A 72,089-nucleotide genomic window follows, 5' to 3' on the forward strand; every position below is an offset into this window, starting at 1 on the left:
TATTTTTTTTTATTCTATTATTTGTTTCTGCCCTGATCTTTATTACTTACCTTCTTATGCTGGCTTTGGGGTTTCCTTGTTGTTCAGCTTCTAGTTCCTTTAGGTGTGCTGTTAGATTTTGTATTTGAGATTTTTCTTGTTTCTTGAGATAGGCCTGGATTGCAATGTATTTTCCTCTAAGGACTGCCTTTGTTGCATCCCAAAGGATTTGGACTGTCATGTTTTCATTTTCACTTGCTTCCATATATTTTTAATTTTTTCCTTTAATTGCCTGTTGACACATTCATTCTTTAGTAGGATTTTCTTTAACTTCCATACATTTGGAGATTCTCCAAAATTTTTCCCGTGGTTGATTTCAAGTTTCAAAACATTGTGATCTGGAAGTGTGCGTGGTATGATCTCAATTTTTTTATATTTATTGAGAGCTATTTTGTGACACTGTATGTGACCTATGTTGGAGAATGTTCCATGTGCACTCGAGAAAAAGTATATTCTGTTGCTTTAGGATGAAAAGTTCTGAATATGTCTATCAATTCCATCTGGTCCAGTATATCATTCAGGGCCATTGTTTCCCTATTGATTTTCTGTCCAGATGATCTGTCCATTGCTGTGAGTGTAGTATTAAAGTTCCCTGCAGTGACCACATTCTTACCCATAAGACTGCTTCTATTTGTGATTGTTTTACGTATTTGGGCGTTCCCAAATTGGATGCATAAGCATTTATAATTGTTAGCTCTTCATAATGGATAGACCATGTAATTATGATACAACGCCCTTCTTCATCTCTTGTTACAGCCTTTACTTTAAAATCTAGTTTGTCTGATATAAGTATGGCTACTCCAGCTTTCTCTTGACTTCCAGTAGCATGATAAATGGTTCTCCATGCCTTCAATTTCAATCTGAAGGTATCTTCAGGTCTAAAATGGGTCTCTTGTAGACACCAAATAGATGGGTATTGTTTTTTTTTTTTAATCTCTTCTGATAACCTATGTCTTTTGATTGTAGCATTTAGTCCATTTACATGCAGTGCTATTTTTGCAATATATGGATTTAAAATCATTGTTTTATCTGCAGGTTTCATGCTTGTAGTGATGTCACTGGTCCTTCGTGGTTTTGACAACATTCCCCTCACAGAATCCTCCTTAGGATCTCTTGTAGGGCTGCTTTAGTGGTGATGAAGTCCTTCAATTTTTGTTAGTCTGGGAATACCTTTATCTCTCCTTCTATTCTGAATGACAGCCTTCCTATATAAAGGATCCTTGTCTGCATATTTTTCCTATTCAGCACATTGAATATTTCCTGCTATTCCCTTCTGGCCTGCCACGTTTCAGTAGATAGGTCTGCTACTAACATTCTGTGTCTACCCTTTTAGGTTAAGGCCCATTTGTTCCTAGCTGCTTTCAGAATTCTTTTATCTTTGTATTTTGCCAGTTTGACTATGATATGTCATGGAGATCAACTCAAGTTACTTCTGAAGTGAGTTCTCTGTGCCTCCTGAATTTCAATGTCTGTTTCCTTCCCCAGATTGGGGATGTTCTTAGCTGTGATTTGTTCAAGTGTACCTTCAGCCCCTTTCTCTCTCTCTCTTTTTCTTCTTGTGGAGCTCCTATGATACAGATACTATTATGTTTCATTGAATCACTAAATTCTCTAAATCTCCCCTCATGATCCAGAAATTTTTAATATTTTTCTCAGTTTCATCTTTTTCCATCATTTTATCTTCTCTTTCACTTATTCTCCCCTCTGCCTCTTCAACCCTCACTGCCACCACCTCTAGTTTATTTTGCACCTCATTTACAGCAATTTTTAATTAATCATGACTATTTTTTAGTTCCTTGATCTTTTCAGAAATAGATTCTCTGCTGTCTTCTATGCTTTTTTCAAGCTGAGAGACTAATCTTATGACTCTTATTCTAAATTATTCTTCAGTTATATTTTTTATATCTGTTTTGATCAATTCTTTAGCTGTCATTTATTCCTGGAATTTCTTTAGAGGATAATTCATTTTCAACATTTTGGCTAGTTTTCTGTTCCATATGTGTTTTAAAAGTTGTTCCTGCACCTGCAAGCACTACTATATTAAACAGGGATCATACACTGTCCAGGGCCTGGCCCTTCAGGATGTGGTTTTTGGAGTGTGTTACTTGCTCTGTGTCGTTTTGGCTCTAGTTGCTTTATGTCCATACTCATAGTGATGTTTTAGACCCTCTACCATGTGTGCTTTGATTTGTTTGTTGAAGTATCCCTGGAAAAGGAAATAAACACACAAGCAAATAAAATAGAAAAAAAAACACACCAGCTACAGCAAAACAATGGGTGGGAACGTTGTTGATGGAAGAGGTCTTATCCCATACAAAGAGAGAAATGACAGGGGTGGCAGAAAAAAAAATAAAAGAAAATTGACCATGCAGAGAAACTGTATGGCTTAATCCAGAGAGAGAGATAGAGAGAGAGAGAGAGAGGAAAATAAGGAAGGAGATATAGAACAGGTATAAAAAGAATAGATTAAATATGTCTGCTTAAAAGAACCAACAAACAGAATAACCAGACTAGAGGAGGAAACAAATAAGGAAAGAAGGAAGAAATATATATATATATATATACATATAGGCTATATATATATTGGCTATATATATGTATACGTATATATATAATTCTTGGATTTATATCTTTATATAAAGATATACGTATATCTTTAATTCTTGGATAATTCTTATATATATATATATACATATATATGTATATATAGATATATAGATATATAGATATATATACACACATATACACACACACACAGATATATATATATATATATATATATATATATATATATATATATATATGAATTATCCAGGAATTAAATCAGGAAATACATAACCACTGGATGCCTTGGAATCAGTGGCAGAGCTGTTCTGGAGGAGGGACTATCTGGTTGGTCAGTGTCAATCCCATTCCAGTAGATAACACAGTTACCAGGTGCAGAGTAGAGTGGTTTAGTGTAGGCAAGTCCTGCCTCCACTGTGGTCCCACTGTCCATTCCCTGAATCCCCACATTTTTGGGGATGGGGAGAAAAATGGTAACACCAAAATCTCTCTTCCTCAGACCGGGTGTCCAAAACCACTCTTTTCAGGCTGTCCTCACAGTGCTGCAGGCACGAATGAAGTGGTTTGTCCTGCTCTGCCAGCTTCCATGACTCCCTGGTGTTTGGCTAGTGTTTAAACCCCAATGTCTTAAAAGGTCCAGCTCTGTGTGCTCTGGTTCAGAGGAAGTGCTGCTCCATGCCACTGATATATGGCCTGTGGGTGGTGGGCGCAGGTAGTCTTTGTCCTTTGAACAGTTATATACTTTCTTCCACAACACTCCATGAAAGGTATTTCTTTCTCCCATTGCAGACTGCGTCTCTGAACTAGTTACTGAGTCTGGGGCTGGTTCCCCTCCTCCCCACGTACGTGAACACAGCACTTGGCCCAGTCCAGAGAAAGTCCTGCAGGTAGAGATTGGATCTTTACCTGTCCTGGTCCGTGGTTTTTCTCTTATCCAGATACAGTCTTACACTTCCCTAGCCTCTCTTTATCTTCCTTTTGTTTCTCTGCAGAAGGGGATCCCTCCCATCCATGCCTATGCAGCCAATTTTATCTCTCCCGGTTCACAATCACACACCTATGACCCATCAGGTTGTCCCCTTGGGCCCCTGGATACATCTTTGTCACTCTGCAGCCCAGAATCTTGGAATTCAAAGTCCTTTGTCCTCAACACTGCTGTGTTTGACAGACGAGGGAAATTTGGGTTCCCCTACTTCTTTGCCATGTTGGATATCCAACCTCCTGGTCTGGACATACTCAGAGGCTCAAAAGGGGCAGGCACAGTCCTCTCTGAGAGGCACTGAGTGCTTCTCTACTCACCTGCAGTGGTCACTTCTCTTTCCCAGGAGAAGGAGGGAAAAGTGGTGCGGGAGTGGAGGAGGAAAGTGAGTTGCTGAGGAGAATTTAATAATTCAATTCTTACATCCAATACCCAGTGTTCATTACAAGAGTTTGTTTTTGCTCTTTTTTGCCATTATGTTTGTTTGTTTTGATTCTTAAATTCCACGTATGAGTGAGATCATATGTTATTGGTCTTTCTGTGACTGACTGATTTCATTTCATGCAATACTACATAGCTCAATCCACATCACTGTGAATGGCAAATATTCTTTCCTTTTTATTACTAGTATTCCAACGTGTGTGTGTGTGTGTGTGTGTGTACACAGTTTGGCACCCTTGCCAAAAAATTAACAGACATCAATTCTGAAAAGTATAAAACGATGATGAAAAAAATTGAAGATGACACAAAGAAACGGAAAACCCTTCCATGCTCAAGAAATGGAAGAAAAGATATCGTTAAAATGTCTATACAAACCAAAGGAATCTACACATTTAATGCAATGCTTATCAAAATACCACCAGCATTTTTCACAGATCTAAAACAACCAATCCTAAAATTTGCATGGTACTACAAAAGACCCTGAATAACCAAAACAATATTGGTAAAGGAAAGCAGTGGGAGGGATCACAAGTCTGGACTTCAAGCTATATGACAAAGCTATAGTGATCAAGAGAGTATGGTACTGGCACAAGCACAGACACATATTTCAGTGAAACTGAATAGAAAACTCAGAAATGAACCACAACTATATGGTAGACTAAACATAGAAAAGGCAGGAAAGAATATCCAATGGAAAAATAAAAAGAAAGTGTCTTCAACAAATGGTGTTAGGAATACTTGACAGCAACATGCAAAAAATAAAGCCAGACCACTTTCTCATACTATATGCAAATTCAAAACAGATGAAAGACCTAAGCGTGAGATAGGAATCAAATCAAAATCCTAGAGGAGAACACAGGCAGTGATCTCTTTGACATCAGCCATAACCACTTCTGACTAGATGTGTCTCCTGAGGCAAGGGAAACAAAAGAAAAAAGGAACTATTGTGACTTCATCAAGATAAAAATCTGCACAAGAAAGAAAACAATCAACCAAACTAAAAGGCAACCATCAGAATGGGAGAAGATATTTGCAAATGACATATGCAATAAAGGGTTAGTATCCTAAATATATGCAGAACTTATCAAACTCAACACCCCTACCACCCCAGAAAACCCCAAATAATCTAGTTTTAAGACAGGCAGAAGACACAAATAGACATTTTTCCAAAGAAGATATAAAAATGACTAACAGAAATATAAAAAGTGGCCCCAAATCACTCATCATCAAGGAAATACAAATCAAAAGTACAATGAGATACCACTTCACACCTGTCAGAATGGCTAACATTAATAAGAAAGGAAACAACAAGTGCTGGCAAGGATGTGGAGAAAGGGGAACCCTCTTACACTGTTGGTGGGAATGTAAACTTGTGCAGCCACTCTGTAAAAGACTATGGAGTTTCCTCAAGCTGTTAAAAAATAAAAGTACCCTACAATCCAGTAATGACACTACTAGGCATTTACTCAAATGATACGAAAATACTGATATGAAGGGGAACATACAATCCAATGTTTATGGCAGAATTATCTACCATAACCATATTTTGGAAAGATCTGAAATATCCATTGAGTGATGAATGGGTAAAGAAAATAATATATATATATATATAAATTTATAAATATAAATTTATAAATACAATAGAATATTACTCAGCAAGAAAATTATTTATACACACACACACAAATTTATAAATATAAATTTATAAATACAATAGAATATTACTCAGCAAGAAAATTATTTATACACACACACACAAATTTATAAATATAAATTTATAAATACAATAGAATATTACTCAGCAAGAAAAAAACAAATGAAATCTTGCTGTTGGCAATAATGTAGATGGAGCTAAAGAAGATTATGCTAAGCAAAATCAGTCAACCTGGAAAGGAAAAATACAATATAATTTCACTCATATGTGGAACTTAAGATAAAGAAAAAACAGATGAACATAGGGAGGAAAAAGAGATGCAAACCAAGAAACAGAATTTTAACTATAAAGAAGAAAAAGGGTTACTGGAGGGGAACTGGGCAGTGGATGGATTAAATAGGTGATGGGTATTAGTAAAGGCAGTTTTTGTGATGAATACTGGGTGTTGTATGTAAGTGATGAATCACTAAATTCTACACTGGAATTTAAATAATAATTTGAAATAATCACAAATGGAAAAAATAAAAAGTCTGAATGCTGGATTCTGGGAAAATGGTATAATCAGAGGATCCTAAGCTCACATTACACAGATACATCTAGATAACAGCCATGTTAGTGCAACTAGCCCAGAAAATTACCTGAAATCTTGCAGAACAGACTCTCTACAATTAATTGTACAGAGGAAAACACATCAAAAATGATAGGAAAGGCATAGCCCCAAACATATCAGCGAGACTTTCAAAAGATGGGAGAATCCCCACAAGCATGAAGAAGTGAGAGGAACAAACTTCACTCCAGACATCCTAGACACAGAGGACCTGCATTGGGAATATGAGTCCTCATAACATTTGTCATTGAAAGCCATAGGGGATTAACTTCACAAATTTTTATAATCAATTGGTCTTAATACCTGAAACTATAAAATCAGTAGACTCAGCACTGGGAGATCCTGAGGGCAATTGGAAACTCACCCTTAAAGAGCCAGCATAACAGAAACGCCACCTGGATACAACATAGAAGTAGCAGCTTAAACAGTGCCTGGGGTAAAAGGGAAGGATTAGTTATTAATGTCTGAACAAGCTTTGGTGGAGCAAGGATCATTAGGAGACATCTTCAAGAACAACAACAAAAAAATGGCAGGTGACATTTTTACACCCTCCAATCATTGATAGCTATACACCTTCAGGAACAAGCTCAAACCCTCTCAACATAAGTTGCTAATACCATGCACCCCACCTGTGTGAACTGCTATGGACTCAGCACCATAAATCTGCACCACTAGGCAGGATTCTCTCTAAAGTGGATTCAGCCACATCTCATCCTACAATCAGCTCAGTAGGGATCCGCACATACCTTTCTGAGAATGTGTGTTCCATCCTTTTTATTCCCCTGCATACTGCCCCATGAAACCTGCACCCCTCAGGATGACTCCCTCCAACTTGTCACCTGACATACCCTATTTTGCAAGCAGTTCTGACAGTACCAGCACCACCTCAAAATGACACCATGGAGGGAGGGGAAAATAAGCACACACAGCAGTTCAACTAAGCCCCAACAGATGGTTCCGAGGACATATCTGAATCAACTACTGGTCCTTCCTACCTGAAAATACCTCACAGCTTGCAGCACCAGGAGGGAGCCCTGTAGTTCAATTTCACTGCAACCTCAACAAACAGGGACAGACATCTGGGTCTGACTTCAGGCCCTACCATCACCTAAAGCCTCTCAGAGGACAAAGCAATGAGATTGCCTTGCAGTTTGGTGTGATCAAAGTCCTGACAAATGGGCTGAATTCAATCATCTGGTCTGACTTAAATACAAGCCCAAAGCAGCACAGATTGGACTGTTAATAGCACAGGGACAAAACCCTGAACACAACAGCCAAAGAAGGGCATAGCAAGCAATTGGACTGAAGACAAAGGTGGCTCAAAAACAACAATAAGGGATACATCAAATGTGCTTGCTTCTGATGAATAGGGGACATTGTCTATAGGGCACTATAGAACCTCTTCAAGTCTACTACTCCCAAGAACAGGAGATATATTTGAGTTTCCTAACATAGAGAAAAAAGTTATTCAAAATAAGGAGACAAGGGGATATATCCAAATGAAGGAAAAGGACAAAGTTGCAGCAAAAAGCTAAATGAAATTGAAGTAATCAATATGCATTCCTGATAGATAACTCAAAGTAATGGTCATAAAGATACTCATGAGACTTGAGAAAAGAATGGACAATCTCAGTGGCACCTTCAACAAAGAAATATAATATATAAAAAAGGGGCCAGTAAGAGATGAATACCTCAATAATTAAAATTAAAAATATATCTGAGGGAATAAATGGTAGACTAAACAAAGCAGAAGAATGGATCAACAACTTGTAAGACAGAGTAATGGAAAGCAACCATGATCAACTGCAAATTTAAAAAAAAAGATGTCAATACAAACTAATAGGTTAAAATGACTCAGTGACATTATCAACTGTGATAACATTTGAAGTATAGGAATACCAGAAAAAGAAGAAATATAAAAGAAGAAAGTTTTTCTTAAAGAAATGATTGCTAAAAACATATATAATTTGGGGAAGGAAGCAGACATTCAGATCCAGGAGTTACAGAGAGATCCAAACAAAATCAATACAAAAAGTCCATACCACATAATAATTAAAATGGCAAAAAGTAATGATAAGAGAGAAATTAAAAAGCAGCAAGCAAGAGACAAAAAGTTACATATGAGGGAAACATCATAAAGGTATCAGTTGATTTTTCAGCAGAAACTTTGCAGGGCAGAAAAGAGTGGCACAATGCATTCAATGTGATGAAAAAGAAGAAAAAAAAAATCCTGCAACCAAGAATACTATATCCAGCAAAGTTATCATTCACAATAGGAGAGATACAGAGGATGAATACAAACAAAAATTAAAGGGTTTAATCAACAATAAACCAGAATTACAAGAAACATTAAAGGGAATTCTTTGAGTAGGAATAAAAGTCCATAATTAAAAGAAAATAAGAAACTGAAAAAGTGGTACATGCAAACATAAGTACTATATTAATCAATTATAAAGCCAATTTGGAGGTTAAAGCAAAACAGCAGTAAAATCAATACATCTATAAAAATTAGTGAGGGGGTTCACAAAATAAAAAGATTTAAGTATGAAATTATGTACATAAAACATGATTTAGGTTAAAAATTTAGTGATTTGACAATGGGTCAAAATTTAAGTGTCTACTTAATATAGACTCTTATATGCATAGCATGTTGTATATAAACCTAATGTTAACCAAAAATCACAAACCTGTAAAAGATATAAAAATAAATAAATAAAGGGACAGAATTGAAGCAAATCACTAAAGAAAGCCATCCAACCAAAAGCAAAGAGTGTAAGAGAAGGAAGGAACATAAAAGAACTACAAAAGTTCTGTAAAAAAAGTAACAAAATGGCAAAATTGCATACCCATCAGTAATTACTTTGAATGTAAATGGACTAAATTCTCCTATCAAAAGTTATAAAGTGAGAAAAAGGATAAAAATACAAGACCCATTTTTACTGCCTAAAAGTGACTCATTTCAGACCTGAAGATACAAGCATATTGAAAGTAAAGAGATGGAAAAACATTTATCCTTCAAATGGAAACAGAAAGAAAGTTAGGAGAACAATACTTGTATTAGACGAAAGAGGCATTAGAAAATACTAACAAGATACAAGGACACTGTATAATCTTAATGGGAACAATAGAACATGATGATATAACAATTATAAAATTTATGCACCCCAAATGGGAACATTCAATTATGTAATGCAAATTTAGCTGACATAAAAAATAAATTTATAGTAATACAATAAAAGTAGGTGATTTTCTTAACCCAATTACATCAATGGATATTTCATCCAAACAGAAAATAAAAAAAAAGAAACAGTTACTTTGAATGACACACAAGACAAGATGAACTTATCAGATATATTCATAACATACCATCTTAAAGCACCAGGGTACACATTCTTTTCCAGTGCCCATGCGACATTCTTCAGAGTATATCACATACTAGGTCACAAATCACACCTCAACCAGTTCAAAAAGACAGATCATACCATACATTTACTTTTGGATCACAATGTTATAAAACTTGAAGTCAACCACAAGAGAGAATCTGGAAAGACCATAGTACATGGAGTCTAATTAACATGCTACTAAACAATGAATGGATCAACCAAACAATCAAAGAGAAAATTTTTAAAAATACATGGAGATAAATGACAATAAAAACATGATGACCCGAAATCATTGGGATGTAGCAAAAGTTGTTTTAAGAGGGAAAATTATAGCAATATCCATCTGCATCAGGAAACAAGAAAAATTTCAGGATAGAGTTAAGATGGTGGAAGAGTAGGGAGACCCTAGGCTTGTTTCATCCTTCAAACACAGCTAGATAAGTATAAAATCATTTTGAAAACCCAAGAAATCGATCTGAGTACTTAGCAAAATGCACACTTAGAGGTGAAAAAACTGCCACATCATGGAATTTAATAACCATGGAGAGATGATTTGGAGCAGAGAAAACTGCAGGTTCTGTAATGGGGAGGGAGCCCTAATAACGGAGAGATAAGCAAGAAAGAAACAGACAGAAAGAGTGAAAGTGCATGCTGAGAATCACACAAAACTCTTCCCCAAAACTATTGACTGAGCAAAGGATAGGGACTGAATATGGCAAGTTTTTATAAAGAGAAGAATAAAGAGTCTGAAGTTTCAGAGGTCCACACCATTGCCAGGGTTGTGCCTGGCAGGCTTAGCAGTGCTCCTGTGGGGAATGAGGGCGGGGACCCAGAAGCAGGTAGTATGGTATGAGGATCCTCTGGGTCCTACAGGGAGAAGCAGTTCCCCTGCTTGGAATGCATTTTGGAGAAATGGCATGGCCTTGCTGGGAGTAAAAGACCCAGCAGGAGCTATTGAGTTTCCCCATTCATTAACATAGGAAAGGGGATTGGGCTGAGGGCAGCAAGACTTGGTGTTGGCTTTCTGCAGCACTTTACCATAAACTACAAACCGCTTTGGGGTTCACAACTGCATTATGGGACGAGCCAGCACCGACCACACCACAGTGAGACTCTCCCCCAGAGAATCAGTGTAGGTCCACACCATGCAGATCTCTAAAATTTGGAGACTTGAAACCCAGTCATGCATCTGAGAGAAAACACAGGAGTGCTATATTGCCTGGCAAGGAGACAGCTCAGACACAGGCATGGTGAAAATGGGGATCTTGCAGAAATCAGGGGCACAAGAGAGGTGATTGTTTGCTATTCTTTTAGGGCTTCCTGAAGAGAGCAGTAGTGAGCTAGATGCTCTTGAAACAAGAGAACCTGGCAATGGCATTTTCATCCTGCCCATCAACACTGACCAACTTCAGTGAGCAAAACAGCACCACCAAGAGGAGGCCAGAGCCTGTTACACCAAGCTCCAACCCCCTGCATCCTGAAGGTGTATCTCCACTAGGGCAAATCCACCTTAGAAGCAATGCAGCAGGCCCCACCACCAGAAGACCAGCACAAACCCCTCTCAAGCACCATGTATACTGGTAATAGAGTGATACAAAGTTTTACCCCTAGGGGAAATAGGGTCTAGCTTCTTTGTTTGTTTGATTGATTGTTTGGAATACAGAAAAATCAGGGTTTTCTTACTTTTATATATTTTTTAAAATTTAAATTATTTTATTTTATTTTGTTATGTTCTTTTATTTTGACCTAGCTTCTTTCAACAAACAAAATGAAACACACCTAGAATCTAGAGCTTTTGGCGGTACTTTCCACAAACACCAGGCCCCTGTGTGTTCATGAGACCTATATATATACATATACATATACATATACATATACATGTAAATACATATACATATGTATATATATATACACATACATATATATGTGTGTGTATGTATATGTATGTATATGTATATATAGGTCTCATATAGATATACATACATACCACATCTTTTTTATCCATTCATCACTCAATGGACATTGGGTTCTTTCCATAGTTTGGCTATTGTTGGTAGCACTACTATAAACTTTGAGGTGCATGTGTTCCTTCGAATGCACCCCAATATTTATAGCAGCATTATCAACAATAGCCAAATTATGGAATATTATTCTGCTATCAAAAATAATGGAATCTTTCCATTTGCAATGACATGGATGGAGGTAGAGAGTATTATGCTGAGGGAAATAAGTCAGAGAAAGACAAATACCATATTATTTCACTCATATGTGGAATTTAAGAAACAAAGCATATGGATATAGGGGAAGTCAGAAAAAAAGAGGGAGGTAAGCCATAGGAAACTAACTATAGAGAACAAACAGGATTGCTGGAGGGGAAGTGTGTGGGGGATGGGCTAAATTGGTGATGGGCATTAAAAAGGACACTTGTTTTGATGAGCACTGGATGCTATATGTAAGTGAAAAATCACTAAAATCTACTTCTGAAACAAATATTACACTACATGTTAACTAAGTAGAAGCTAAATAAATACTGAATAAAACCAAATGAAAATGTTTGGAGAAAATACTTTGAAAAAATAAATATCAACAATTTGAACAACTAATAAATAGTGAATAAATTCCAAGAAATATATAACCCTCTGAGAAAGAATCAAGAAGAAACAGAAAATTTGAGCAGACCTATTACTTTCAATAAAATTGTTTCAGTAATGAAAAAAATTCAACACATTAAAGTGCAAGACCAGATGGTTTCACAGGTGAATTCTAACAAACATGTAGAGTTAAAAGCTATGCTTCTCAAATTATTCCAAAAATTAGAAGAGGAAGTAAAGCTTCCAAATTTCTTCTACAAGGCCAGCATAACCTTGATATAAAAATAAGAACACTACAAAAAGGAAAATGACAAATGACTATCTCTGATGAACATAGATACAAATGTCCTCAGCAAACTTTTAGCAAACAATACAACACATTAAAATAATCACTTATGATCATGCAGGATTGATTCCAGGGATGCAAGAGTAGTTCAATATTTGCAGATCCATCAATATGATACATCACATTAACTAGAGACAATTTTAACCATATAATCACCTCTATAGACACAGAAAAGTTATTTGACAAAGTACCAAACTGCTTCATGATTAATGATATATGTATATATATATATATATATATATATATGATTCTTATATATGATAAAACACTCAAAAAATTAGGTCTAGAGGGAATATACCTCAACATAATGAAGGCCATATATGAAAAATCCACAGCTAACCTTATATACAATTGTGAAAAACAGAACTTTTTTGCTAAGATCAGGAACAAGATACAAGATAAGTATATCCAATCTCATTATGTTTATTTCACACAATAGAGGAAAAATTATCCACATCAATTAGAGAAGAAAAACAAATGAAAGCCATAAACATTGGTAAAGAAGATGTAAAATTTTCACTCTTCAATGAAATTATACTATATGAGGAACCCTAACCCCCAAAAGTACTGGAGTTGATAAATCAATTCAGTAATGTTACATAATACAAATTAATATACTGAAATCTGTTCTTTTTCTATACACCAAAAGAAGTAGAAGAAAAAGATATAAGGAAAATATTTCCATTTACAGGGGTGCCTGAGTGGATGAGTCACTGAAGCATCTGACTTCCTGTTTCTGTCTCATGTCTCTGTCATGATCTCACAGTCTGTGGGTTCAAGCCCCATGTAGGGATCTGTGTTGGGCTCTGTACTGGGCTTTGTGCTGGCAGCTTGGAGCCTGGAGCCTGCTTTGGGTTATGTGTCTCCCTTTCTCTCTGCCCCTCCCCAACTCATGTTCTGTCTCTCAAAAATGAATAAACATTAAAAATATATAAAATATTTCCATTTACAATTACAAAAAATAATTTAAAAATATCTAAGAATAAACTTAACAAATGAGGGGAAAGACTTTTTTTCCAAAAACTATAAAACTTTGATGAAACAAATTGAAGGTGACACAAACAAATGGTAACATTCCATGCTCATGTATTGGAAGAATCAATACTGTTAAAATGTTCATATTACTCAGAGCAATCTAGAGATTTAATGTAATACCAATCAAGATATCAATGACATTTTTCACAGAACTAGAACAAACAATTCTAAAATGGGTATGAAACTGCCAAAATCCCAAATAGCCAAAGCAGTCTTGAAAAACAAAAATAAAACTAGAAGTATCACAATCCCAGTGTATTTTCTAGATACACTGCAAATCTGTAATAATTAAAACAGCATGTGTATAAAAACCAATTTGACAATAAATTTCATATTTATTTTATTTTATTTTTTAATTTTTTTAACGTTTATTTATTTTTGAGACAGAGAGAGACAGAGCATGAATGAGGGAGGGTCAGAGAGAGGGAGACACAGAATCCGAAACATGCTCCAGGCTCCGAGCTGTCAGCACAGAGCCCGATGCGAGGCTTGAACTCAAGGACCGTGAGATCATGACCTGAGCCGAAGTCGGCCGCTCAACCGACTGAGCCACCCAAGCGCCCCAATAAATTTCATATTTAAAAAAAAGGAAAAAACCTCTCTGACCTCAGCCACAGCAATTTCTTGCTTGACACATTCCCCAAAGGCAAGGGAATTAAAAGCAAAAATGACCTATTGGGACCTCATGAAAATAAAAAGCTTCTGCACTGCAAAGTAAACAATCGACAAAACTAAAAGGCAACCAACGGAATGGGAAAAGGTATTTGCAAATGACATATCAGACAAAGGGCTAGTATCCAAAATCTATAAAGAGCTCACCAAACTCCACACCCAAAAAAACAAATAATCCAGTGAAGAAATGGGCAGAAAACATGAATAGACACTTCTCTAAAGAAGACATCCCAATGGCCAACAGGTGCATGAGAAGATGCTCAACGTCGCTTCTCATCAGGGAAATACAAATCAAAACCACACTCAGATATCACCTCACGCCAGTCAGAGTGGCTAAAATGAACAAATCAGGAGACTATAGATGCTGGCGAGGATGTGGAGAAACGGGAACCCTCTTGCACTGTTGGTGGGAATGCAAACTGGTGCAGCTGCTCTGGAAAACAGAGTGGAGGTTCCTCAACAAATTAAAAATAGATCTCCCCTATGACCCAGAAATAACACTGCTAGGAATTTAACCAAGGTATACAGGAGTGCTGATGCATAGGGTCACTTGCACCCCAAGGTTTATATAAACACTCTCAATAGTCAAATTATGGAAAGAGCCTAAATGTCCATCAACTGATGAATGGATAAAGAAATTGTGGTTTATATACACAATGGAATACTATGTGGCAATGAGAAAGAATGAAATATGGCCTTTTGTAGCAACGTGGATGGAACTGGAGAGTGTTATGCTAAGTGAAATAAGTCATACAGAGAAAGACAGATACCATATGTTTTCACTCTTACGTGGATCCGAGAAACTTAACAGAAGACCATGGGGGAGGGTTAGAAAAAAAGAGGTAGAGAGGGAGGGAGCCAAAACATAAGAGACTCTTCAAAACTGAGAACAAACTGAGGGTTGATGGGGGTTGGGAAGGAGGGGAGGGTGGGTGATGGGTATTGAGGAGGACACCTGTTGGGATGAGCACTGGGTGTTATATGGAAAACAATTTGACAATAAATTTCATATTATAAAAAAATAAAAATAATAAACATAAACAAAAAATTAAAAACAGAATTACCACATGATCCAGTAATTTCACTACTGGGTATTTACCAAAAGAAAACAATTATAATTCAAAAAGGTGTATGCACCCTTATCCAAGATAAAAAACTAGAAGCAACCAAAGTGTCCATTGATGGTTGATGTATGACTGGAAAAAGAAGTGGTGTGTAAAGATTGATAGATAATAGATAGAGAGATAGATAGATAGATAGAGAGTAAAGGTTTTATAGTTTTCGGAATATATATAACTGATATGTCTGTTATCTGTGTCCATGGGTTGAGGTGAGCTCAGAATTCTCATAGTCCTCTATCTTCCCAGAGCTCCTGGGTTGCTGCCTTTATTATTATGTAATTCCATTCTTTCCATCTTGCTACAATCTTTGTTTTATAGGTTTTTTTTCTTTTTATTTCCTTTTAGCATGCTTATTTTATTATTTTTTTTAAATTCTAGTTAGTTAACATACAGTATAGTATTGGTTTCAGGAGTACAACCCTCTGGTTCATCACTTACATGTAACACCCAGTGCTTAATGCCCACCAATTTAGCCCTTCCCCTTACCCATTTCCCCTTTAGCAACCCCCCGTCTGTTCTCTGCATTTCAAAGTCTCTTATGGTCTGCCTCTCTCTGTTTTTATCTTACTTTTCCTTACCTTCCCTTATATTCATCTGTTATATTTTCTAAATTCCACATGTGAGTGAAATCATAAAATATTTGTCTTTCTCTGAGTTATTTCACTTAGCATAGTACACTTTAGCTCCATCCACATTGTTGCAAATAGCAAGATTTCATTCTTTTTGATTGCCAAGTAGTATTGCATAGTATATATACACCACCTTTTCCTTATCCATTCATTGGACTATGGACATATGGGCTCATTCCAAAATTTGACTATTGTTGATTGTGTTGCTATAAACATTGGGGTGCATGTACCATTTTGAATCAGCATTTTTTATCATTTGGATAAATCCCTAGTAGTGCAATTGCTGGGTTATAATGTAGCTCTATTTTGAAATTTTTGAGGAACCTCCATACTGTTTACCAGAGTGACTGCACCAGTTTGCATTTCCACCAAAAGTGCACAAGGGTTCTCCCTTCTCCACATCCGTGCCAACACCTCTTGTTTCCTGTGTTCATTTTAGCCATTCTGACAGGTGTGAAGTGGTATCTCATTGTATTTTTGATTTGTATTTCCCTGGTGATGACTGATGTTAAGGATCTTTTCACGTGTCTGTTAGCCATTTGGATGTCTTCTTTGGAAAAGTGTCTATTCATGTCTTCTGCCCATTTTTTCATGGGATCATTTGTTGTTTGGGTGTTGATTTTGGTAAGTTTTGTACAGATTTTGGATACTAACCCTTTATCTGATATGTTATTTGCAAATATCTTCTACCATTCTGTTTTGTGTCTTTTAGTTTTGTTGATTATTTCCTTTGCTGTGCAATTTTTATCTTGATTAGGTCCCAATAGTTCATTTTTACTTTTGTTTTACTTGCCTCCTGAGACATGTCTAGTAAGAGGTTGCTGCATATAGTTTATTTTTCTGGTATACATATTTCCACTGTGATTTTTTGTTTTCAAGTCCACTTGCATGGGATAAGTTTGTCCATCAATTCACTTTCAGTCTGTATGTGTCTTTAAACCTGAAGTTATTCTCTTGCAGGCAGCAATAGATGTGTCTTGTTTTGCTTCCCCATTCAGTCATCCTATGCTTTCTTATTGGAGCATTTAGTGTATTTACATTTAAAGTAATTATTGATAGGCATGTAGTTATTCATATTTTCTTAGTTATTTTCTGGTTGGTTTGGTAGTTTTTACCTATTATTTTTCTTCTTTTGTTATATTCTTTGAGGTTTAATGGCTTTCTTTAGTATTGTACTTGGATTCACTTATACTTATTTTTTGTGTATTAGTTATAGGTTTTTTATTTTTAGTTACCATCAGACTATACATATCTTTTTTTCAGTACATTTTATTTTATTTTATTTTATTTTATTTTATTTTATTAATATATGAAATTTATGTCAAATTGGTTTCCATACGACACCCAGTGCTCATCCTAAAAGATGGCCTCTTCAATGCTCATCACCCACCCTCCCCTCCCTCCCACCCCCATCAACCCTCAGTTTGTTCTCAGTTTTTAAGAGTCTCTAACCAAAGATGTAAAAGATCTGTATGCTGAAAACCATAGAAAGCTTATGAAGGAAATTGAAGAAGATATAAAGAAATGGAAAAACATTCCATGCTCATGGGTTGGAAGAATGAATATTGTTAAAATGTCAATACTACCCAAAGCTATCTACACATTCAATGCAATCCCAATCAAAATTGCACCAGCATTCTTCTCAAAGCTAGAACAAGCAATCCTAAAATTCATATGGAACCATAATATCTTATTTGTATAGCCATTTATATTAATTTGGTGGTTGATTCAGTTTGATGATATTCTAAAAGTGCCAATGTTTTATTTCCCCCTCCTTGTTTTATTTATATGATGCAATATTTCAAATCTTTTTATTTCTTGTACTCTTCACTAATTTTGGTAGATATAATTGATTCTAGTACTTTTGTCATTAACCTCCATATAGGCCTTATAAATGATTAATCTACTATATCTACCATAACTTTGTTTTTATATGTGATTTTTTTTTCCTTTCATAAATGTCTTTTATTTTTCATTCCATTTAAAAATTCCCCTTAATGTTTTGGGTAAGGCTAATTTAGTGGTGATGAATTTTAATTGTTTTGCTGTCTTAGAAACTCATTCAATTCTCAATGATAATCTTTCTGCATAGAGCATCTTAGTTATTTGTTCTCTTTCAGCACATTGAATACATTATGCCACTTCCTTCTGCTGAAAATAAGCTGAGGAACTTTTAGGGTTTCTCTTGTATGGAACTATTTTCTTTTCTCTTCTGCCTTTAAAAATCTCTCTTTGAAAAGGAGGGCTTATGGAACTCAATCAAATGTAATAGCTTTCATATTATAGGAGTCCCAAAAGGCCATCAAATGTCATAGCATTCATATTATAGGAGTCCCAAAAGAAGAGGGAGAAAAAGGGGCAGAAAAGTTATTTGAGGAAATACTACCTGAAAACTTCACTAATCTGAGAAAGGAAACAGATATTCAGATCCAAGAAGCACAGAAAATAACCATCAAAATCAATAAAAACAGGCCAAAACCAAGAAGTATTGTACTTAAATTTGCAAAATAGAGTAATAAAGAAAAAAAATAAAAACAATAAGACAAAATAAGTCCTTAATTTACAAGGCAAGACCCATAAACCTAGCTCGAGATTTCTCAATGGAAGTTGGGAAAGCCAGAAGGGAGTGGCATGATATATTCAAAGTGCTGAATGGGAAAAATTGGCATCCAAGAATACTCTATCCAGTAAGGGTATAATTCAAATGGAAGGAGAGATAGTTCTCCAGATCAACAAAAAACTAAAAGAGATCATGATAGGGAAGCCAGTCCTGCAAGAAATATTAAATGAAAATCTTTGAGTGCAAAGAAGAGATCAAAAGTGACAAAGAAAAGAATGAATCAGGGAAAATCCGCAGAAACTATGACAAAATGTGTAATAAAATTGCAATAAACACATATCTATCAACAACTACATTGAATGAAAATGAAGTAGATGCTCCAATCAAAAGACATAGGGTGTCAGAATGGAAAAACAAAAAAAAGAAAAAAAAAAAACCAAAACAACACCAAAAAAACAAGACCCATCTATATCCTGATTGCAAAAGACTCATCTTAGACTAAAAGACACCTGCAGATTGAAAGTGAAGGAATGAAGAAACATTTATCACACAAATGGATGTCAAAAAAGAAAACATGGAGTAGCAATATTTATATAAGACAAATGAGATGTTGAAACAAAGATTTTAACAAGACCTAAAGAAGGGCACTACCTCATAATAAAGTGGATAATCCAACAAGAGGATGTAAAATTGTAAATATTTATATCACTAATATGAAAGCACTCAAATAATATAAAACAATTAATAACAAACATAAATAAACTAATGTTAATAATACAATAATAATACAAGACTTTAACACCCCACTTACATCAATGGACAGATCATCTAAACAGGAAATCAAGAAGAAAACAATGGCTTTAAATGACACACTGGACCAGATGGGCTTAACATATATGTCCAGAACATTCCATCCTAAAACAGCAGAATACACATTCAAGTGCACATGGAACATTCTCCAGAATAGATCACATATTTGGTAAAAAATCTGGCCTCAACAATTACAAACATTTGAAATCATACATGGACCTTTACTGACCACAATCCTATGAAACTAGAAATCATCCACAAGAAAAATGTGGAAAGAACACAAATACAGGGAGGTTAAACAAGATGCTTCTAAACAATGAATAAATTAACCTGAAAATCAAAGAAGAAATAAATAAAATACATGAATAGAAATGAAAATTAAAACACACCAGTCCAAAATCTTTGGGATACAGCAAAAGCAGTCCTGAGAGGAAGTATATAGAAATACAGGTCTAAATCAAGAAGTAAGAAAAATTAACAATAAACAATATAACCTTACACTCAAAGGAGCTAAGAGAAAAATAACAAATGAACTCTAAAACCAGGAGAAGGAAGGAAATTGGCTAGAGCAGAAATAAATGATATATAAAGTTTAAAAAAAAGCAATATAACAGATCAATGAAACCAGAGGTGGTTCTTTGAAAAAATGAATAAAATTGATAGACTTCTAGCCAGACTTATGAAAAAGAAAAAAAGACCCACATACATAAAATCACAAATGAGAGAGGAGAAATACCACAGAGCACCATAGAAATCCAATTATAAGAGAATATTATGAAAAAAATATTTTCCAACAAAATCAACCTAGAAGAAAGGGGTAAATTCCTAGAAACATAAAACCTACCAAAACTGAAATAAGAAGAAACATAAAACTTGATCAGACCCATAACCAACAAAGAAATTGAGTGAATGATTAAAAAATTTCTAACAGAAAAATCCAGGACCAGATGGCTTCACAGGTTAATTCTACCAAACATCAAAAGAAGGGATGACACCTATTCTTTTCAAACTATGCCCCCCCAAAAAAATAGAAGAGGAAGGAAAACTTCCAAATTCATTCTATGAGGCCAGCATTATTCTGATAGTAAATCCATATAAAGACTCCTCTAAAAACGAGAACTACAGGCCAATATCCCTAATGTACATGGATGCAAAAATGCTCAATAAAATACTGGTAAACCAAATACAAAAATATGTTAAAAGAATCATTTAACATGATCAAGTGGGACTTATTCCTGGATTGAAATGGTGGTTCAATTTATGCAAATCAACAAATGTGATGGACCTTATTAATAAAATAATGGATAGGAGCCATATGATCATTTCAATAGACAGTGAAAAAGCATTTAACAAAGGACACCACTCATGATATAAAACTTGAGCCAACTAGGTTCAGAGGAAATACACATCAACATAATAAAGGGCATATATGAAAAGCCCAGGGATAAATATCCTCAATGGGGAAAAACTGAGAGCTTTTCCTCTAAGTTCAGGAACATACAGGGATGTCCACTCTCACCAATGTTGTTTAACTTAGTACTGGAAGTTGTAACAACAACAATCACACAACAAAAAGAATAAAAGGCATCCAAATAAGCAAGGAATAAGTCAAGCTTTAACTATCTGCAGACCTATAAAAAACCCAAAAGACTCCACCAAAAAATTTCTAGAAGTGAAACATGAATTCAGTAATTTTGCAGGATACAAAATCAACATACAGAAATCTTCTGCATTTCTCTACACCAATAATTAAGCAGCAGAAATAGAAATTAAGGAATAAATGCAATCTACAATTGCACCAAAAACATGATACCTGGGAATAAATCTAACCAAAGAAATCAAAGACCTGTACTCTGAAAATTATAAAACACTGATGAACAAAACTGAAGATGACACAAAGAAATGGAAAAACATTCCATGTTGATGTATTGGAGGAACAACATCGTTTAAACGTCTATATTATCCAAAGTAATCTATACATTTCATGCAATTCCTATCAAAATACCACGACATTTTTCACAGAGCTCGAAGAAATAATCTCAAAATTTGTATGGAACCTCAAAAGATCTCAGATAGCCAAAGAAAACATGAAAAAGACCATCAAAGCTAGAGGCATTACAGTTCTTAACTTCATTTGTATTACAAAACTGTACTGATCAAAACAGTATAATAATGGCACAAAAATAGACACATCGGTAGAACAAAATGAAAAACCCAGAAATCAACCCACAACTCTATGATGAATTAATTTTCATCAAAGCAAGAAATAATATCCTATGGGAAATACATAGTCTCTTCAACAAATTGTGTTGGGAAAAGTGGTCATCAACATGCAGGAAAATGAAATTGGACGACTTTCTTACACCATATGCAAAAATTAATTCAACATGTATGACAGACATAAATGTGAGAAAGTAATCTATCAAAATACTAGAGGAGAACACAGGAAGTAATCTTTTTGACACTGACCATAGCAACTTCTTTCTAGATCTGTCTCCTGAGTCAAGGGAAACAAAAGCAAAAAATAAACTATTGTGACTTCACCAAAATAAAGAGGTTCCACAGAGGGAAGGAAATGATCAACAAAACTAAAATGCAGCGGACAGAATGGGAGAAGATATTTGCAAATGACACGTCTGATAAAGGGTTAGTATCCAATATATACAAAGAACTTATAAATCTGAACACCCAGAAAATGAATAATCCAATTAAAAATGGGAAGAAGACATGAATAGACATCTTCTCCGAAGAAGACATACAGATGGCCAACAGAGACATGAAAAGATACTCAGCATCACTCATCATAGGGAAATATAAATCACAACTACAATGAGATATCACTTCACACCTGTCAGAATGATTAAAATAAACAACACAAGGAGCAACAGGTGTTGATGAGGATATGAAGAAAGAGGAACCCTCTTGCACTTCTGGTGGGAATGGAAACTGGTGTGACCACAGTAGAAAACAGCATGGAGGTTCCCCAAAATTTTAAAAATAGAAGTACCCTATAATCCAGAAATTTCTCTACTATTTATTTACCCAAAGAATACAAAATTACTATTTCAAAGGGATATTTTCACTCCAATGTTTATAGCAGCGTGTGTGTGTGTGTGTGTGTGTGTGTGAGTGTGTGTGTGTATGCTCATCCATTACTGCTCATCCATTAAACAGAAAGAAATCTTGCCATTTGCAAGGTGTGGATGGAGCTAGAGAGTATTATGCTAAGGGAATTAAGTCAGTCAGAGAAAGACAAATACCACATGACTTCACTCATATATGGAATTTAAGAAATAAAACAAATGAAAATAAAACAAATTATTATAGGGAAAAAAAGAGAGAGGTAAACCAAGAAACAGACTCTTAACTATAGAGAACAAACCGATGATTAGCAGAGGGGTGGTTAGTGGGGGGATGGGTTAAATAGGTGATGGAGATCAAGGAGTGCACTTTTGAGCACCAGATGTTATATGGAAGTATTGAATAACTAAATTTTACACCTGAAACTAGTATTACATTTTATGTAAACTAACTGGATTTTTTTTTTTTTTTTTTTTTTGCTGTCGGGTTTATAATGTGTCTTGGTTTATAATGTGATTTGGACTGTCTTGGATTCTACTTATTAGTTGCTGTCTTTGTTTTCTGACTTGGATGTCTGTTTTCTTTGCCAGATAAGGGAAAAGTTTTGCTATTATTTTTTCAAATAAGTTTTCTTCCTCATTTTCTCTCTCTCTCTTCCTCTTAAATCTCTATAATATGAAAGTTGTTATGCTTGATGATGTTGCTGACTTCCCTTAACCTATTCTCATTTTTTTCAATACTCTTTCTCTTTTTGTTGTTCAGTTTTGTGCTTTCCAATACCTTGCCTTCAAGATTGCTGATGCTTTTTTTCTGCACCTTGATTTCATCTGTTGATTCTATCAAATGCATTTTTATTTCACTTATTGAATTATTCAAATGTGACTGTTGTTTTTTTGTATTTTCTTTTTCTTTGTTGATGTTCTCACTGATTTCATCCATACTTCTTAAGTTCAGTGAGTATCTTCATGACCATCACTCTGAATTATTTATCATATTGTTTATCTCTATTTTATTTATCTCTTTTGCTGTGATTTTGTATTATTCTTTCATTTGGGGAACAATCCACTGTTTCCTCATTTTTTCTATTTTTGTTGTTTGTATGTATTAGGTAGGTCACCTATGTCTCCTGGTCCTGAAAATAGTGGCCTTGATTAGAAGAGTTTCTGTGGTGCCATATAGCACAATATCCCCTGGTCACCAGAACTGGGAACTCCAAGGGTGTTCCCTCTGTGTTGAATGCACCCTCTTGTTGGGACAGACTCTCATTTGTGTTCAGCCCACTTGGCTGCATTGACTTATTTTGCCTCCTGTGGGTGCACTGGGCAGGGTTTCCTTCCAGTTCTGCTGATATGCCTGATTGCAGCTATAGAGGGTTTGAGGTGGGCAGGGCTGGCAGTCAGCCTAGCTCTCTGTACTTAGCCTCTTTGCCACAGCTGCAGATTCAGTGAAGGGCAAGCCTTTCTCTCTGTCCAGCTAGTTATGAGGCCTAGCTGCACGAGATGTGGTCACCTTGGTGTGTGTGGTTATTCTTTCACCTCATTAGGCAGGTGAAACTTTGGAGTGACATCAGGCCCCACTGGGGCTGCCTGGCTGGATGTGACATGAGCCACTTTAGAGAGATGGCTGCTAACATGGGAAGGTTTAATGTAGCTGGTGCACAGGGAAATTCCAAGGTGGGATATATGGTACTAGCAAGAAAAATGGAGAATGTTGGCATTGGTTCCTGCAACTGTTGGGTTCTCCAGGCTGGTAAAGGGGTAGAGAAATTGCCTCCACCATTAATTTTTGTTCCTGGTGAAGTCTACAGATCCTTGTCCCCCCAGCTCATGTTCTAAAATAACTCAATAAATCTTCATGTATTTCCCCAGGCACTCTTCAAATGGCTGCTTTTGTGTTGTGTCTCAGGCCAAGTTGTTTAGTATACTTGCATATATATATATATATATATATATATATATATATATAATTGGTTTCCATACAACACCAAGTGCTCATCCCAACAAGTGCCCTCCTCAATACCCATCACCCACTTTCCACTCTCCCCCATCCCTATCAACCCTCACTTTTTTCTCAGTATCCAAGAGTCTTTTATGGTTTGCCTTCCTTCCTCTCTGTAACTTTTTTCCCCTTCCTCTTCCCCATGGTCTTCTGTTAAGTTTTTCATGATCCACATATGAGTGAAAACATATGGTATCTGTCTTTCTCTTGACTGACTTATTTCACTTACCCTCCAGTTCCACTCATGCTGTTGAAAATGGCCAGAATTCATTCTTTCTCATTGCCAAGCAGTAAGTGAGTAGACTCAGCTTCCTATTGCCCTTTGGCTCTCCAGGAGTTGAACCTGCTGATTTATAAACCCCTTTGGTTTTTAAGGCCAGACATTAATGGGACTCATCTTCCCAATACAGGTACCCAGTGCTGTAGTGTCTCATCCTCTCAGTTCTCCATACTTTTAATGTCCCTTCCATTTGTGGTTAGTGGTGCCAGGGATTTGCTTCCCAACCATGTCCCTGCTCTTCCTATCCTTTTTGATGTGGCCTTCTCTCTATGATTAGCTTTGGAAGTTCTGCCATTCTCTAGGTCATTTTCAAAATCAGTCACAATAAATGTAGCTGTTATCTCAGTGTGTCCTTGGATGAGGCAAGCTCATGATGCATCTACCTGTCATCTTCCCAAAAACCTTTTATTGTTTTCTTTTGTGTATTTACAATAAGTTTTTGCCTTCTGGTTATTGTGAGGTTAACATATAACTTCATATTTATGCATTGGTCTGTTTTCAGTTGATATCAAGTTAATTGTGAACATATCCTAAATCTTTACATTTCTCCCCAACCCCCAAGTTTTATATTTTGATGTCATATTTTACATCTTTTATATTCATTTCTTAACTAATTATCGTAGCTTTAATTTTTTTTTTCATTTAACCTTTAGGCTTGCTTTATGAGTGATTGATTTACTACTTTTACTGTATATTTACCTTTATAGTGAGATTTTTACTTTGTATGCCTTTTTGCCATTAATTAGTGCCATTTATTTTCAGTTTAGAGAAGTCTCTTTAGCATTTCTTGAATGACTGATTTAATGGTGATGATCTCCTTTAGCTTTTGCTTGTCTGGAAAACTCTATATATTCCTCAATTATAAATGATAAACTTGCCGTATAAAGAGTCTTTAGTCGAAAGTGTTTTCTCCCCTTGTAATTTGGATATGTTGTTCCACTCTCTTCTAGTTTGCAAAGTTTCTGCTGAAAAATCTGTTTATAGCTGTACCGGGCTTTCCTTGTATGTAATATGTTGTTTTTCTCTTGCTTTTTTTAAGATTCTCTAACTTTTGCCATTTTAATTATAATGTGTCTTGGTTTGTATCTGTATGGGTTCATCTTATTTGGAACTCTAGGATTCCTGAAACTATTGTATCTGTTTTCTTCCCCAGATTAGGAAAGTTTTCAGCCATTAGTTCTTTCAACAAGCTTTCTGTCCCCTTTCCTCTTTCTTCTCCTTCTGGGATCCCTAGAATACAAATGTTATTCTACTTGATATTATCTTAATTTTTCACTATTTTTTCTTCTTTTTGCTTGTCTTTTGTGTGAGTTATATTGCCTCGTCTTTCAGCTTGCTGATCCTTGCATTGGCTTTACCGATTATGCTGTTGTACCCTTCTAGTGTGTTTTTCAGTTCAGTTATTTTTTTAAATTATTTTTTAATATTTTATTTTGTTTTTGAGAAAGAGAAAGACCACCAGAAATAGCTACTTAGATGGTGCTCCCTTTGAGCACTCCACATACCTGTCTGCTGTGGTGGACCTAGGTCTGTGTCACAGTGTTGGGAAGTGCTGGTGCCCAGCTTAGCTGCATCATCTGGCTGTGTTGCAGTGTGGATTTGGGCATGGCTGCTTCCTCTCCTATTTCATGAGTCTATTCCATGTCAGCAAGGGAGGAAGTGCTGGTACCTGGTCTGGCTGCAATAAACAGCTGCACTAGGGGATGGGAATGAGCTGGGCTATGGACTGGCCATGAAATGTGGTTGTGCCGTACTGGTGCATGGGGTTCTCAGCTTTAAATTTCCATTGACTCAAGAAGGTTAGAGTGATATTTCCGAAATTATGCTTACCAGTGCCAACATTAGCAAGGTAGAATGAGAACAAATATGGTATCCACCCATGTCTCTGTCTCTGGAGATATTCCCAAATGTTTTTTTTTTTTGTGTCTCTCCAGCTGGCCCTTCAAGATTAGTAATGGTCATCCTTTACATATAGTATAAACACTCTTCAAATTGGTGCTTTGGGGCTGGGTCACAGGGAAAGTGGGTCTTCACATGAGCCCTTTAAGAGCATATTCCCCTTTTCATACTTTATGTGGTTTTCCTGTATATAATCCTGGTTGGTTTTGAAAGCCAAACATTTAGGGGGCTGGTCTCTCTCATGAAAGATCTAACATTTGGGATTCCTGACATAAAGCACAATCTCCTTACTCCTCAGGAAAAAGTTCTTTGATATCTTTGAGATCCCTGTCAGTTATTAGCACCATGTCTTGTGTGGGTTGTTGTTGTTGTTTTGTTGTTGTTGTTTGTTGTTGTTGTTAGTGTCTCTGACTCTTTTTGTTCTTTGTTGTGGAGTCTCTGTTAACTCAGTTTTCTGGTATTTTTCTAGAGGAAATTATTTTATATATATTTGTATATTTTTTATTTACAGGAGATAAAGTGAGATCAGGATATTTCTACACTCCCATCTTGAAACCAAGTCCTCTTTGCTAGTATTTTATTAAACATTTTTGCATTTATGTTCATCAGGGATATTGGTATATAATTTTATTTTCTGGTAGAGGTTTGCCTTGCTTTGGAGTCAGAGCAATTCTGGCCTTGTAAGATGTTTGAGATATTCTTTTCTCTAAAAGCTTGTAGAAAAATTTGAGAATTGACATTCTTTCTTCTTTAAATGCTTAGTATTTAGGAAAGTTATCTTGTCCTAGACTTCTCTTTGCTGGGGTGTTTTGTATTACCGATGTATGACTCCTTACTCATTGATATTTTCAGATTTTCTATTCCTTCATGATTCAATCTTGGTTGGTTGTGTATTTCTAGGAATTTATTCATATTTTCTACATTCACCAATTTCGTAGGATATAATTTTTCCTAGTAATTTCTTATGATACTTTGTGTATCTATGCTATCACTTGTAATGTTCCTTATTTCACTTATTATTTTTTGAGTTTTTATTTTTTCTTATTTATTTTACCTAAGAATTAGTCAATTTTGTTTATCTTGTTAAAAAAAGCCTAAATTTGTTGATATAACAAATTTGCTGTTGTTGTTTTTTCTTATCTCTAGTTTATGTTTCTACTCTAGTGATTATTTTTCTCATCCTGCTAACTTTGGTCTAGTTTATCTTTTTCTAGTTCTTTGAGGCTTAGATTTACATTTTTGTATTTGAGATTTTTTTTTTTTAATTTTATATATTTATTTTAAGAGAGAGGGTGAGAGAGACAGCACAAGTCAGGGAAGGGCAGAGAGGGAGAGAGAATCCCAGGCAGGCTCTGCAGTGACAGAAATGTAGAGAAAACTCTATATTTTATTTATTTCTCCACACTTCATGTATTTTATATCACAGCTTACATTTCTTTTTAAAATTTTTTTAATGTTTAGTTATTTTTGACAGAGATAGAGCATAAGCGGGGGAGGGGCAGAGAGAGAGGGAGACACAGAATCCGAAACAGGTTCCAGGCCCTGAGCTATCAGCACAGAGCCTGATGCGGGTCTCGAACCCACAGACCACAAGATCATGACCTGAGCCGAAGTCGGATGTTCAACCAACTGAGCCACCCAGGCACCCTGCTTACATTTCTTTTTATTGTGTAATATCAATAATTGTTAAAGCTATAGGTTTTTAAAAAAAATACTGTTGTCTTTTGATTTTTATACTTGAGTTAAATGTGATGTCTGTATCAGCAATATAGTATAAGGGCATTCTAGATTTTACTACGTACTTACCTTTACAACTGAGTATTATATTTTCCTAAGTTTTTATGTTGCTAAATAGCATTCTTTCATTTCCACTTTAACTACTTTTAGCATTTCTTGTAAGACAGTTCTAGTAGTGATAAACTGTCTCAGCTTTTATTTTCCTGGGAAAGTCTCCATTTAAATTTCAGTTCTGAAGGCAGTTTTGCCTTATAAATGTTCTTATTGCAAGTTTCTATCTCTCAATACTTTGAACATATTATCCCCTTCTATTCTGTAATTCCAGGCTTCTTCTGAGAAATCACTAGCAGTCTTATGTGGGGGGAGGGTGGGTCACATTGTATGTGAAGTTACTTATCTCTTGATGCTTTCAATATTCTCTTTATATATGACTATTGACAATTTGATCATAATGATTCTATCTGGAGGTTTTTGGACTTCATGAATCTGTATGTTTATTTTTTTTCCCAGATTTGGGAAGTTTTTTGCCATTGTTTCTTGAAGTCCAATTTCTCAATATTTTTTTTTCTCTGCTCCATATGGGACTTCCATAATGTGTATTGATTTGCTTTATGCTGTTCAATAATTCCTGTAGACTTTCTTTATTCTTTATTCTTTTTTTATTTTTATTTTTTCCTTCTTACTAGTAAGTTCAAGTAATCTGTAGTCAAGCTTGCTGATTATTTCTGCTGTTTAATCAGGTCTGATGTTCAAGGTCTCTATTGATTTTTTAGTTAATTTATTGTATTAACTCCACATGATATGATTTTTTATGGTTTTTATTTCTTTGCTGAACTTCTCATTCTGATCATTTCTTGTTCTCCTGATTTCATTTAGTTGGTAACTGTGTTGTCTTGTAGTTCAATGCACTCCTTGAAGATGATATTGTAAATTATTTTTCAGGCAGTTCATAGAATTCCATTTCTTAACAATCACTTACTAATATATATGTATTTTCATTGAGTGTATGTTTTTCTGATACTCCTTGACCCTTGTTACCTAGTGTTTGTGTCTGCTCTTTGAAGAAATAGTTACTTCTTTCAGTTTTTACATATTGTCTTGGTCAGAGAAAGCTCTTCACTAGTTAGTCTGTCCAGGGCTTTGGGTGATCTGACTCATTTTGACTGTAGAAAGGCCTGTTTCCTGGGTCTATGGACAGAAATACCTGTTTCCTGTCTGTGGGCAGGCAACCTTGTTAAATGGGTCCATGTGTGAGTGAATTCCTGGGTCCACATGGACTGGCCTCACATCATGATCCACTGAAGCCAGTCTGATTCTTGGTTTCCTGAGTGTGGGCCTCATGCTTCGTTCCATAGATGCCAACCTAGCACTGAAACAAGCTTGGAGCCTGTGCCTATGGTGGCCAGCCTAGCACCACCTTCATTGAGACAGGCCCAGAGCCTGAGACCATGGGATTGTCCTGTGCTGGGTTGTCCTTGCACCTTGGTTCGTGGGCTACACTGATGTGGGCCTGGAACCAAGGTCCAGAGGGCCCACCTGCTGCTAAGGCAGACCTCAAAGTTAAGTTTTAATGCTTCATCCTAGTGCCAAGGACTACTTATGTGTGCCAAATCTTGGTCCATAGGGACATGTCTGGTGCTAGGGTCCACCTAGGTAGGGTTGGAGCTTGAGTTTGTAGTGAAGTTGAATTCTAGCTTCACTCTTGTAGAAGAACTCCAACGCAGAGGAAATCATCATGCTTGGGAGAAAAGTGACTCAGAGTGAAAGCTTCTTCCTACCCTGTTCAATGTGTGTTTTTCTTATTTCTGTGCACAGTCTGGGTGCTTTCATCTCTCACCTGGAATCCAGAGCTCTCATGAGGTATTTTTATACAAGGTTGGTTGTTGATATTAGTGTTTTTCTTGTGGGACATTGGATGAAACTTCTTTTTCTGTCATCTTAGTGGTGTTCTTGTTCAGTGTGGCTAAACTACCAAGATGATTTTTTTAATTTATTTGTAAAGTACTCTTGAATATATAAATGATATTCTGGTAGTTCTTGTATGACATTATGTCATGATGGCTTGTAGTAACTATTATCTTATTAATACAGAAAATTATATATATATATATATATATATATATATATATATATATATATATATTAGTTTGGAATAAGAAACAATGCAGATTTTGTTTTTCATTGCTTGATGAAGTAATGACCTCTAGATTATATCCTAATGATGATAATTGCAGGTGGATACATATGAATTTTGCCAGTGAGAAAATAAGTAAGCTATATTATGTATTACACTACACTCTGTCAAATATATCTATATATTCATATTTTATCAATAATCATATTGATATTAAAATGTATATATATAGATATATTTAAATCTATATATCTGTATGTAACTTAGACACCGGATACTAGCTTTTCCATATTTAGTGTTTATTTGTAATAACAGAGCCAAAAAGATTTTAACTCAAATTCTGCCTCAGTTACTTACTGGCTGTGTATTATCTAAGGCATTTACATAACTTTTTGGTACCTCAGTTGCCACATTGCTAAAGTTAGAATAAAAGAAACAGGCATCCCATAAGGTTGTCATTATCAAACCAAATAATGTAATATTGAATTCTTAGCACAGTGCCTGATGTGTCATAAGTTTACAATCAGTTTTAGCATTCATAATAATGCCAGCTTTTCTTCAAGCTTCATTATCAGGATCACATTATAGCCCACCTGTGCTAAAAGCTCTGTTAGAGACAGGAAGGCAGAATATAATTTTAAGACCAAAGAATAAATACAAAAAAGTATTTTTTTCTCATATCATTTCTCCTTTATAGAAATCATAACCTAGTTCAGGAGAAAATGTACTTTAAAAAATACCCAGTGTCACTCCTTTCTAACAAAGTGGATAATTGTATAAATCATACAGAAACTCAGAAAAGTCTGAGTTTTCCTTCTTTTTTTCTCATATCATTTCTCCTCTATAGAAATCATAACCTAGTTCAGGAGAAAATGTACTTTAAAAAACACCCAGTGTCACTCCTTTCTAACAAAGTGGGTAATTGTATAAATCATAAAGAAATATAAGCATTTTGGAACTAGAAAGGAAATTTGAGGAAATTTTCTCTATTTTATTTTACATATGATAAAACATACCAGAAGGCAAAGTGTCTAAAGGGACTTAGTCAAAAGTCAAGACTATAAAACTCATTCATTATCACATTGTCCACATGTTTTCCTATTTGTCTCAGTTTGTTATTATTTTTAGCATAGCACAGTTTCTTCATTAATTATAGTAAATTCAAAGGGGTCACAAGACACATTTTAAAAATGTCATTTATTTCACTTTGGCTAAATGTCAACAGATTGTTATTTATTTCACTTTGGCTAAATGTCAACAGATCAGTGTCCTCTCTTTTTTTAAGGTGCTTGTGTTTTTGTTGCATTGATTTAAATTAGTTTTCTTTAATTGCAGTGACATATAGGTAACAAATAAGTAAAATTTACTTTCTTTATATTAACTTGACTATTCAAGAGCATTAATTGTATTGTGGATTGATAATATAAATTCTTCACTTCATATGTTTAAACCATTTTTTTAAAACCATTTTTACGCCAATTACTCTACTGAATATTTTAAACTTCAAACTTATTTTCCTTTCTACTTCCTTGTTTATTCCTCAGTTACTACATTACTCAGGATAGATTGTTTTAACAAACAACTCCAATATTAGTGGTTTAACACAATAAGCATTTTATCTGTCCTTTGTGAAAAGTCCCTGGTTAAATAGCTTATGTGGGCATCTTTCCTCAAAAAGTGAGTCAGAGATCCATCCAGCTTTCTTGCATTTTGTGTAGTCATCTTCAACACATGATCTGCAAGATGACCATAAAAATGGAAAGGAACATGGGAAAAATCTCAGAAGATAATTAACCACCTTGTATTGGAAGTTACACATAGAACTTTTACTCTCATTCAGTGTATCAGAGCCAGTCATGTACCTCCACCTAGATCAAAGGGAGATTTGGTAATATAGTCCTTGGCAAAACACTACAGTATGGATGAGGAAAATGCATTTTTGATGACCAGTTAAGTGTCTCTGTCATACTCATCTTCTAAGACAGTTTGTCAGTATACTAAAGTGACAATAAATTTCCAACAGTTTTTAAAACTGTTTTATTATTTTAAACTACAATCATTTTCATTAAGACAGGGCTGAAATTCATGCTGGTGTATATTTCAAATATATATATTTTTATAAATCACTTGCTGTTCATTCATGCTTCCGTTTAAGTGGCACAAAAGTAATATCCTTTGTCCTTTAAAAAATTTCCTAATATACATATAATGTACTATAACAAAGAACATTTTACAGAGACAATCATAGTAAACATTTTCTACATTATGGTTTGTTGTGTTGTCATAGAATGGTTTCTTCCAATAGTTTGTGTCTTTTATCATTAAAATTCAGAGCCATTTCAGCTTGGTTATATGCATTATTACAGATTAAAATATAGCTTGACTATATTTTCTTTCTACAAAATTCCACCTCATGTGTTGCATGCTCTTGGAATCTTGTTGTGTAAAGACTGAAGTTAGATAGCTCATAACTATTAAAGTTTAAGGAGAATTTAGAACCAGGTGTGGCAAATTTCCCCATATAGTGATTATAATACTGTTATTCCTTGCTAGGTTTAAGTTAAAATCCTTTTTTCATCTTGTCATATGAATGGAAAATGAGACTCTTCAAGAGTCTTCATGATATTTGCAGTTTTATTTATAAATGTCTGCATGTGGAGCCTGGGAAAGCAAACTACTCTGCTCCCAAATGAAATTATTTAAAGTATGCTATGATAGTCTTACATAATAAAGCTTCATACTGGTGACAAATAGTAAAGATGTCTTTGCCTTGATTTTAGTATTTTAAAAGCAGACAATTTAGGACCCCATTTCTGAGAATTTACTTACACTGAAATTACTATGAATCTAGGGTAGTCAGTGAATAGATTTCAGACCCAATTTACATTCTTACTTGTATTGTTTAAAGTCTTTGAGGAAAAATGGAGATAAAAATATATGAGCAAATTATAAGTATGATTGTGTGGTTTCACTTTTTATGTGTCTACATAATATATCTACATGTGTTTTTTTTTCCAGAACTGAACATATTTCATACCTTATTCATTTAAAGATTGATTTCTATGTAGTTCATAGTCAGTTTCTTGGCATTGACAAGAATTATAGGGCTAATTCAACACAGGACGATTTCTTATTGTGCGACTTTTTCCTAAAGACTCAACCCATAGTTTCCTTGTTGTAGGAAATATAGAAATTAACATATATATGCACATATATATGTAATTATAATTTAAGAAGTAACATATTTTATTAAAATTTACTAATTATTAATTATGTCATAATTAACAATACTATAATAATTATTACTTTTTACTACAATACCACTTGTTAATGTAACATGATTTATTACATATATATTTGTTTGTTTCTGCTTTATTCACATGTATGACAAACAATTTGTCTTACCTCACAAGGCAATAGTCTGGTTATGGGGCAAACAACTTGATACAATTGCAAATGTTGAACCTTCCCTCGCCCTTTCACCTTGATCCCTCCAAGTAATGGTGATAGGTATGCAGGATGCAGCCAATGGGTAAACCACCAAATCGATTTTTAATGTGTGTCCTTATGTATTAACTAAATTTCTCAAGCTTTACCAGCTACTACTAAAGCATTTTGAAATAAGCCATACAGAGAAAGACAGATACCATATGTTTTCACTCTTATGTGGATCCTGAGAAACTTAACAGAAACCCATGGGGGAGGGGAAGAAAAAAAAGAGGTTAGAGTGGGAGAGATCCAAAGAATAAGAGACTCTTAAAAACTGAGAACAAACTGAGGGTTTATGGGGGGTGGGAGGGAGGGTAGGGTAGGTGATGGGTATTGAAGAGGGCATTTTTGGGATGAGCACTGGGTGTTGTATGGAAACCAATTTGACAATAAATTTCATATATTAAAAAAATAAAAAAATCCTAAAAAAAGCATTTTGAAATTGTAGAAACAGAGTTTGAGGTTTTATGCATTGAAATTGTGGGATTTATAAAGAAAAATATATCTAGTACTAACCCATTTACCCTTCCGTTAAGTCTATAATTAGCAAATAATGTTTCTCTTGTCTTTTGAGTATAGCTAATGCATATGCTTTTATATATATATATATACATAAAAAGATATATACATATATGTATGTGTATACATACATACATACATATATGTATGTGTATACATACATACATATATGTATGTATATACATATACATACATACAGATATATACATACATACATATATGTACATATAGTACATATAAAGATATATACATATCTTAAAATTTATATATATATATATACATGTATATATGTACATACATAAATACGTGAGTATTTAACAAACATTTATTTTGGAGACAACACAATATATAATGAGCTCACATTTACTTATATGTAATAAGTTGATGATTTTTGAGAATTGACACATTATGGTTATGATAGATAAGGAAATCAGTATTGTCAAGAGCAAAACATTAAGAGACTTTTAATTTTTGTCTTAAGCATATTTCACCTTGAAAAACCTTAAAAGACCTAAGTCTACTTCTAAGGAGTACCATGGTCCACTATTGGCTTCCCAAAATGAAGGCAGAACTCAAGACTTTCATGGTCTTCTCTTCATTACTTGTTGCAAGAATGAGTCTTGCTGCAAAAATGAGCCAGGAACCCAGTGTATAGGAGTATCTACAAAACAAAAACCAGAAGGGAAACCAGAAAGAAAGACCCCCTAGGTATTGACCTAAAGCTCAATTTTTTTAATGTGTGTGATTTTTCACCCTGCAATTACTCCAGTGATTACATTACATGCAAAAGGCATATTTTAGATGACATACCAATTAAATAGGAACGTTATTCAGCAGGCCTAGCTTAATCACATAAGCTCCTTAAAATGTACAGAGTTTTCACCAGTTGGAAGCATAAAAAGAAGTCAAAGTTATTCCAAGTGTGAGAACGATTTAATATGTTCTTATTTGAAGGGGGCCAGAGGGCAGGACATATGTATGGCCTCTAGGAACTGAGAGAAGTCTCAGTTCAATAGCCAGATGAAAATATTGACCTTAGTCCTATAACTATAAAGAAGTGGACTCTGTCAACAATCTGAATGAGCTTACATTCTCATAAACTCCACATAATAGTCCATCCTGTTCAACACCTTGATTTCAGTCTTGTGATAGCCTGAGCAAGTGAACACAATGAAGCCTGCCTGGACTTTTGGCCTACAGAAATATGAGATAACAAATGCTTATGGCCTTAAGTCACTAACTTAAGTTACTACCACATTTGTGGTAATTTGTTATGCAGCAATAGAAATCAGATGCAATGAGGAAAGTAAAGAAAGATTTTGTGCCAATCTCTGACCTACATGTGTTTTTGTTATGGTCTAAAAGTGTTGTTTTATTTCTGGAATGAGCTGTACCTGAATGTCTTTCCAGGTATTAAGGGGCATAAGAGAGAGGTAATTTATGTACCTTAGTTAGTTTTTATTATCACAATATAAGGCATTGAAGCATAAAAATATATACACCCTCACAAAAAAAATAATAAAATATAAATTTGAGATGTTGGGGCCAGAAGAACTGGAACAGCTTTTTTAATATATTGGCAATCCACTGACCTAGATATCAGATTTATAGTACTATCAATTGTCCCATTTATTTAAGACACAGAAATAAGAGAAAAAAGAGGAACTGAGCAGGAAGTAGCAGTATCAAGTCTAATGAAATTGCTTTCATAAAGAAAATCATGAAGTAATCCTCATGTTGTCACCCTTCAAAAAATTCATGTGTTGTAAAAAGATATTAAGATTGCACTTAAAAGTGAATGCTAGAGGAAGATGGAGGTGTAGGAGGACGCTGGGCTCACCGAGTCCTACTGACCACTTAGATTCCACCCACATCTGCCTAAATGACCCAGAAAACCACCATAAGACTAGCAGAATGGACTCTCCAGAGCCAAGTGTAGATGAGAGGCTCACAGAAGAGGGTAGGAAGGGAGGAGAGGTGGTGAATACTACACGGACTGGCGGGAGGGAGCTGGGGTGGTGGAGGGGCAGCCAGCCCACCCGACAAGGAAGAGCCCCAGAGTCTGGCTTGGAAAAGCAGAGGGGCCAGACAAAGTGTGTTCTGACAGCCAGCGGGACTTAACATCTGGAATGTTATACGTCAACAGCTCTGCTTCGAGAGACGGCGGGCTAGAGGACAATGGGAGGGAGAATTGTTGAGCCCCAGAGGACAAAGCTCAGCTTGGCAGGAAACAAAGGCAATCACCAGCACCATCTCCCTTGCCCATCCCCCAGCCAAATTCCCAAAGGGAACCAGTTTCTGTCACGTAACTTGCTTGCACCACTCAAACACCCAGTGCTGTGCTTCTGTGGATCTATCCCTCATACAGGTTTGCCTCCCTCCAGGCGCCGCAGGGCCCCTCCTGAAGCAGACCACTAAAGGCAAAGTAAGCTGAGTCTGCCCCTCCTGCCCTCGTGCACCATGTGGATCCACCCCAGCTAATATGGTAGATCCCATTGAAGAAGCACCACAAGCCTGGCAGTGTGCAAGTAGCCCAGACAGGGGCCACACCACTCCACAGTGAGTCCTGCCCCTGGGAGAGGGGAAGATAAGGTACACACCGGTCTGACTGTGGCCCCAGCGGTGGGCTGGGGGCAGACATCAGGTCTGACTGTGGCCCAGCCACCAACCCAAGTTACTCCAGACAGCACACGGGAAGAGCCCTGCAGTTCCACGTCACTCTAGGGACTAATCAAAATGACGAAATGGATGAATTCTCCTCAAAAGAAACTCCAGGAAGTAGTGACAGCTAATGAACTGATCAAAAACAATTTAAGCAATGTAACAGAAAATGAATTTAAAATAATAGTCATAAAATTAATTGCTGGGCTTGAAAAAAGTATAGAGGACAGCAGAGAATCAATTACTACAGAGATCAAGGAACTAAGAAACAGTCAGGAGGAGCTAACAAATGCTATAAATGAGCTTCAAAATAAAATGGAGGCAACCACAGCTCGGATTGAAGAGGCAGAGGAAAGAATAGGTGAATTAGAAGATAAAATTATGGAAAAAAAGGAAGATGAGAAAATGAGAGATAAATCCAGGAATATGAGGGGAGAATTAGAGAACTAAGTGACACGATTAAACGTAATAACATACGCATAATAGGGATTCCTGAGGAGGAAGAAAGAGGGAAAGGTGCTGAAGGTGTACTCGAAGAAATCATAGCTGAGAACTTAACTGATCTGAGGAAGGAAAAAGGCATTGCAATCCAAGAGGCACAGAGAACTCCCTTCAGACGTAACTTGAATCTATCTTCTACACGACATATCATAGTCAAACCGGCAAAATACAAGGATAAAGAGAAAATTCTGAAAGCAGCAAGGGATAAACAAGCTCTAACATATAAAGGGACATCGATAAGACAAGTGACAGATCAATCTACTGAAACTTGGCAGGGCAGAAAGGAATGGCAGGAAATCTTCAATGTGATGAACAGGAAAAAATGCAGCCAAGAATCCTTTATCCAGCAAGTCTGTCATTTAGAATAGAAGGAGAGATAAAGGTCTTCCCAAACAAACAAAAACCAAAGGAATTTGTCACCACTAAAACAGCCCAACAAAGAGCCTAAGGAGGATCCTGTGAGACAAGGTACCAGAGACATCACTACAAGCATGACGTCTACAGACATCATAATGACCCTAAACCCATATCTTTCAATATTAACACTGAATGTAAATGGACAAAATTCTCCCACCAAAAAACATAGGATTTCAGAATGGATGAAAACACAGGACCCATTTTTTGCTGTCTACAAGAGACTCATTTTAGACCTGAGGACACCTTCAGATTGAAAGTGAGGGGATGGAGAAATTTCATTCATGCTACAGGAAGTCAAAAGAAAGCTGGAGTAGCCATACTTATATCAGACAAACTGCACTACAAATTAAAGGTTATAACAGGAGATGAAGAAGGGCATTATATAATAATTACAGGGTCTATGCATCAGGAAGAGCTAACAATTATAAATGTCTATGCGCTGAATATGGGAGACCCAAATATATAAAACAATTAATCACAAACATAAGCAAGCTTATTGATAATAATATGGTAATTGCAGGGGACTTTAATACTCCAATTACAGGAATGGATAGATCTTCTAGACACAGAATCAATAAAGAAACAAGGACCCTGAATGATACATTGGATCAGATGGACTTGATAGATATATTTAGAACTCTGCATCCCAAAGCAACAGAATATACTTTCTTCTCAAGTGCACATGGAACATTCTCCAAGATAGATCACATACTGGGTCACAAAACAGCCCTTCATAAGTATACAAGAATTGAGATCATATGATGCATACTTTCAGACGACAATGCTATGAAGCTTGAAATCAACCATGGGAAAAAGTCTGGAAAACCTCCAAAAGCATGGACGTTAAAGAACACCCTACTAAAGAATGAATGGGGCAACCAGACAATTAGAGAAAAATTAAGAAATATATAGAAACAAATAAAAATGAAAATACAACAATCCAAACGCTTTGGGATGCGGTGGAGGCAGACCTGAGAGGAAAATACATTGCAATTCAGTCCTATCTCAAGAAACATGAAAAATCCCAAATACAAAATCTAACAGCACATCTAAAGGAAATAGAAGCAGAACAGCAAAGACACCCCAAACCCAGAAGAAGAAGGGAAATAATAAAGATAAAAGCAGAAGTAAACAATGTAGAATCTAAAAAAACTGTAGAGCAGATCAATGAAACCAAGAGTTGGTTTTTTGAAAAAATAAACAAAATTGATAAACCTCCAGCCATGCTTCTCAAAAGAAAAGGGAGATGACCCAAATAGATAAAATCATGAATTAAAATGGAATTATTACAACCAATCCCTCAGAAATACAAGCAATTATCAGGCAATACTATGAAAAAGTGTATGCCAACAAACTGGACAACCTGGAAGAAATAGACAAATTCCTAAACACCCACACACTTCCAAAACTCAATCAGGAGGAAATAGACAGCTTGAACAGACCCATAACCAGTGAAGAAATTGAATCAGTTATGAAAAATCTTCCAACAAATAGGAGTCCAGGACCAGATGGCTTCCCAGGGGAATTCTACCAGACATTTAAAGCAGAGATCATACCTATTCTTCTCAAGCTATTCCAAAAAATAGAAAGGGAATGAAAACTTCCAGACTTGTTCTTTGAAGCCAGCATTACTTTGATTCCTAAACCAGACAGAGATCCAGTAAAAAAAAAAAGAGACCTACAGGCCAATATCCCTGATGAATATGGATGCAAAAATTCTCAACAAGATACTATCAAATCGAATTCAACAACATGTAGAAAGAATTATTCACCATGATCAAGTGGGATTCATTCCTGGGCTTCAGGGCTAGTTCAACATTCGCAAATCAATCAATGTGATACCTCACATTAAAAGAAAAGAAAAGAAAAGAAAAGAAAAGAAAAGAAAAGAAAAGAAAAGAAAAGAAAAGAAAAGAAACCATATGATCCTGTCAATCGATGCAGAAAAAGGATTTGACAAAATTCAGTATACTTTCTTAATAAAAACCCTCGATAAAGTTGGGATAGAAGGAAAATACTTAAACATCATAAAAGCCATTTATGAAAAGCCCACAGCTAATATCATCCTCAATGGGGAAAAAACTGAGAGGTTTTTCCCTGAGATCAGGAACACGAAAGGGATGTTCACTCTCACTATTGTTGTTTACCATAGTGTTGGAAGTGCTAGTATCAGCAATCAGACAACAAAAGGAAATCAAAGACATAAAAATTGCAAAGATGAAGTTAAGCTTTCACTTTTTGCAGATGATATGGAACACCCAAGAGACTCCACCAAAAGTCTACTAGAACTGATCCATGAATTCAGCAAAGTTGCAGGATACAAAATCAATGTAAAGGAATCAGTTGCATTCTTCTACACTAATAATGAAGCAACAGAAAGACAAATAAAGACACTGATCCCATTCACAATTGCACCAAGAATGATAAAATTCCTAGGAATAAACCTAACCAAAGATGTAAAAGATCTGTATGCTGAAAACTATAGAAAACTTATGAAGGAAATTGAAGAAGATATAAAGAAATGGAAAAACATTCCGTGCTCATGGATTGGAACAATAAATATTGTTAAAATGTCAATACTTCTGAAAGGTATCTACACATTCCATGCAATCCTAATCAAAATTGCACTAGCATTCTTCTCGGAGCTAGAACAAGCAATCGTAAAATTCATATGGAACCACCAAAGGCCCTGACTAGCCAAAGTAATTTTGAAGAAGAAGACCAAAGCAGGAGGCATCACAATCCCAGACTTTAGCCTCTACTACAAAGCTGTAATCATCCAGACAGCATGGTATTGGCACAAAAACAGACACATAGACCAATGGAATAGAATAGAAACCCCAGAACTAGACCCACAAAAGTATGGCCAACTAATCTTTGACACAGCAGGAAAGAATATCCAATGGAAAAAAGACAGTCTCTTTAACAAATGGTGCTGGGAGAACTGGACAGCAACATGCAGAAGAATGAAACTAGACCACTTTCTTACACCATTCACAAAAACAAACTCAAAATGGAAAAAGGACCCGAATGTGAGACTGGAAACCATCAAAATCCTAGAAGAGAAAGCAGGAAAAAACCTCTCTGTCCTCAGCCTCAGCAAATTATTACTTGACACATCCCCAAGGGCAAGGGAATTAAAGCAAAAATGAACTATTGGGACCTCATGCAGATAAATGCTTCTGCACAGCAAAGGAAACAATCAACAAAACTAAAAGGCAACCAGCGGAATGGGAAAAGATATTTGCAAATGACATATCGGACAAACGGCTAGTATCCAAAATCTATAAAGAGTTCACCAAACTCCACACCCGAAAAACAAATAACCCAGTGAAGAAATGGGTAGAAAAAATGAATAGGGCAGAAAACACTTCTCTAAAGAAGACATCCAGATGGCCTACAGGCACATGAAGAGATGCTCAACGTCGTTCCTCATCAGGGAAAGACATATCAAAACCACATTCAAATATCACCTCACGCCAGTCAGAGTGGCCAAAATGAAAAAATCAGGAGACTATAGATGCTGGCGAGGATGTGGAGAAATGGGAACACTCTTGCCCTGTTGATGGGAATGCAAACTGGTGCAGCCACTCTGAAAAACAGTGTGGAGGTTCCTCAAAAATTAAAAAATAGATCTACCCTATGACCCAGCAATAGCATTGCTAAGAATTTCTCCAAGGGATACAGGAGTACTGATGCATAGAGGGGCATTTGTACCCCAATGTTTATAGTAGCACTTTCTACAATAGCCAAATTATGGAAAGAGCCTAAGTGTCCATCAACTGTCGACCTGATAAAGAAATCATGGTTTATATATACAATGGTATACTACGTGGCAACGAGAAAGAAGGCAATATGGCCCTTTTTAGCAACGTGGATGGAACTGGAGAGTGTTATGTTAAGTGAAATGAGTCATACAGAGAAACGCAGATACCATGTGTTTTCACTCTTATGTGGATCCTGATAAACCTAACAGAAGTTTATAGGGGAGGGTTAGAAAAAAAAAAAAGATGTTAGAGAGGGAGAGAGCCAAAGTATAAGAGACTCTTAAAAACTGAGAACAAACTGAGGGTTGATGGGGTGTTGGGAGGGAGGGTGGGTGATGGGTATTGAGGAGGGCACCTTTTGGGATGAGCACTGGGTGTTGTATGGAAATCAATTTGACAATAAATTTCACATTTAAAAAATTTTGAAAATTAAAATTTTAAATTAAAAAATTTTTAAAAACTTCCAAAAAAGTGAATGCTAATAGAGAGGAGGAGAGAAAAGAGATTAAATGAAAGAATTTAGTGTATTTTTAAAAAAATATATTAGTTTAAGGCTTTTTAGAGTATGAATAAGTTCTCCCAATGCTGAGAAACTCTCGTGGACATCCTTCCCTGACAGCACAGTAGATAATAAATCTTAAAAGGGAGCTATCACAGAATTTTAAACTTATGTTAGTTCTTACAGATCATCTTGTCTAACCTGTTCAGTATGTTGAGCTCTAGAGAGGGGAAATTACTTATCAAAGGTATGTAGTACTAATCCACATTTGTGCCAGTTTCTTCCTAGAACACTTTAATAAGTAATATTCATGATTACAAACCAAACCATCAATAAATTGTTAAACTATCATCCAATTTTCATCTCATGATTTTTAACTAAAATTAATGTATATAAGTTCCTAAAAGAGCAAGACTTACTCATGATGAAACCAAATTACTTTAAATTTTTAAAAATTTTAATTCCAGTACAATTAACATACAGTGTTATATTAGTTATAGATGTATAATATAATGATTCAACAATTCTATGTATTACTCAGTGCTCATCATAATAAGTGTCTTTTCTTAAGTGTTCATTTTAATTCCAGTTAGTTAAAATACAATGTTATGTTGGTTTCAGGTGCACAATATAGTAATTCAACACTTTAATACATCACCTTTGCTCATGACCACAAGTGCACTACTTATTCCCCAGCACATATATAACCCAAACCCCAATCACCATCCCTCTGGTAAATATCAGTGTGTTCTCTATAATTAAGAGTCTGTTTCTAAATGTCTATATATGTATATACATATACATACAATGGAATACAATGGAATACTACTTGGCAATGAGAAAGAATGAAATCTGGCCATTTGCAGCAAAGTGGATGGAACTGGAGGGTGTTATGCTAAGTGAAATAAGTGAAATAAGTCAGAGAAAGACAGATACCATATATTTTTACTCATATGTGGATCTTGAGAAACTTAACAGAAGAACGTGGTGGGGGGAGAAGGTGGAAAAAGTTACAAACAGAGAGGGAGGGAGGCAAACCACAAGAGACTCGTAAATACAGACAACAAACTGAGGGCTGAAGGGGGGTGGGGGAGATGGGAAAGTGGGTGATGGGCACTGAGGAGGACACTTGTTGGGATCAGCACTGGGTGTTGTATGGAAGCCAATTTGACAATAAGTTATATTTTTAAAGAAGAGTCTGTTTCTTCATTTGTCCCTCTTTCTCATTGTTCCCTTAGCTTGTTTGTTTTGTTTCTTAAATTCCACTTGAATGAAATCATATGGTATTTGTTTTTCTCTGACTGACTTATTTTACTTAGCATTATAAGCTCTAGCTCCATCTATGTCATTGAAAATGGCAAAAGTTCATTCCTTTCTATGCCTGAATAATATCCCAATGTATAAATGTGTGTACATCTATCTATATGTATATCTATCTATATCATTTCTTCCTTATCTATTCATTAAGTAATGGACACTTGAGCTGCTTCCATATCTTGGCTATTGTAAATAAATGCTGCTAGAAACTTAGGGATGTGCATATCCTTTCAAGTTAGTGTTTCTGTACTCTTTGGGTAAATACCCAGTCACGCAATTGCTGGATTCTAGGATAGTTTTATTTTTAACTTTTTGACAAACCTCCTTATTGTTTTCCAGAGTGGGTTCACCAGTTTTCATCCCACCAACATTGAATGTGTGTTCCTTTTTCTCCACATCCTCACCAACATCTGATGCTTCTTCTGAACCTCTCCTATCTGAACCCAAGATCTAAACAACATAGATGAGAGAATATAGAAAGTGACTTCATATTGATAATTGTAAAAAGAAATGAAGTAGTGAAGTAGTAGTAAAATGATTTTCTAAATATCCAGACCTCTAAGCTATATTAGCTAAAATGTAGCAAAATGGTATCTGTTCTTCTCTGTATGACTTATTTCACTTAGCATAACACTCTCCAGTTTCCCTCTTATGTGGATCCTGAGAAAGTTAACAGAAGACCCTGGGGGAGAAAAAGTTACAGAGAAGGAAGGAGGCAAACCATAAGAGACTCTTAAAAACTGAGAATAAACTGAGGGTTGATGGGGGGTGGGAGGGAGTGGAAAGTGGGTGATGGCATTGAGGAGGACACCAGTTGGGAAGAGCACTGGGTGTTTTATGGAAACCAATTTGACAATAAATTTAATATTAAAAAATAAAATAAAATGTAGCAAATTGATTTCAAGTCCTCCTGGGAGGATGATTGAACTTCCTTCTCCTCCTTATTTACTCCTTCAACCCATCCCCAATCTTCATTTCAAAATAATTAATAAAGGCTTATTTATTTATGTTGTATACTATCTTTGGTTTCATAGATGATAATAACAGTTTTATAAAATATGAGAGGATAATATTTTATTTTATTTTATTTTATTTTTTAATGTTTATTTTCGAGACAGAGAGAGACAGAGCATGAACGGGGGAGGGTCAGAGAGAGGGAGACACAGAATCCGAAACAGGCTCCGGGCTCTGAGCTGTCAGCACAGAGCCCGACGCGGGGCTCGAACTCGCGGACCGCGAGATCGTGACCTGAGCCGAAGTCGGCTGCCTAACCGACTGAGCCACCCAGGCGCCCCGAGAGGATAATATTTTAATGACAAACTCATAAAAGGTAAAATGAAAGAATGTAAGCATACCAAATAGTTATTTGATATAGTTATCATATTCAGCTATAATTTTAACACTGAGAACCATGGTAGCTACAGCTAAAGAAGAATGAAACAGGTAGCCTAATAGAAAGACATGAACCAACTTTCTGGGAAGGGGAAAGTTTTCTCTAGAACTGAATTTTTAAAGTTATGTAAAACATTATGTAAGGGTGGTTGAATAATATAAAAGACTGTTTTTGATTGTATTTTTAAATTTTTTAAATGCTTATTTATTATTTAGAGAGAGAGAGGAGAGACAGAGTGTGAGCAGGGGAGGGGCAGAGAGAGATAGAGAGACAGAATCCGAAGCAGGCTCCAGGCTCCAAGCTATCAGCACAGAGCCTGATGCAGGGTTCGAACTCACAAACCATGAGATCGTGACCTGAGCTGATGTTGGACGCTTAACCCACTGAGTTAAGCTCAACCACTGAGCCACCCAGGTGCCCCTCAACAGTATTTTTTTAAAAAAAATTCCTGTGATATTGGTAAGTTATGATGTGTTACCTAGAAAATGTTGACAAAGCTTCTCGAGAGAAGCCTTCCAGGCATTATGGGTTTTTCTAGATTCTATAATTTAATAGTAAAATTCCAGTACCAATTCCTGCTATTTCTAGATTTTTGGAATGTAATATATTTATTACGATGTGAGTGACCTATTATTTCTCCATCATTTGCATTAACCACCCATGATATACATAATAATGCCCATTAAATCATGTCTTCAGAAGTAAACAGTACACAGTGAAATGTGCAACAGTGCACACTGCTGTTTATTTGCCCAGTGAAATGTTCCTTGATAAGATGACCTTAGGAACAGAAAATTTCATTACCATAAGGCTTCAGGATGGGGGCATCAGGCTTATTTGTATCTCAGACACATCTTTCCAATGTTGCCTAATGAAACACTTAAAATATAGATTAAAAAAATGGACTGTCAGAGATTGATTTTGGGGTGAAGATAGCTTTTTCCCCAAGTTATAACAGATAAAGCAACAATATATGCACCCTAAATTTTTATTGAGAAAAAGCCACGGAGTTTGGAAGAGAAAAAAAACAGGCCATTAAAAAAAGTATTTGAGGGGCTCCTGGGTGGCTCAGTCGGTTGAACAACCGACTTCGGCTCAGGTCATGATCTCACAGTTTGTGGGTTTGAGCCCTGCATCAGGCTCTGTGCTGACAGCTTGCTCAGATCCTGCAGCCTGCTTCAGATTCTGTGTCTCCTTCTCTCTCTCTGCCCCTCCCCCGCTCATGCTCTGTCTCTCTCTGTCTCTCAAAAATAAATAAATGTTAAAAAAAAGTATTTGCAGCAGAAAACAGATATGTCATAGATTTACTTTTAAGTGCTAAGACAGAAGAGACCCTACACATAGAAGTTGAAAGTCGATTTAATTATCAGGAAATACATTTGTTGGAAGTTCTTGCTCCAAAAGATTTGAGATTATACTTTACGCAGGTTGAATAGACTGCTTTGCTGACCTCAGTGAGCAACTAGAAATGTGCAGTGACAAAGAATTTCACAAAAAAAATTGGACCACATACATAAAATGTCATATAAGTGAAATGGTTCTTTAAAATAGCATATGCTGCATGCTTGAAAAGATTGAGAATGAAATCATAAAATAAGATATATTCAGTAATCTTTGAGTGAATTCCTTTCCTCAATTTTGGAACATTCTGATTGAAATAATTGTTTAGAAAAAAACAGTTAAAATTGTACAAACTGAATTTCAACGTGCAGACGTCACTACTAAGCTCTATAGTGATAATTGATAAATATATAAAGGATGTGCAACCTGCAAATAATGGAGGAAATAGTAAGTTGAATTAGTAACTAGCCTTTATTCTTGGCAGGGGGTAATCTGCTTAAGTAACTATTCTGTTGAAGCTTTTTTATGTGGTTATTAGAAATGCCTGGTGACTTGATATTCAAATTGAAAACTACTGCAAATAGTTGAATAGGCCAAACTTTGGGCCAAAAGTCCTGGTTGGTTCAGCTAGATTATTTACTCTCACAAGGATAAAATCAAGGTGTTGCTTGGGCTTGACAATCAACTGGAGGCTCAAGGAAGAATCTGCTTCCAAGTTCATTCACATTGTTGGACAAATGTTTCTTGTAGTTGTAGGTCCGAAATTCTCTCTCTTTTTTTTTTTTTTTTTTTTTTTTTTACTGGCTGTTAGTGAAGAGGCTGCTCTTAGTTCCTTAAAGCCACCTGCTTTTCTTCTCACATGGCCTATTCCATCTTCAAAGCCTGATATAATATATCAAATCCTTCTTCTGTTTCAAATCCCTGACTTCCACTTCTGCCACCAGCTAGAGAAAACTCTGCTTTTAAAGGGCTCACATGATTAGATTAAATACACCTAGATAGACTCTCATTGCCATATGATGACATAATCACAAGAGTGATATCACTTCATAGTCATAGAGGGGACTGAAAGAGGGGAGCATATGCAAGAGAATGATTCACAAGAGGTCATACTTAGGACTTTGCCTTTTACATCGGAAAAGTTTGTTATCTGCTAAGACTTAACATCTTCTGCTTCATTTACATTTGTAAAGTGACCCTTTTAATGAGAAAATAGCATTCAAAGCCCAAAGACATGAAGGTACAATGCTAAAATACTGACACAAAGGTAGATAATATGAGTAAGAGGACTTCACTAAATCATCTTTTAAATTATGCCACATAGTTTGCTAAAAAGGTTTGTTGCAACTGAGGAATATAAGTATTTAATCCATTTTCATTCATATTTACTAAGTTTTAATGAAATCAATACAAGTTTATTGCCATTTCTAGTTATATAAAAAATTTATTTGTGTATGTTAATTGTCTTTATTTTCAGTACATTTAAAAGAGTAATTATAGTTTCAGTTCAGCCTACAGCAGCAGAAATATTGTGTATTTGCAATGAAAAAAAAAAAAGCCAATAATCCTATTAGAACATTAGCATTTAAACAGAACCAAAACAGTAATAAGAACAATTGCAAGTTCCATGAGATAGTGTTTTACTTATTTTGAATGTTGTAACTTAAGAAAGGCACATTAGATTTCAGTTTGACTGTCTTATGGTGGAATTAACAGCCCCAGCTAAGGTTTGGGAAGGCTAGTCCCTACATGAAGGTAGAGGGGGTACTAGATAGTTACTGAGCAATGTAGGATACAGTTGGAACCAAATTTACATAGGAAGAATAATATTAGTCAGGAGATGGTAGAAGTTATGAATAAGTTTTCTGAATTGACCATCTGTCAAAAGGCACACAATTCTGGACTGAGTTTGTAAGCATATAAATTCAGGATGAGTAATTTAAGAGTAAAAGAAAGGCAGTTGATTGTGTTGCTAATTCAAACATCTTCTGGGACTATCAATGTGCAATAAATAAGTGAAGAGATTGCATGTATGAATAAAAATAATAGGATATAGGAATGAAAGTAGAGTACTTTCTCCACCTAAATGTGTTTAATTAACACACGCACACACACACACACACACACACACACACACACAATCTCACTTACTAATGTATATCTGTGGCTGAATGTGGCCTTATGTTTATGATCCTTGAGTATAGGCCTGTGTGTTGAAAAAAAATGTTTTAAAGGTTAAAAAATGTTTTTATGCTTGAGTAGATGCAATTTAAATAAGGGATAGTCTAAGATTATAGATAAAAAATGAGTTGGCAGTGGTGTGATGGTGATGACGATGATGAGGAGGAGGAGGAGCAGGAGGAAGAAGCGGGGGGAAGAGAATGAGTTGTGAATTTCTCTGCTGATTTTGCTCCTGGGTGGTAAACTTTTGAGTCTAAAGATTTGAAGTTCTGAGTATACTGCTCTTCATTCATAGTAGATTCTCTTTTGTCTAGTAATTACAATTTCTCGAAAAGAAAGCAAAAACAGCTATTAATATAAGCAAATAACAAGTCTATCTCCACTTGGCAGATGATGAAATGGACTCAGATAGGTTAGGTGAGTTGTCCAAGCTTAAAGGGACAAAGTTTGTGAGCTCCTTTTCATACAGAATAGTCATAGCATCTTATCAAAAGAGAATTTACTAGTGAGGGTTGATGGGGGGTGGGGGGAAGGGGAAAGTGCGTTATGGGCATTGAGGAGGGCACCTGTTGGGATGAGCACTGGGTGTTGTATGGAAACCAATTTGACAATACATTTCATATTAAAAAATAAAAGAATTTACTAAAAGAGATATTCACCTGGGGTGCCAAGGAGTAAAGTCTTGCCACAGTTGTTTGTAAAATATCGGTCTATATCAGGGCTGCTTTGTGCTTTTCATTATCATGATCTTAGTGTGCTGTGACCTATAATTCTGATATAGAGGTAGTAACTTCTGGGTATAAAAAAGATGAGGATAAAGTGGAATGATTTTGGGAAAATTAAGATAAGAACTTCTGGGAACTTTCAGTCACTTTGGTTGTTGATGATACTCTATTTATGATGGCAGATTTCACTCCTCAAAAATATGTGATAAGCCATGTGGTTGATGTACACATGGAAGGTATTGAGTGCCACGCAGAGCTCTGAACTTGTTCTTTGCTGATCTACCAAGGTGTTAAATTATGCTGACCATATATACAATGTAATGGAGTAATTATGAGAACATCGCTTCACTCAACTTTAAGATTTTACAACTATGAAATGGGGGGCCTGTCTCTACCACTTGAAGTATCAGGAGAGGCAAGTATAGAATAAATATGTCTTGGGAACTAGTAGGCACAGTTTTATCCATCTCCCACCACTTCCTCCTTGCTTCTCCCTTCTTTGTTTTAAGATGATAGATTTCAAGTGCCCCATAATGTCCTTTATTGGTAGATTATTCAAATACATCAAAAATTTTGGTCATTTTCCAAGTTTGACATTAAAAATTGAGGTATGCCCTTGGGCATATGTATCTTCTTTCTTGCAGTTATATAATGGTTAATAAATTGCATATAATTGATGAATTATAACTGATATAATAAATCAGTCTAAAAATTATAACAAAACAGAATAATGATTGGCTTAAAAAAGATACTGTGAAGGAAATTGTGTAATGTAAAATTAACAAGTATGAGCAGAGGAACACCAGGTAAAAGAAGGAAGGTAGAGCGTGAGCAATTCCCTTAAAGGGGAAGAGTGAGGGAATGAAAGAGAGATTTTAGCTGTTTTATATGCCATTAAGTAGCTGATGCTGTTGGCCCATATGTGGCTTATCTGACTGGAATAATAAATGCATACTCAAAGGGAGGAATTTTATGTATGCAAAAATATGAAGTTACAAGATGGATAGATGGATATATCACAGGGTGATTGTTTACATTATAAAATAATTATTTGTTTTGCATGAAGATTCACTGCAGGGTTTCTTTAGTTATAGAGTTCCCTAAGTACATTTGCATATCTGCTTACAGATTATTAACTACACAAAGCAGCTGGAAAAAGGGGCAGAGAAACAGAAAACTAAGGATTTAGGGATGTTTGCCTCTGAAAATCCATACACTGTAGAGACAAGGGTTTCTCAAAAATGTGAAGCAAGTAATATTTGTTATGCCTGACATATACTGGGTATTCAGATCTTCAATAAATCAATGTATATTTGATGAACAATGGCTAAATTAAATGGATACATTTATAAACATACCTATTTACTTTCAGAAAACAGTTTGACTTGACCTACCAAAAATGTCGAAAGGAAGACTGGTAACAAAGTGCAATAGGCAGAATAATGGTTTTCCAAAAATGTTCTTGTCATTTTTTGAATATGTAATTTACATGACAAAATAATTAAGGTTGCAGATGGAATTTAGGTCACTAACTATTTGACCTTAAAATAGATTATCTTGTATTATCCGAGTGAGCTTACTATAATCACAAGTGTCCTTAATAGTGAAAAGAGAGGAAAAATAGTCTTTAAACTCTAGGAAGAACCAACTCTTGATGACTTTGTTATTACCTCAGTGAGACCCATTTTGGGTGTCTGACCTCCAGAACTGTAAAATAATAAATCCGTATTTTTAAGCCACTTAATTTCTGGTAATTTGTTATAGCAACAGTAGGAAAGTTATAGACATAGAAACAGAGAAGCCAGTCTGAAAAACTTTGTTTCCTGACTTTTTCAAGATGCATTTATTGTATTTAATGAGAAATACCTATACAAAGGTACCTTTGGTGAGGAACTTCATGGTGAATTTTCTTTCTTTCTTTCTTTCTTTCTTTCTTTCTTTCTTTCTTTCTTTCTTTCTTTTTCTCTCTCTGAAAATAGATATAATAGAATCACTAATATTAACATTGCAAAACGCATATTTTGTTGATTGGTACTGGAATACCCTCAAACCTTACTTTAGTAGCCACAACCTTTCTGATTAGATCCAGAGGTCATTCACTCACTTACTCATTCACCAATAAATGCCACCTCCTAAGTGATCACAATACACCAATGAACAAGAGAAATGTTTGCTTTCATGGAGCTTACATCCTACTAGAGATACAATGAACAAATTAACAAGTGAATACAAAACACAATATGAGGTGCTATGATACATGCTATGAAAAAATATATAAAGAAATGTAAGAAGATAGTGAATAGAGTAGAAGATACACTTTATTTCATTTTATTTTATTATGTTTTTATTTAAATTCCAGTTAGTTAACACACAGTGTAATATTATTTTCATGTGTACAACATAGTCATTCCACACTTCCACAAAACATCCAGTGCTTTCACAAGTGCACTCCTTAATCCCCATCATCTATTTAACCTATCCCCATACTCACCTCTTAAATAATATGTTCAGTGAAAAACTCCCTGAGGAGGTAACATTGACCTGAATGAAGTGAAACAGATCAATACAGTAATGACATTATTTTGTGATGTACACTGGGTTCTTGGGAAGAGATGATATGATGTCCCAAATACAGATTAAAAGAATCAATATTTTACATAGGTGATCTTTGTTTCTTTGTTTCATAAGAACAACTCATTACCAACTCATACCTACTCATACCAACTTATTTTCTAGTCATGTTAGTTCACCCTTCTTCCACTGACATAAAATGCCACTTCTCCCATGAGAACAATGGAAATTTTATCAGAAGAAAAGAGGCAATTGACCATGAGGATGCCACCTTTGCCCCTTTGGGAATATGATTGTTGTAAGATGTCCTATTTGCTGATATTATATGTCATTCGTATGCCAGCCATTTAAAAGCCCCCATCTGAAACAAGCTCCCAAACTTAGGAGCTGCAGAGTACTGGTGTCTTCTGGAATCTCTAACATCATGCTACAGCAAGACTGCACAAACTCTAAAAATTTCCTCTAGAACTAACAATACTATAATCACAAAATGGACTACAAAAATTCTTCTAAAATGAAAAGAATAAAGAATTTCTGAATAAAAATAAACCACAATAAAAGAACTCTACAAACTAAAAAAAAAAGAAGAAGAAGAAGAAGAAGTGGGGGAAGAAAAAGGCAGGTAAAGGAGTGCTTTAAATTTTGCCAGTCACTTTTCATCATGGAATAAGGACCAATGGATTTAATACCCCAAATTTAGCCTAGGACATAATAATAACTTAACATCTAATCATACATTTCCCCCTCACCATTTTATTCTTCTGGATCGTCTACCTTGAATCCCATTTTCATTGTATTGTTTTGCTTTCTTTTTTATCTAGCTTTAGCTGAATTTTAATATATACTGAAGACATATATTTATATAATATACAGAAATATAAACTATATAAATATATAGATAATTGTCTTTGAGATAAAATTCACATTTTTTAGTATTTTAGAGTGTACAATTCAATGAATTTTATTATATCCACAAAGTTGGGCAAACAATATCACAGAACATTTTTTTTTACAGCAGTCAGAGAGTCTATATCCATTAAGCTGTCACTGTGTATTCTCCCCTCTCCCTAGGACCTCAAAACCACTAATCATCTTTCTGTATCTATGCATCTGCTTATTCTGGGTATTTCATACAAATGGAAGAATATAATATGCAACCTTTAGTATGTTGCTTCTTTAATTTAGTCTCATGTTTCCAAGGTTCATGTATGTTGTAACATGGATCAATATTTTATTACATTTTGTGGATGAATAATATTCTATTGTATGGATATATCTCATTTATTTACCTATCATTCTGTGGCTTATATTTTCATATTTTTGATGTTACTTGAGGCACAAAAGTTTTTAACTTTGATGAGTCCATGTTTTTTTTCCATTTTGCTTTTGTCACCTTTTTTTTTTTTTTGAGAGAGAGAGAGAGAACACAAGCAGGGCAGGGGCAGAGGGAGAAAGTGAATATTAAGCAGGCTCCACATCCAGCGCAGAATCTGACATGGGGCATGATCTCATAGTCGTGAGATCATGATCTAAGTTGAAATTAAGTCATACGCTTAACTCACTGAGGCACCCAGGTACCCCTGCTTTCTCACTTTTGATTTTGGTGTTATATTTAAGAGGGTCATGAAGATTTACTCATATGATTTATTCTAATAGTTTTATAGTTGTAGCTCTTAAAAACATTAAGTATATGATCCATTTTGAGTTTATATAGTAGGGACATAACTGTTTATATAGTAGGGACATAACTTCATTCTTTTTTATGGAGACACACAATTTTCCCAACAACACTTTTTGAAAAGACATTTTTTTCTATTCAATTGTCTTTGTATCCTTGTCAAAAATTATTTGACTATAAGTGGGAAGTCTTATTTGTGAAGTCTCAATTATATCCTCTACAAATTTTAGGATCAGCTTGTCAGTTTCTGTTAAAAAATGCAGTTGGGATTTTGATAAGGATTGTATTAAAATTATAGACAAGGGGCACTTGGGTGGCTCAGTCGGTTGGGCGTCCAACTTCAGCTCAGATCATGATCTCGCAGTCTGTGAGTTTGAGTCCCACGGTGGTCTCTGTGCTGACAGCTCAACCTGTTTCAGATTCTGTGTCTCCCTCTCTGCCTTTCTCCCACTCACGCTCTGTCTCTATCTCAAACAAATAAACTATAAAAAATTTTTTAAAAAGTAAATAAAATAAAATTATAGACCAGTTTGGGAAGTATTGCCATCTTAATGATATTAATTCTTCTAATCCGTAAACACCAAATACCTTTCTATTTATTTAGGATTTCTTTAAAAATTTTTCAACAGTATGTTGTACTTTTGAGTGCACATATCTTTTTTAAGTTTTTATTCATTTATTTGAGAGAGATAGAATGTGAGCAAGGAAGAGGCAGAGAGAGAGAGAATCCCAAGCAGGCTCGATGCTGTCAGCACAGAGCCTGATGAGGGGCTCAAACTCAGGAATTGTGAGATTAAGACCTGAACCGAAACCAAGAGTCTGACGCTTAACCTACTGAGCCACCTAGGAGCCCCCAGAGTACGACTTTAACTTCCTTTTTAAAAATTCATGTATAAGTATTTTATCTTTTTTCATGCTATTGTGAATGGATTTTTCTTAATTTTATGATTTGATTATTCATTGTTAGTGTATAGATAATACAATTGATTTTATATTGATTTTTACTTGCAATCTTGCTGAACTCCTTTTAGTTCTTTTTCCTGTTTCTTTTTTTTCTTTATTCTTTTTAATTTAAATTCAAGTTAATTAATATATAATGTAGCCTTGGCTTTAGGAGTAGAACCCAGCAATTCATCTTTTACATATGATACCCAGTGCTCATCCCAGAAAGTGCCCTCCTTTTTTTTTTTTTTTTTTTTTATTTTTATTTTTTTAATATATGAAATTTACTGTCAAATTGGTTTCCATACAACACCCAGTGCTCATCCCAAAAGGTGCCCTCCTCAATACCCATCACCCACCCTGCCCTCCCTCCCACCCTGCCCTCCCTCCCCCCCCCCATCAACCCTCAGTTTGTTCTCAGTTTTTAACAGTCTCTAATGCTTTGGCTCTCTCCCACTCTAACCTCTTTTTTTTTTTTTTTTCCTTCCCCTCCCCCATGGGTTTCTGTTATGTTTCTCAGGATCCACATAGGAGTGAAAATATATGGTATCTGTCTTTCTCTCTATGACTTATTTCACGTAGCATAACACTCTTGAGGTCCATCCACGTTGCTACAAAAGGACATATTTCATTCTTTCTCACTTTCAAGTAGTATTCCATTGTGTATATAAACCACAATTTCTTTATCCATTCATCAGTTGATGGACATTTAGGCTCTTTCCATAATTTGGCTATTGTTGAAAGTGCTGCTATCAACGTTGGGGTACAAGTGCCCCTATGCTTCAGCACTCCTGTATCCCTTGGATAAATTCTTAGCAGTGCTATTGCTGGGTCATAGGGTAGATCTATTTTTAATTTTTTGAGGAACTCCACACTGTTTTCCAGAGCGGCTGCTCCAGTTTGCATTCCCACCAACAATGCAGGAAGGCTCCCGTTTCTCCACATCCTCGCCAGCATCTATAGTCTCCTGATTTGTTCATTTTGGCCACTCTGACTGGTGTGAGGTGGTATCACAGTGTGGTTTTGATTTGTATTTCCCTGATGAGGAGTGATGTTGAGCATCTATTCATGTGCCTGTTGGCCAACTGGATGTCTTCTGAATAGAAGTGTCTATTCATATTTCTTGCCTATTTATTCACTGAATTATTTGTTTTTTGGGTGTGGAGTTTGGTGAGCTCTTTATAGATTTTGGATACTAGCCCTTTGTCTGATATGTCATTTGCAAAAATCTTTTCCTATTACGTTGGTTGCCTTTTAGTTTTATTGACTGTTTCCTTTTGCAGTGCAGAAGCTTTTTATTTTCATGAGGTCCCAACAGTTCATTTTTTCTTTAAATTCCCTTGCCTTTGGAGATGTAAGAAATTGCTGCAGCTGAGGTCAGAGAGGTTTTTTCCTGCTTTCTCTTCTAGGGTTTTGATGGTTTCCTGTCTCACATTCAGGTCTTTCATCCATTTTGAGTTTATTTTTGTGTATGGTGTAAGAAAGTGGTCCAGTTTCATTCTTCTGCATGTTGCTGTCCAGTTCTCCCAGCACCATTTGTTAAAGAGACTGTCTTTTTTCCATTGGATATTCTTTCCTGCTTTGTCAAAGATTAGTTTGTATACTTTTGTGGGTCTAATTCTGGAGTCTCTATTCTATTCCATTGGTCTATGTGTCTGTTTTGGGGCCAATGCCATGCTGTCTTGATGATTACAGCTTTGTAGTAGAGGCTAAAGTCTGGGATTGTGATGCCTCCCGCTTTGGTCTTCTTCAATATTACTTTGGCTATTCAGGGTCTTTTGTAGTTCCATACAAATTTTAGGATTGCTTGTTCTAGCTTCGAGAAGAATGCTAGTGCAATTTTGATTGGGATTGCATTGAATGTGTAGATAGCTTTGGTAGTATTGACATTTTGACAATATTTATTCTTCCAATCCATGAGCATGGAATGTTTTTCCATTTCTTTATATCTTCTTCAATTTCCTTCATAAGCTTTCTATAGCTTTCAACATACAGATCTTGTACATCTTTGGTTAGGTTTATTTCTAGGAATTTTATGATTCTTGGTGCAATTGGGAATGGGATCAGTTTATTTGTCTTTCTGTTGCTTCATTATTAGTGGATAAGATGCAACTGATTTCTGTACATTGATTTTGTAACCTGAGACTTTACTTAATTCATGGATCAGTTCTAGTAGACTTGTGGTGGAGTCTAACGGGTTTTCCATGTATAACAACATGCCATCTGCAAAAAGTGAAAGCTTAACTTCATCTTTGCCAATTTTGATGCCTTTGATTTCCTTTTGTTGTCTGATTGCTGATGCTAGCACTTCCAACACTATGTTAAACAACAGCGGTGAGAGTGGGCATCCCTGTCGTGTTCCTGATCTCAGGGGGAAAGCTCTCAGTTTTCACCCATTGAGGATGATATTAGCTGTACGCTTTTCATAAATGGCTTTTATGATGTTTAAGTATGTTCCTTCTATCCCGACTTTTTTGAGGGTTTTTATTAAGAAAGGATTCTAAATTTTGTCAAATGCTTGTTCTGCATCGATTGACAGGATCATATGATTCTTTTATTTTCTTGTATTATTGTGATGTATCACATTGATTGATTTGCGAATGTTGAACCAGCCCTGCAGCCCAGGAATGAATCCCTCTTGATCATGGTGAATAACATTTTTCTATGCTGTTAAATTCAATTTGATGGTATCTTATTGAGTATTTCTGCATCCATATTCATCAGGGATATTATCCTGTAGTTCTCTATTTTACTGGGTTTTCTGTCTGGTTTAGGAATCAAAGTAATGCTGCCTTCATATAGTGAGTTTGGAATTTTTCCTTCCCCTTCCATTTTTTGGATCAGCTGGAAAAGGATAGGTATGATCTCTGCTTTAAATGTCTGGTAGAATTCTCCTGGGAAGCCATCTGGTCCTGGACTCTTATTTGTTGGGAGATTTTTTGATAACTGATTCAAATTCTTTGATGGTTTTGGGTATGTTCAAGGTTTCTATTTCTCTCTGTTTGTGTTTTGGAAGTGTGTGGGTGCTTAGGAATTTGTCCATTTCTTCCAGGTTGCCCAGATTGATGGCATACACTTTTTCATAGTATTCCATGATAATTGCTTGTATCTCTGAGGGATTGGTTGTAATTATTCCATATTTTTTGTGATTTTATCTTTGTGTGTCATCTCCCTTTTCTTTTTGAGAAGCTGGCTAGAGGTTTATCAATTTTGTTTATTTTTTCAAAGAAACAACTCTTGGTTTCATTGATCTGCTCTACAGTTTTTTTAGATTCTATATTGTTTATTTCTCCTCTGATCTTTATTATTTCTCTTCTTCTGCTGTATTTGGGGTGTCTTTGGTGTTTTGCTCCTATTTCCTTTAAGTGTGTTGTTAGATTTTGTATTTGGGATTTTTCTTGTTTCTTGTGATAGGCCTTGAATGCAATGTATTTTCCTCTCAGGACTGCTTTCGCTGCATCCCAAAGCATTTGGATTGTTGTATTTTCATTTTCATTTGTTTCCATGTATCTTTTAATTTCTTCTCTAATTGCCTGGTTAATCCATTCATTCTTTAGTGGGGGTATTCTTTAACTTCCATGCTTTTGGAGGTTTTCCAGATGTTTTCCTGTGGTTGATTTCAAGTTTCATGGCATTGTGGTCTGAAAGTGTGCATGGTATGATCTCAATTCTTTTATACTTATGAAGGACTGTTTTGTGACCTAGTATGTGACCTATCTTGGAGAATGTTCCATGTGCACTCAAGAAGAAAGTATATTCTGTTGCTTTGGGATGCAGAGTTCTAAATAGATCTGTCAAGTCCATCTGATCCAAAGTATCATTCAGGGCCCTTGTTTCTTTACTGATCCTGTGTCTAGATGATCTATCCATTGTTATAAGTGGAGTATTAAAGTCCCCTGCAATTAACCACATTCTTATCAATAAGGTTGTTTATGTTTGTGATTAATTGTTTTATATATTTGGGGGCCTTCATATTTGGTGCATAGACATTTTAAATTGTTAGCTCTTCCTGGTGAATAGACCCAGTAATTATTATATAATGCCCTTTATCTCTTGTTACAGCCTTTAATTTAATGTCTAGTTTGTCTGATATAAATATGGCTATTCCAGCTTTCTTTTGACTTCCAGTAGCATGATAGATAGTTTTCCATCCCCACACTTTAAAATGAAGGTGTTCTCAGATCTAAAATAAGTCTCCTGTAGACAGAAAATAGATGGGCCTTGTTTTTTTTTAATCCATTCCGATACCCCATGTCTTTTGGTTGGAGCATTTAGTCCATTTACATTCAGTGATATTATTGAAAGATATGGGTTTAGAGTCATTGTAATGTCTGTAGGTTTCACACTTGTAGTGATGTCTCTGGTACTTTGTGGTCTTTGCAACATTTTACTCACAGAATCCCCTTTAGGATCCCTTGTAGGGCTGGTTTAGTGGTGATGAATTCCTTCAGTTTTTGTTTGTTTGGGAAAACCTTTGTCTCTCCTTCTATTCTGAATGACAGACTTGCTAGATAAAGGATTCTCGGTTGTATATTTTTTTCTGTTCACCACATTGATGATTTCCTGCCATTCCTTTCTGGCCTGCCAAGTTTCAGTACATAGGTCTGCCACTAGTCTTATGGGTCTCCCTTTGTAAATTAGAGCATTTTTATCCCTAGCTACTTTCAGAATTTTCTCTTTATTCTTGTATTTTGCCAGTTTCACTATTATTGTGCAACAGATCGATTCAATTTACGTCTGAAGGGAGTTTTCTGTGCCTCTTGGATTTCAATGCCTTTTTCCTTACCCAGATCAGGGAAGTTCTCAGCTATAATTTTTTGAAATACACCTTCAGCCCCTTTCTCTCTCTCTTCCTCTTCTGGAAGTCCTATGATGTGAATATTGTTCTGTTTGATTACATCCTTTTGTTCTCTAATTCTCCCCTCATAATCCTGGATTTTTTTATCTTTTTTTTTCTCAGCTTCCTCTTTTTCCATAATTTTATCTTCTAATTCACCTTTTCTCTCCTCTGCCTCTTCAATCCGTGCTATGACTGCCTCCATTTTTTTGCAGCTCATTTATAGCATTTTTTAGCTCCTCCTGACTGTTTCTTACTCCCTTGATCTCTGTAGCAATAGATTCTCTCCTGTCCTCTATGCTTTTTTCATGCCCAGTGATTAATTTTATGTCTATTCTTCTAAATTCTTGTTCCATTATATTGATCAATTAAAATAAAAATCAATAAAAATCTTTTTTGATCAATTCCTTAGCTGTTGCTACTTCCTGGAGTTTATTTTGAGGAGAATTCTTCCATTTCATCATTTTGGGTAGTCCCTGTGGTGGCTCCAAACTGCAGGCACTTCCCTTGTGCTGTCTGGAGTAACTTGTGTTGGTGGGTGGGGCTGCAGTCAGACTAGATGTCTCTCCCCAGCCCACCACTGGGGCCACAAGCAGACTGGTGTGTACTTTATCTTCCCCTCTCCCAGGGCAGGACTCACTGTGGAGTGGTGTGGCCCCTGCCTGTGCTATTTGCACACTGCCAGGCTTGTGGTGTTGCTTTGATGGGATCTGGCATATTAGCCAGTGTGCATCCGCAAGTTGCACAGAGGCAAGAGGAGCAGGCTTAGCTCGATTTCCCATTGGAGGTCCCTTGTGGGAGGGGCTCTGTTGCACCAGGAGGGATGGATCCAAAGAAGAACAGCGTTGGGTGTTTGCGCATTGCAAGCAAGTTAGGTGACAGGAACTGGTTCCCTTTGGGATTTCACCTGGGGGATCGGATATGGTGCTTGCCAGCACCTTTGTTCCCCACCAAGCTGAGCTCTGTCTTCAGGGGCTCAACAACTCTTCCTCTTGGTGTCCTCTTGGCCTCCCTGCTTTCCTAGAGCAGAGCTGTTGACTTTTAACATCCCAGGTGTTAAGTCCTGCTGGCTGTCAGAACTCATGGAATCTGGCCCCTCCACTTTTGCAAGCCAGACTCGGGGGCTCTGCCTTACTAGGAAGGCTGCCCCTCCCCTTCCCCGGCTGCCTCCAGACAGTTTGTGTAGTGCTCACTGCCTCTCTACCTTTCCTACCCTCTTCTGTGGGCCTCTTGTCTTCGCTTGGCTCTGGAGAGCCTATTCTCTATTCTTCTGGTGTTTTTCTGGGTTATTTAGGCAGATCTGGGTGGAATCTAAGCAATCAGCAAGACGAGTTGAGCCCAGTGTCCTCCTATGCCACCATCTTCTGTTTTTTTACCCCGCATGATTTTTATTTCTGATGAACGATATATATTTTTTTTTAATCCTGCACACCCTGGTCCTTTTATGTTTAACAATTTTTCCATTAGCTTAACATTTTTTGCTCCCCTCACATTTTCCTATAAACAGCGAGAGGAAGCCAGTAGTCCTTTGTAATTCTGCCTGAAAATCTTCTTAGACATATTCATTTCATTAGATGACTTTTTTTTTCTTTTCCATATTACTGTAGACAACATTGTTGTGAAAACTTTCCCCTTTTCTCTGGCTTTGAATTATATTTCCTGTTTTTTCTTTAATTATTTACCTTTAGCCTTCTAGAGAGCCAAAAGATTTCTACTAATAGCCTTTTCAGGGCCATTTTCAATTTTTGCCTGTTTCCTTGTCCTAAAGCCACTGCTAGATTTTTAGAATTTGTTATGACAGCAGTCCACTCACAGTACCAAAATATATTTTTAGTATCTCATGTTGTATAACAAATTACATAAAAATTAATGACTTAAGATAAATGATTTGTCATATCTCATTGCTTATGTGGATAGACATTAAAGTAAGGCACACATTGAACAGTTTGTCTCTGTTCCATAATTTCTTTTTTTATTTTAGGTGTGGTGAGGGACAGAGGAGAGAAAGAGAGCATCTCAAACAGATTCCACACTGATGCAGAGCTTGATCCCACAACCCAGCAATCATGATCTGAGCCAAAATCAAGAGTTAAATGCTCAACCAACTGAGCCAACCAGGCATCCCTCTGCTTCATAATTTCTGAGACTTCATTTCAAAGACTCAAAGTATAGGGACTAATATCAGCTGGAGATTTATGTGTGTGTGTGTGTGTGTGTGTGTGTGTGTGTATGTATGTACATATATATACATTTGATGCAAGATGTTAGCTGGGAGCTACAGTTACTCTCCATGTGGATTTCTTCATGTGGTCTTTCCAGTGGGCTAGTGTGGGCTTCCACATAGCATGGTAGCTATTTCCAAGCATTAACATCATATGAAAAAGATTAGCAGGCAGAAGTTATGTCTGTTTTATAATTTGGTCTTGGAAATCACATAAATCCTTTTCTCCGTGCTCTTTCAGACAAATTATAATCTCTAATCCAGATTAAAATGTAGGAAAGTTAGATTCTGTCTCTAAATGGGATACAAGTTGGTCACATTGTAAGAATAGCTTGGCATGTGAGATAGCAGATATATATGTTGGTCTTGCTATCTTTGGAAAATATAATCTGACTTTATAAGGACTCTATCTTCTCTTTTGTAACCTTGATCATGAAATTTTTCTTATTCTCTGTTTCCCTCACATCACAATTTTTGGTACAGTGTAAGTCCTTTATAAATAACTAAATGACTGCTTGAGATATATGATTAAATAAAACATCAGTTTAGAATTAGTGGTTGAAAAGTACCCTTTAAAAATAGCTTTGAACAATATTGTGTAAATATATTTTGTCAAATAGACATATTTTAACTTATTTATTATTACTTGGCTTCCATTTAATTTTCCTGAAAAATAATTTTTACTGGAAAGACATCAACTATCTTGAGAGATGCTAAAAGAAAAAAATCATATCATATTTATATTTTATTCCTGGCATCTTGTAATTGTTTCCCTCCTGTTTATTATAGCCCCAAGCAAGAAACACATATCTTACAGTCTGGAGTCTTAATGCTCCATGTTTGAGAGGACCTATTGTCTCAGCTAGGTCCCAGGTATCCTGTCAAGAATCTGTTCTACATTGGTTAATCTTGGATAAAAATTGACAACAAATATAGCAGAGTAACTGTGTTTTTTTTTTCTGTTTTATGAAACCATACACTCTCACAAGCAACCTATCTACAATTAGGATTTTGCTTTTTATGCTTCCAATATATATATAGTGTTCTTCAGAACTAACTTATTCCCGTCACTTAAGTTGTAAGTAGAGCAAAAGAACTCTGGAAGGCAAAAGAAGTTGTAAAGAAGATGTAGAGGTTTCATTCAAAACCAACTGTAGGCTTGTGTTTAGTGATAACTGTGGAGGAATCATAATACTTTATAATAAAATAAGGGAGATAGGGTACCAATTAAAAAAAGATAAACACTATTCCATGAAACAGTAACATACTTCACTTCCAAAAAAATCTACTACTCCTGAAAAAGTTTTACAATTGTATTGCCAAAAGGTAAGATATATAATCTTATAGTCTCTGATGACTCTTTAGGAACCATCTTAGGTGGTTCCTAATGCTTATATACTCCTGGTTTTCATTTTTTAATTAAAAAAATACTGTACATTCTAAATTTCTAGTTAAGTTGTTTTTTATTTAATGGCAAGATCATTTATATTATCAAGTAGTTCCTGTCCAACATAAAAGCAAAAAGTCATCTGTTTCCTTCACCAAATCTTTTCTTTCCTCTGAGGCAGTTAGAAAAGCAAGCTGGGCACTGCAACAATCATCAAAACACTCAACACCAACCGATATACAACAGTATCTGTTACACAAACAGCAATATCTGTTACACACACACACACACACACACATTTGCCTCTATTATTGTAAATCATTTCATACTTTTTAACTTTTTCATCTTTTGTACAAGTTCTTCACTTGCAAAATAGGCTTAATAATATAACAACAATTTATACTTTAAACATCATTTTGTTGCATGTATATGCTGGTTTAATTGTCTTCATTTCCCCTCTTACATGCACCATGCACACACACACACACACACACCTCTACCACAAGTTAGAAGGCATGAAGAAACAGTGTTTGTATTCCTCATTGTTTTCAAATGCTTAGAACAGTTCCTGGCATATAGTAAGTACCTTTTAAGATTATTATTCAGGTTATGTATGCTGAGTTTAATTGGAAGATACAATTATATAAAGATTTGGGAACCTTTCAGAAAGATTTGGTAATTGTATTGTTCATTCACTATTTCTAAATGTACATGTGGAACATATGACCATGATTTGTAGTATGACATCCACATGTTCTAACTTTGGTATATTTTCAGTGTTATAACTACACAGAAAATGGCATCATAAACCTGGCCAGGAGTTTAAAATTAGTTCATATTTCCCCGTAAAGTTTCTTTGTTTTAGAAAGACGGTAAGTTACTACCAAGTATATAAGAGGGGAATTTCAAAGTAAAATTATAAAACAACTTTAGCTGGTTTCCTTTTATTCACCTACTAAGACTATTTACCTTGAATAATATGCCTACTGCAGTTTTTATTACCACTAGCCAGCTTTGAGGATTACAACTAATGATCATCATGATCATGATCATGACAACTGAATAAAAATTATCATCATAATCATCACTGAAAGCATGAGTTTTACATTAAATTATGCAATTAGTTAAAAAAGTAATGCCCTCTTTTAATTTGTAATATGGCACCAGTTCTATGGATTCTATAGCATTATAAGCTTCATGTTTTCTTCTAGTTCAATGGCAAACTTTAGGTTTGGTTTAAAGAGGGCTCAGTGGTAACTTAAACCTTGTGGGTCTGACCACCAGAGGGAGGGAGTTTCAGGCATAGAGTGGGACAACAGACAGGTTGGCACACTGGAAAGCCTATAAGAGGAAGAGAAATCCCTATAGCACTTAGATTTGAAAATGAGAATGAGTGATTGCTTAGAAACACATATACTGAAAATCAGAATGGGCCAAATTTCTTGAGTGCTTACAACCAGTGAAAGATAAAGCATGGAACTTTAAAAAACAGTGGATGGGACTCTAAGAGAGAATGGAAGGCAATAAGAAGCTTAGTCCCTGCCCTTTGCTGAACACAGCAAACAACCTGCAGAGATACAGATTAAAGGCAACAGTTTGAAAGGTGCCTGGGGTTTACAAGGGGGAGAACTAGTTACTAATCTCAGAGTTCACCGAAAGACTTCTCTAGGAACAAGGCAGCTGTCGGGTACCATTTCTATCCCCCACACCTCATCATAAACACACAACAACCTGCAGGAACCAGCACAGCACCAGCTCTTACTACCTAGCTTGCTTACGTGCTTACATCATGACCTTCCCCCTCCAGCCAGACCTGCCTCAGTACTGGTGATGCAAATTCTTCCCCAGAAGACCCACACTAACCTTGCCAACACTGCATGTCCCAATCTCATGTGGAAGATGCACAGGACTTCTTAGAAATGCACTTACAAGTACTTTGGAGAAAAGCCACGGCTGGCCTCAGCCTCCAAGGTGGCTGCCCATCACCAGTGGAGAAAGATCACCACCACCTAATTCAAAGTGCACACCCACCCATTACTTTCAAGAACAAGAGACATAACTAACATTCTTAACACACATAAATAGACACACAGAGTTAGGCAAAATGAGGAAACAGAGGAATATATCACAAATGAAAAAGACAACAACAACAAACAAACAAACAGGACAAGACCACAAGAGACATAAGCAAACGGATATAAGGAACATGTGTGATAGGGAATTTGAAGCAATGATCACAAAGATACATACTGGACTTGAGAAAAAAGTGGAGGACATCAGTGAGACCCTTAAGAAAAAGATTGAAAACAAAAAGGAAACAACCATAAATGAAGAACACAGCCAATGAAATTAAAAATACACTTGATGGAATAAATAGCAAAGTGGAAGAGACAGTAGAATGAATTAATGAATGAGAAGACACAGTAATGGAAAATTGTAAAAATGAACAAATGATAGAAAAAAAGAATTATGGAAAATGAGAAGACTTTGGGAACTCAGTAACTCCATCAAGCATAACAACATTCACATTAGGGATATTGGAAGGAGAACAGAGAGAAAAGGGAACAGAAAATTTATTTGAAGAAATAATAACTTAAAACTTCCCAAATCTAGGGAATAAAACAGATATCCAGATTCAGTAACCACAGAGATCCCCCAACAAAATCAAAGTATGTCCACACCAAGACACATAGTAATTAAAATGGCAAAACATAGTGATAAAAGTTTTGATTTGGGTTTGGGTTCTCTCTCTCTCTCTCTCTCTTTTGATATGTTTGTCTAAAGGCTTATCAATTTTATTATTTTTTTCAAAAAAACAGCTCTTGTTTTCATTGAAATGTTCTATTGCTTTTTAGTTTGTATATAATTTATTTCTACTATAATCTTTATTATTTCCTTTTTTCTTCTGGATTTAGGCTTCATAGGTTGTTCTGTTTCTATCTCCTTTGGGTGTAAGGTTAAGTTCTTTATTTGAGATTTTTCTTGCTCCATAAGGTAAGCCTGTATTCCTATATACTTCCCTCTAAGGACAACTCTTGCTGCATCCTAAAAGTTTCAATTGTGTTTTAATTTTAATTTGTTTCCAAATATTTATCTATTTTTTCTTTGATTTCCTAGTTGATCTATTGTTTACTAGAATGTTGTTTAGCCTCCATGTATTTGTGATCCTTCCCAACTTTTCTTATGGTTGACTTCTAGTTTCATAGAGTGGTGGTGAGAAAAGGTGCATGGTATGATTTCAGTGTTTTTGTATTTGTTAACATGTTTTGTAACCCAATACGTGATTTAATCTGGAGAATATTCCATGTGAACTTGGGGGAAAATGTGTATTTGGCTATTTTAGATTAGAATGTTCTGAATATATCTGTTAAGTTGATCTGGTCCAGTGTATCATTCAAAGCCACTGTTTCCTTATTTATTTTCTGTTTAGATGATCTATCCATTGATGTAAGTGGGGTCTTAAAATCCCTACTATTAATGTGTTATTATCCATTAGTTCTTTTTGATTGTTACAAAGCTTTTATGTATTTGCATTCTTCCAATGTAGGGTCCATAAATATCTACGATTCTTATATCTTTTTGTTGGATTGTCCCTTTTAAGATTATATAATGTCTTTTTTTTTCTCTTTTTAGAGATTTATTTTAAAGCCTAGTTTGTATGATGTAAGTATTGTTACTGCAGCTTCCTTTTAAAATTTTTTTTTAGTGTTTACTTATTTCTGAGACAGAGAGAGACAGAGCATGAGTGGGGGAGGGGCAGAGAGAGGGGGACATAGAACCCGCAGCAGGCTCCAGGCTCTGAGCTGTCAGCACAGAGCCCGACATGGGGCTCAAACTCACAGACCATGAGATCATGACCTGAGCCCAAGCCAGACGCTCAACTGACTGAGCCATCCAGGTGTCCCATGCAGCTTCCTTTTGATATCCATCTGCATAAGTGTATGGCCACACTTTGAATCTGTAGGTGTCTTTAGGTCTAAAATTAGCCCCTTGTAGGAAGCAAATAATTGGGTCTTCTTTTTTTCTACCCATTATGACATTTTATGTCAGAATTATGGATAAATTATGGATAACATGTCAGAATTATGGATAAATATGTATGTTTTTGCCATTTTATCACTTGTGTAATAGTTTCTGGAAAATTTCTCTAATCCTTTCTTGTCTTTGTCACATTTGGTCTCTCCTTTAAACTCAAAGAGTTACCTTTAATATCTCTTCCAGGACTGGTTTTGTGGTCATGAAATCTCAAATGAGAGAGTAGATATAACAAAAAAAATCCCATAAGAATACATATAATTATGAAACTATTATGTACAACTATATGCCAACAAAATGGATAACCTGGAAGAAATGCATAAATTTTTAGAAACATATAAACTACCTAAACTGAAACATAAAGAGTTAGAAAACCTGAACAGACCAATAACCAGCAAGGAAATTGAATTAATAATCAAAAATCACCTAACAAAAGTCAGTGGCCAAATGACTTCACAGCAAAATTATACCCAACATTTGAAGGAGAGCTAATACCCATTCTTGTCAAACTATTCCAAAAACTAGAAATTCAAGGGAAACTGCCAACCTCATACTATGAGGCCAGCATTACCCTGACACCAAAACCAGATAAAGACCCCACTAAAGAGAACTATAGGCCAATATCCCTGATGAAAGTGAATGCAAGAATTCTCAATAAAATGCTAGCATACAAATCCAAGAAAATACATTTAAAAAACCATTCACCATGATAAAGTGGGATTTATTCCTGGTTTGCAAGTGTGGTTCAACATTCACCAGTCATCAATGTGTTATACCACATTAATAAAGAAATGGATAAGAATCATATGATCATTTCAATAAATTCAGAAAAAGCATTTGGCAAAGTATAGTATCCATTCATTAAAAAGAACCCTAACAAAGTAGGTTTAGAGGACAAATACCTCAAAATAATAAAGGCCATATATGAAAAACCAACAATGAATATCATTCTCAATGGGGAAAAACTGACAGCATTCCCCCTAAGATCAGGATCAAGATAGGGATGTCAACTCTCAGCACTGTTATTGCATACTGGAAGTCCTAGTTACAAGAATCAGAATTTTTAAAAATAATTAAAACGTACCCTAATTGGTAAGTAAGAAGTAAAACTTTCTCCATTTACAAGTGACATGATACTCTATATGGAAAACCCTAAAAAGAACACCTAAAATAGGCTAGAACTAATAAACGAATTCAGTAAAATGGCTGCATAAAAACTCAATGTGAAAAAATCTGTTGCATTTCTACACACCAATAATGAAACTGCAGAAAGAGGACTTAAATAATAAATTCCACCAAAAGTAACAAGACATAGGAATAAACTTAACCAAAGAAGTAAAAAAAAAATATGTACTCTGAAAACTATAAAACATTGATGAAAGAAAGTAAAGATGACACAAAGAAAGGACAAGATATGCCATGCTCACAGATTGGAAGAACATAGTTCTTCCATAGTTAAACATAGTTAAAATGTCTATACTACCCAGAGAAATCTACACATTTATTGTAATCCTTATCAAAGTACCAACAGCATTTTTCAAAGAGCCAGAGAAGAAAATACTAAAATACGTACAGAACAAAGGACCCTGAATAGCCAAAGTAACTTGGAAAAAAAACAAAAGAGACAAACAAAGCTGGAGTCATCATAATTCCAGAATTCAAGATATATTGCAAAGCTATAATAATCAAAACAGTATGGTGTTGTCACAAAAACAGACCCACAGATCAATGGAACAGAATATAAAGCCCATGGGGCACCTGGGAGGCTCAGTCAGTAAAGTGTCTGACTTCAGCTTAGGTCATGATCTCGTGGTCTGTGGGTTCGAGCTCTTCGTTGGCTCTGTGCTATGAGCTTGGACTCTGAAGCTTGCTTTGGATTCTGTGTCTCCCTCTCTCTCTCTCTGCCCTTTCACTGCTCTCGTTCTTTGTCTCTCAAAAATATATAAATATTTAAAAGTGTGTTTTTTTTTAAAGTGGTGGAGGAAGGGGCATCTGGGTGGCTCAGTAAGTAAAGCGTCCAACTTCAGCTCAGGTCATGATCTCGCGGTTTGTGAGTTCAAGCCCTGTGTCGGGCTCTGTGCTGACAGCTCAGACCCTGGAACCTGCTTCAGATTCTGTATCTCCCCCTCTCTCTGCTCCTCCCATGCTCATGCTCTGTCTCTCTCTGTCTCTCAATAATAAATCAATGTTAAAAAATTTTTAAAAAGTGATGAAGGGAGAAATAAACAATAGGTTCAAACTTAAATGAACATCAATTTAACATAGACTGATATACACAAAATATGGTATATACAAACCTAATCATAACCACAAATCAAAAACCACTTAAAGGCATGCAAAGAATAAAGATAATGGAATCCAAGTACAGTAAAACCTTGGTTTGTGAACATAATTTATTCCAGAAACATGCTTGTTATCCAAAGTACTTGTATATCAATGTGAATTTCCGCATAACAAATAATGGAAACTGAGATGATTCATTACACAACCCAAAAATATTCATATATAAATAATTATCATACTGTAATATAATACCAAATAATAAAGAAAATACAAAATATAAAAAATAAACAAATTAACCTGCACTTACTTTTGAAAACCTTCGTGGGTGGTGTGAGGGAGATAAGAAAGAGGAGGGTTATTATGTAGGATGACTTTCACTGTCACTAATGGGATCACTGCTGTCCATTAGCTAAATAGAATCTTTTTCTGCATGGTGGCCATTGTATACACTCACATGGATATTGACTACAATACAGTATTAATAAAGTAGTGTCATATACTGTAGTATAACTGACAATAAGGCAGCAGAGGAAAGGGTCTATATCTGCAAGGAACCTGACCTAGAATGAAACATAACATTCTTAAGCTTACTCTTGTCTGGAAAAGCAAAGGAATGTCCACAGGTGTTTTGAAATGACAAAAAAATTAATGCCTCTAGTGGGCACCTTCAAACATTCTGAAAAATTACTGATTTCTTCCAAGCACCACAGTCTAAGACCCAGTATCTGAGCATGGGAGACAATCACCCACAATCCCACAGCAAGAGGGAGAGAAGAGCCATTGGCTCAGTTGTGATCATGTGATGTTCTGCATCATGTACTACTCATATTGCAAGAAATTACTCATTTATCTAGTGAAAATATATTAGAAATATTTATTCATCTTGCAGAACACTCACAGAACAAGTTACTTTAAATCCAAGGTTTTATTGTATATCACTGAATGTAACCCACAAACAACGAAAGAGAGAAGTAGAAGAATGTATCAGAGAAAAACTACAAAAAAAAACCCCACAAATAAGTACCAAAATGGCAATACATATATATATATATATATATATATATATATATATATATATATATATATATCAGTAATTACTTTGAATGTAAACAGACCAAACCCTCTCATCAAAAGACATAAGGTGACAGAGCAGATGAAGAACAAGACCTGCTGCCTACAAGTGACTCATTTCAGACCTAAGACACCTGGAAATTTAAAGTGAGGTGATGGAGAAATATTTATCAAGCAAATAAATGTCAAAAGAAAGCCAGGGTAACAATATTTATATTGGACAAAACAGATTTTTTAAGAGAGACAGAAAGAGAGTGTGTGAGTGGGTTAGGAGGGCAGAGAGACAGAGAGAATCTTAAGCAATCTCCATGGTCAGCATGGAGCCCAATGCAAGGCCTGATCCCATCATGGTCTTGGGATCATGACCTGAGCCAAAATAAATAGTCAGATGCTCAACTGACTGAGCCACCTAGACGCCCCAGACAAAATAAATTTTAAAACAAAGATTGTAAAGAGGGAGCAAGAAGGATGCTATATAATAATAAAAGGGACAATCCCACAAGAAGATATTTATGCACCCAACACAGAGCCATCAAATACATAAAAGAATAACAAACATAAAGGAACTTATTGATAATAACACAACAATAGTACAGAAGTTTAACATCTCACTTACAATAATGGACAGATAACCCAAATAGAAAATAAACAAGGAAACAATGGCTTTGAATGACACACTGGGCCAGAAGAATTTAACAGATATATTCAGAACATTCCATTTTTAAACAGAAGAATACACTTTCTTTACAAGTGCACAAGGAACATTCTCCTGAAAAAATCACATATTATCGCACAAAACAAGCTTCAACAAATTCATAAATATTGAAGTCATACCATGAAGTTTTTCTGAGTTCAACTAGAAATCAACCACAAGAGAAAATCTGGAAAAACACACACATATATGGATGTCAAATAACATGCTGCTAAACAATTAATGGGTCAACTACAAAGTGAAAGAAGAAATCAAAGTACATGAAACAAATAAAAATTAAAATACCATGATTCCAAACATTTGGAGTGCAACTAAAGTGGTTCTAAGAGAGAAGTTTATAGCAGTACATGCCTGCCTCAAGAAAAGGAAACATCTGAAATAAACAATGTAACCTTACACCTAAAGAAGTTAGAAAAGGAACATAAGAAAAATCCCAAACCAGCAGAAGTAAGGAAATAATAAATATTATACCAGAAATAAATAATACAGAAACAAAAACAAAATCACAGTAGAACAGATAAATGAAAAAAAAAAAAACAAAAAAAACAAAACAGGAGCTGCTTCTTTCAAAAGATCAGCAAAATTGACAAAATTTTAGCCAGACTTATCAAAAAGAGAGAGATAAAGAGAGGGAAAGAAAGGGAGAGAGAGAGAGAGAGAGAGAGAAAGGACTCAAACAATATCACAAATGAAAGAGGAGAAATAACAACAGACCATAGAAACACAAACACCTGTCATAGAATATTATGAAGAATTATATGCCAAAACATTAAACAACTGAGAAGAAATGGGTAAATTCCTAGAAAGATATAACCTACCAAAACTGAAGCAGGAAGAAATTGAAAATTTGAGCACATCAATTACCAGCAAGGAAATTGAATCAATAACCAAAAAATTATCAGAAGACAAAAGTCCAGGACCAGATGGCTTCACAGTTGAATTAGACCAGAAATTTAAAGAAGAGTTAATACCTTTTCTTTC

Source organism: Panthera pardus, unplaced genomic scaffold (genome assembly GCF_024362965.1).
Source record: "Panthera pardus isolate Hobbes unplaced genomic scaffold, ASM2436296v1 HiC_scaffold_27, whole genome shotgun sequence".
Lineage (NCBI taxonomy): Eukaryota > Metazoa > Chordata > Mammalia > Carnivora > Felidae > Panthera > Panthera pardus.